Genomic DNA, 72,089 nt, shown 5'->3' on the forward strand with positions numbered 1-72,089 from the left:
TTCCTGATTCACTGAACCGGAATCCGAGTCGATTCTGAATCTGAAGAAAAAATCGCGGACACAATGGGCTCCCTGGACTTCCCTGTGCTGATCTGTAATGTGCGTGTGTGTTTATTTTCAGAGCGTAGCGTTTTAAATACACATCAATCAGAATCAGAAATCTCCCACAGGCCGAGGATTACTCCGTCCGATCGCAATCCAAAATCAGCGGATTATCGATACGTCGTCTACACACGACGCAAAATCTTTAATCCCCTCACGCCACTCTCATTCATACCGGATTAGCATCATACCGGATTAGCATCACGCCGTTCCGCTCTGTTCTGTTCTGTCCCTCACCGACTGCCACAAACTCACTAAACAGTTTGGATTTTAAAAAAATAAATGTATAAAATTGCCCAGGACATTTAAAAGTGACATAAAAGCGACGTTTTAATATACAGTTTGTTCATAAACTATTTATAATCAAGTAATACACAGCCATTAAAGGAGTCATATGATGATTTTTAATGTTTTCCTTTTGTCTGGGTGTGTAATGCAGAACATCTGCAATGTCACAAAGCTCATAATCTCCCCAGAAGGGATTTAACAGAGAACACTGCTCCAAACCTGCCCAAAACACCTCAGTCGAAGTTCAGGTATTACTTCCGCAAACGTCTACGTCACTACGTGAAACATCAGCATAATCCTGCTCAAAGGCAGCCATGAAGAAAGAAGGCGGGGCTTCAGTGGATTCAGGCGCCGTGTCGTGGAGACGCTGTGTGTTTAGCCTTCCGAAAACGGACAAATTCAGGAATCAGAGGTTTCTGTTTATTTATAACGCTGTTCCTGAGCCGTACAACCTGAACGCTTGCTTGTGCACAGCATATTTTATGTAGGACGCCTCCCTGAACCTGGACGAGTACAACGCAAGCTACACGGAGGCTACTCCTGAAAAATCCCCACTCTGCTCAATGACAATCTTGCGCGTCTGAATGTATTTGAATGAATTTGATTATTTTATGAAGTATCTGCTATTGACTGTTCAAATGTGGAGTTCTGTGTTGTGGCTCAGTTGTAGACCTCTGCTAATGCACTAGCTAAAGTTTGCTAAGTTGCTTCCGTACTGTAAGTGTTTGTTTGTATGTCGGTGGTCTGACGGAGACGTTGATCGTAGCTGCTGTTGCATCTTGAAACGATTTACATCAATCCAATCACAACAATCCTAGCTTTCCAAAGATATATCACATGAGTGCCTATAAACACACAGAAGCTGTGTACAGCATAGTTAGAATGTACATCGTATCTGAAAGGTGAGAGAGTTATAAAATGAATACTTACCACTGTGAAACATTCTGCTGAAGTCGTGTTTGCAGAGTTGGGTCCGCTTGATCATCCGCATCTTCTGAATCAGACTCGAACTCATACGATAAAACTGACAAGCTGCTTAGGAGCTTAGAATCGCTTTAGAAGCCTTGGAAGCTGAAGCTCGCGATTATGGTAAGGGGCGTTATATTTCCGACACACGCTTGAGGTTTTTGGCCAATCACAACGCAACGGGTCAGCCGGCCAATCAGAGCATTCTGGGCTTTTCGGAAGGAGGGGCTTTGGAGAACCCGGAACTCGATAGGAGCGTTTCAGGAAGCCTGGAAATAGAGGTACTGCAATAATGTATAGTACAGTTGCGGCAAATAATGCTTTTTTTTTTTTTTTTTTTTTTTTTAACATTAAAGCATGTTAACCTGTTATATTACATCCAATAAATAAAATAATAAACATTTTTTTAAAACATTTTAAAAATGTTTAAAAAGCAAAATATGACCCATTTATAGATGGCTTCTGAATCTGCAAGTAATGTAAAAATATGGAAATTATATATATATATATATATATATATATATATATATATATATATATATATATATATATATATATATATATATATAAACAATTTCAGGAATTTACCTGTTCTCAGGTCCAGGTTTCACATTGAACAACAAATTAAACCTAAAATTATCATTAAACAAGGAAACTTATTATAAAAACTTATATAATTGAACTTATATACGAGTCAGGCCCCTGTGAGAACCTGGCAAAGTAAACATAATGGACAAAAATTAAACGTATAAAATGCTCAGAAGTAACATTTTAATTTAAGATTTGGTAATAAACTATTTATAAGCAAGTAATATGTAGTTTACGCGTTAATTATCTCATACAAGTCTGCATATAATAATAATAATAATAATAATAATAATAATAATAAAAGTCAGTAGGAATACTCACTTCCTGTCCTGCTGTACTCAGGTTCAGGTTTAACATGAAACAATAAAGTAACATAAAAAATGCTCATAGAATAATGAAATATCAATTATAACAAGCTAGATAGTGTATTACTTGCTTATAAACAGGTTGTTACTGAACATTATATTGACCCAAAGGCTCACGCTTTAGTGACGATTTAATTTCAAATTAAACCGTGTGCAAGTTAGCGATGTGTAATATTTACTAATTAAGGATTATTCATAAATCTGAAAGTAATAAAATTATTTGAAAAGAAAAAAAAAAACCCACGATGGTGATTTTGACCACCTTAAATGTAAAACGGTAATTAAATAAAACTTTTATTCTTAAGTACTAATCACGTGCTAGTCTGAAAACTCTGATGTTAACCGATGCCGCGGAAGCCCCGCCCCCTTTCCCTCATCACGCATGATTGTTTTTGTTTCTTTTCAGTTTAGAAGAAGAAAGGAAAACAACAATTTGACTGGGGAAAAAAAGGAAGATATTAAACACTCTCACGGTGAAACATTAAATCGAATATTTTACAAAAAAATAAATAAATAAATAAATTGTTAGTTGATTAGAAAGTTTGGAAATTGTAAACGTTTCACGAGCGAGTTCTAAAAGCACCGCATCGTAAAATCACACAACGTACAATGTTCGATTTTTTTCCTGCTTACTCTTTCTTTTCCGTCGCTTTATTCGTCTTCAGGTTCAGCAGGACTGGTTTTGTGTGTTTATAACACCTTTATAACACAAACACGTCATGTAGTCGTTTCTTTTTTTCTCTTTTATTTTATTTTACACAACATACCAACACAGTAGATGTTGTCTTTCTGTACACTTATTCTTTTCTGTTTTTTTTTTTTTCCTCTTTCTTTTTTACTTTCGTGCCTTCAAATTAAGGCAATATCAATGTCACTGAAAAGAAAAGAAAAAAACCCTTTGATTTGTTTTTATTTTTTTTCTCTTTAAAAAATATCACTTTACTAACAGGTCCAGTCTTTTTGAGTATTTAATACCGTGTGTATTTTTTTTCTACTTTTCTCTCCGTGTCTCTCTCTCTCTTTCTTTCTGTCTCTCTCTGTCTGTCTGCCTGTCTCTCTCTCTGTCTGTCTGTCTCATTCAGGAAATGTTATTCCCTTTAAAGAAAGGTTAAGAAAGGCTTTTTGCGTGAAATATTCCTCAGTCTGGAGAAATACGGTCCTCAAACGGCTGGAGCTCTTTCCTTTTCTTTCATTTTTTGTTTTTGTTTTTTTTTTTAATAAGAAGGCACTGACGTGTTTGTTTTTGTCAGCGCGATGAGCAGAATGAGGAAATTTCCTCAAGGCAAGCGAGCGTCCTGTTTATCCGTGAGCTTTCAGAGAAGTTGGATATTTATAAAAAAACAAACAAACAAAAAAAAAAAACTAATAAAATAAAAAAATACAAGTGTTGAGAACAAGAGGGAAAAAAAACTGCAAAACTCACATGCAAATGTGTACACACACACACACACACACAATTCGTAAGAATTCTACGGCGTGTACGTAGTACAATTTGGATTTTTATAAATGGTGCTGTGAAATTTTAAAGCTACGAGCACTAACCGCTAATAACCGTCAACGTTACACACCAGCTGGATCGTGAGAATTCTTACGAATTTTTAAAAATCAGTAACACACACGCACACATGCACACACACGTGATGTAGGACACTAGCTAGTCTTTCACACCGTGCTCTCTAGGATCCACTCTGAACTGGAATACACCCCTTTATCCATATCCGAATTTTCCACGCTGGCTAGCATTCCGTTCATGGATACACTCCGCTTACACCGAGCGTTCCCGGGCTTGCCGGCGTAGTAGTGGTGTTTGGAAAAGTCTTCGTTTAGCGAGTACCTGCGCGGTGCAGCTCGCGTCCCCTCTGCCGGCAGTGTGAGATATTTCGATACGCAGGGACGAGGCGGCGCCCTCCTCAGGATGGGTGTGTCCCTGAAGCGAGAAGGCAGCAAAGGGGCGGGGCCTGATGGCGGAACGGAACGCAGGAGTGGTGTTTTCGAGTTGTTGCGGTTGGTGTTGTGCGTCTCGGCGCCGAGCACCGGATCGGTCTTCTCATCCGGCTTCGGCGCCGGTCTCCGTTTGGGTTTGATGGACCCCGAAGATCCTCCCGTGTCCCAACTCTGGCTCACGACGGACGTCTCGGTGGAACAATCAGGAAGAGAAGTCTCTGACGACTGAGTGAGGGAATCCGGAAATCCGGGGGCGGAGCTTTTCTGGCAGTCGTCGCCACCCTCGGGAGCCACCGCGCCCTCTTTATTGGCCATGGGACTGACGGCGGCGTCGGGCTGCACCCTGGTGGTGGCGTCAGTTCCTTTAGCGCGGTCGCTGCTCATGCACACCTTGTAACGGATCATGAGGATGATGATGAAGACCAGAACGGAGGCGACGATGATGCCGCCGATGATCAGGATCATGGTTCCTCCGAGGAACTGCGACTGCATGAAGTGGCAGCGGAGGTACTCGGACTCGGTGGTGAACTGAACGCAGCCCACGACGCGCGTGGCCGTGAGGGACGTGCTGGCGTCGTCGTAGATGGCGAGGACGCAGAGATCGTACTGAGTCCCGGCCGCCAGGTTGTTCACCAGGAAGTTTTTGCTCGTCGGTGGAATCATTCTGTGTGTGGAGGAGAAGAAAACCAACACAATCAAGCACTTGGAGTTCGGAAAACGCATAGATAAGGCCACTGTTCATTATAAGCGCTCATCATTAAGCACAATCGATATATAAAAGGTCTTTAAGGCTGCCCAGGCATCCGCAACTATTCACGTGAACTATGAACAGGAAGTCCACGTGCACAACCCTGAGAATAAAACCTTTGTGGAAATGTTCGGCACTCGAGTAGTGGACAAAGTTCCTTTACAATCTTCTTAGACCTCTTAGAAATTATTAATAGTAGGGGTGCCAATAATTTCAAAAAGTTGATAGTTAAGGTAAAACCTTGCATTTAAATAAAACTATACAGTGTTTCCCTTGTGTGTGTGTGAGAGAGTGTGTGAGTGTGTGTAAACTGCATGAGGGACTGTTTATAGCTGCTATAGTGTAAGTGAGAACAGGAAGCAACATGTCTGAAGTAGCTAGAAACAGATAAAAGTTTCAAGTCGCTCTTTAGCGAGTTATGTGTCGATTGTTTTTCTCTCAAAGCAGACAGAATATAGACGCGCGTGTGTGAAAATCATAAAATATCATTATTTTCCCGGTTTTTGTTCATGATCCGCGACAGGATTAACCATTCGATTAACTCTGACAATAATAATTGAGAACTCGGCTCCGTTCACGTCTCGTTATCAGAGCAGACGATTAACACTGACTCGACTGAACGCTGAAATGGTTTCCGCACGCTGTTCACTGACTTCACTCCAATCACAAACCCATTTTTCTTTACAATCTCCATTCATTCAGTCAGACTCCTCTGCTAGCGGCTAAATCCATTTCCACTGAAAGTGTGAGCGAGTGAGTGAGTGAGTGAGTGAGTGAGTGCGTGTGTGTGTTCTGAATGCACAGGCATCCTTTCAGCGCTCTGAATGGGGCGAGTGTGTCTCATTGAAGCAGAGACAGGTGGAGAGTGTGTGTGTGTGTGTGTGTGTGTGTGTGTGCGGCTGCTCGATAAGTGATGCCATTGTTCAGTGTGTGAAGCGAAAAAAGGCTCGGGGAGCGATAGCACACCAACGCAGGTACGGCAAGACTCGAGCAGATTTACAGCTATAAGAGATTACGTGACTGGACGTGACTGGGACGTGAAGGAGACGTGACTGGGACGTGACTGGGACGTGAAGGAGACGTGACTGGGAACTGATGGAGAAGTGGCTGGGAACTGATGGAGCCGTGACAGGGACATGGCTGGAAAATGATGGGGACGTGGAGGAGACGTGGCTTAGCAGTGATTTACTCTAATTGAAGGAGAGGAGGAGGAGAGGAGGAGAGGAAAGGAGGAGTGGAAAGGAGGAGGAGAAGGAGAGGAGGAGGAGAGGAAAGGAGGAGGAAAGGAGGAGGAGAGGAAAGGAGGAGAAGGAGAAGAGGAGGAAAGGAGGAGGGGAAAGGAGGAGGAGAAGGAGAGGAGGAGGAAAGGAGGAGGAGAGGAGGAGGGGAAAGGAGGAGAAGGAGAGGAGGAGGAAAGGAGGAGGAGAAGGAGAGGAAAGGAGGAGGAAAAGGAGAAGAGGAGGAAAGGAAAGGAGGAGGAGAAGGAGAGGAGCAGGAAAAGGAGAAGAGGAGGAAAGGAAAGGAGGAGGAGAGGAGGAGGAGAAGGAGGAAAGGAGGAGGAGAAGGAGAGGAGGAGGAAAGGAGGAGGAGGAGGAGGAAAGGAGGAGGAGGAGAGGAGGAGGAGAAGGAGGAAAGGAGAAGGAGGAGGAGAGGAAAGGAGGAGGAGAGGAGGAGAAGGAGGAAAGGAGGAGGAGAAGGAGGAAAGGAGAAGGAGGAGGAGAGGAAAGGAGAAGGAGGAGGAGAGGAAAGGAGGAGGAGGAGCGGAAAGGAGAAGGAGGAAAGGAGAAGGAGGAGGAGAGGAAAGGAGGAGGAGAAGGAGAGGAGGAGAGGAGGAGGAAAGGAGGAGGAGAAGGAGGAAAGGAGAAGGAGGAAAGGAGAAGGAGGAGGAGAGGAAAGGAGGAGGAGAAGGAGAGGAGGAGGAAAGGAGGAGGAGAAGGAGGAAAGGAGAAGGAGGAAAGGAGAAGGAGGAGGAGAGGAAAGGAGAAGGAGAAGGAGAGGAGGAGGAAAGGAGGAGGAGAAGGAGGAGGACAGGAGGAGGAAAGGAGGGGGAAAAAGAGGAGAAGGAGGAGGAGGACGCTCCGTGCCGCTCCTGAGAGCTCATCTAAAGAATTTTTTTTTTAAATAGTGGTACGAGACCCAAACCTCAAATATCAATTACATACTAATATACTAACTCAGTAAGTCATTTCCACTACACAGTACAAACACCGAGACTATACAGAGAACCGCATCCAGAACCAATGAAGGAGCTGCCCATCCAAATCTCACCAGCCAATGAGAGTAAAGTGCTGTTAAGCCCCACCCACAGTGAGAAATGAAACACTGAATACAGTGAACTCCGTGGCAAAAACGTAACCAGGTCTTCAAATAAACAGCGTTCTTTCAGCACAAAATACTTTTCAACACTTCAGCACAAATTTCATTTCATTTCAGTTTCATTCCTTCATTCAGTAAAGTCCAAAAAAAACTTCCATATGGTCTAAAAACGATGCCAAAAAAAAAAAACCTACCAAGACAATTTAACCCTTTCAGACCTATATTTACTATAATCTACAAAAAAAAGAACACATTTATTGAATTTATTAATGAAACCAATTAATAATAAATTAATTAATACAAATATGTTATAGGGTTTATTTATTTATTTACATACACGTGTCTTCTTTCGATTTTTTTTGTACTTTTTTCCTGCTTCTCTGCTAACCAGAGATTTTGTTTTCCTAATCTATGCATTGTGATGAAGAAAGATCTGTGAGTCATGTGACCTAGATTACAACAGACGCAGCGTCTGAAGGTGTTTACTAAATTACAGTGAGATTTCTGACAGATTACGTACATCCTTTTCAACCGATTTTAATCACAGTAACCTCCACATCCCCCCTCCCCCCCCCCCTGCAGACAGCTCGCCTCCTCTCTTTCTCCTTCTCTGTCTGTTCTCCTTCTTTCCATTCTAGTTCCTGAACTCGGAGCGGAAACCTGAGCTCCGTTATTGATTCATATGTACCGTCTAATCCTGGAGCCTTCACTTCTGAACAGTAGCAGTGCAGCACATACTGTAGATATTTTTGCTTCATCATCGCTCTGATGATCAGCGATTCAGGAACGAATCGCTCTTTTATTTAAACGACTCTTTTCAGGGAGTCAGAAGGATTCAAATGATTTTTTTATTGATGCACAAACTCTGCCCAGTGTTCCTTTTATACTACCTTCAGCATAAATAACGTGGCTAACAGATATGGGAAGCGCATGTTTAGCCCAGTTTAGCATCAATCAGCTAAACACATGGTTTAAAAGAATGAGATAAAAACAGGTCACGGCGCAAAATTTTGAAGATGAATGACTTTTCCCAAGGTAGGAGGCGTGGCCTAAACTTTGAGAGGTGGGGTTATGCAATAGGCAGGATTCAGATTACTGAGACAAAAGCGTGTTATTCTTTAGAGATGCTAAACTGGAGGCTACAAGCTTGCATTACTACATAAGCATCCCGGTTGTATTTTTAGTTTATTTATCGCTCATTACAATTAACAATATAAATATAACTGTTAGAAAAAACATCATTATTATTGTTATTATTATTAAAAACATAGTTCTAGATTGTTTAATTGCTATTGGATGGCTAATTCTAATGCTAAGAGGGAAAGAAACAATCAGGATTGGTTACATGTGCCAACCAATGAAATGAGAGAGGAGGCGGGGCTTGCTGCACCTTTAGTTAAATAAACAGTGCTGTTATAAAGTGGAAGAAGAAGAATTAAGTACTAAATAAATGAATTTACGATTATAATTAAATAAATAAATGTGACTAGTCATGAGTATCATGACCAGCAGAGAGTTTACTTTCCCTTCATTTTATTATTATTATTATTATTATTATTATTATTATTATATTGTTTTTTGTGTAAAAGTATCTTGATTCGTCTTGATTATTGTCTAAAAAGCGATATATCCATATCTGTTGAAGCGTATTCTTTCTCACATTTATCATATTTAACTATCAAGAAATAAATGATATTTTCTCAGTAACAGTGGGATGTGTGTGTGTGTGTACGAACCATCACAGGAGAGCGCGGTCATTAATTACACATTAGCAACCTGCTAAAACACTTATTGCAAAAATAAACTAAACATTTTTTTTAATTATTTGAAATTACAGGGAATTATTGCTGTAGTACTATCCTCATCTAAAACCTCCATATTCATTAAAGATGTCGTTTTGTTGGGGTTTTTTTTTTGTTGTTTTGTTTAAAATCTTCTACACTTTCTTCTCTGACCCTCTCAGTAAATCACCGCTGAATCCTGAAGCCCAGCTCAGGAATTTCAGCAGCAGAACATTTTCTGGTTCACTAATGGAAGTGATCGAGGGCTTTTTTTTTCCCTCCAGACATGCTGATGGTTATTGCACTCAGAGACGGCGCTCTCAATGCAATTATCAGCAGCCCCATGCCACGCCGAAAAGCACTTAAAGACTCGGAATGATGTGCTTTTTTTCCCTCCTCTATGCAGCGACTGAAAATCCTCCGCTTTTCCAAGAAAACGCAGAAGCTGCGCTCTTAAAGAATCAATGGCGTACCGGCAGCCGTGAGCCGACATTACTTTTCTATATTTCAGTAATTGTTACATTTTTATCACGGTGCTGGATTTTGAAAACAGAACTTGCGTGCAGGACGGCTAAAAGCGTTCGCTCTGTTCCAGGTGGGACGGGAGGGGCGGGGTTTCTCACTCGTCTGCCAATCAGACGCATCCGTGAGTTTGCGTATGCAGGTGAGGAAAGACACGTAGATGTTTCGAAGTGTCGTGGAGAACGTGAGCACGTGCTGGCCTTCACCGCGGCTGTTTGCTAGCTAGTGGGTTGGATTTGACAAAATGACAAACTGAAGGAAAAAAAAGAAAAGAAAAAAAAAAACCAACCAAACAAAAAAAAAAAAACCCAAAATACATGGGGTAAATAAATTTAAAAAAATTATTTTAAAAAAACTGTACTAGCATGGTGAAAATAAAAATGTATAAATTTAATACAAACATCATGAATTTTTACAAATAAAAAAATATATACATAATGAATAAAATAATAAAGGGATACTAAATACAATAATAATGTATAAAATAAATAATATAGAATTATGAATAAGAAAAATGTATCATATATACGATAAATAAATAAATACAAACACACAAAATAAATAAATGAACAATAGTGCATGAAAAATATATAAAATAAACAATGAATCGAAATCATGCCTAATAAATAAATAGATAGATAGATAAATAATTGTAATTGTTTGAGATTGCGTTTTCTTGTTTTCCGTCTCTATTCGTTTCATTTAACCATAAAATATCACCGCAGACTCGCGCTCGTCTTGGTTTATTGAGATTTTTCAGACTGTGGATGTTCCTGTTTGTTTTTCTCGCTCTTTAATTAGATCTCTGATTATTTGATGAAATGCAAAACACATGCGTGAATGAATATGTATGCGGGGTTTTTGTGTGTTAAGTGTCAACCTCGTGAAGTGTCCTTGGGCTTTTATAATAAAAAGCATTTATTACTAATATTATTATTTATGAGCAACAGATGGCATTTAGTGTGAAATACAGCACACTGATCTCCATGAGCTTCATTTATTATATCATTTTCTTCTTACGTCTTAATTATTGCTGCTGCTGTTCGTTATCATCAGCAGTTTTTTTTTTTTTTGTTTTTTTTTTAAATGTTTTTTTGGTTTGTAAGCTTAAACAGCGGTGCTCATTTCCTGCACAGCCAAACTTTTCGGGTCAGGGGATTTATAAGCCGTGTATGAAATCTAACGGGGAAGAACAACGAGCTTGTCGTATGTTAAAGCTAATTCGGGTCCAATTACCCATCAGTCGCTTAACAATGAAGATGAGACGCACTCATTAAGTTAATTGCCATTACTGGCCTTTGTCTAATTAAAAGTTGCGGTTGCACACGCGCATAAGCGTTTCTAGCCACACAGTGAGGTCCAGAAGTCTCCATTAGTGAGGACTGTGTTTTTTGTTTTTTTTTCCAATTAGCAAAAAATAACAATTAGCCGAGGGCACGCCTATTATTCTGTATTGTATTTTTTACAATGATGTGAATCCACTGTTGATTGAAATAAAGGACGTCCTTGAAACTAAAATCCAAATATTTTTCACCTCACATGCCTTTTTTTTTTTTTTTTAAATGAAATGAAATTTTCTGAATTTGTTGTGATTTATATTTCATTCTAATGGCATCTCATGTGCTCTTCTAATCTTTTGTACAAAACAGGAAGTCATCGGTGTCACATCAGGCGGGCGTGGAGCAGCTGCTATCATCATCATCATCATCATCATCATCATCATCATCATCATCATCATCATCACCCCCACCATCACCACCTCTGGATGTCGGCCATCTTGCTTTTTGAAATGTGTGTGATATGTCAATATAGTAGCCAAAATGTATACGATCTACTGCATAAGTTAAACAACTATCCCGTACTACTTACTGTAGGTTTAAATACCAAATGAAAACATTAGGAGATGCGGTTACTGTTTCTTCTTCCATGTTCGTACATCACGGGTCGTATGCGGAGTTGAGCCGCACTCGCGTAGTGAGGATTTAACAGTAAAGCTACACACATCTTTATTCAGACCCCAGATTTAAGTACGGACTTCGGCTCTGTTCAGAATTGACGCAAGAGTTACGCACGCAGGGGCGGAGTCTGTTTAAAGCAGAGGCGCGTCTCCGACCTAAGCGCATTTTTCTTGCGTGATTTCAGGTCGAGTGACGGTCAGTCACAGAGTTTGATCTAACTGCAATACGACAAGCTGAAATGTATGTCTTGGTTGTAAATACACTCGCGAGACCTACTTATTCGTTAATAATATCGACATTATGAAAAGATGCTATTGACAAACCTCATCTTGGACACTTTCAATAAATAAATAAATAAATAAATAAATAAATAAATAAATAAATAAATGAATGAATCAAGCAACTTCCAGGGAGATGAACGACACACAGGTGATTTGCATAATCTTAAAAGGGAGCTCAGAACATATGTGCAGAAACCGACTCTGAATATGAGGAACTTTACCGGCATGAGGACTTGTATCACTTGATGCTGAACTCACAGGTTCGTGTTTTTACATTCTCGCTTGAAAAAGGTCATCATCATCATCATCATCATCATATCAACTCTTATGCATTATGTGTCATCGTCCTTAAGGATTTCAGTCAATAAAAACACTTTTTGAACTATAAACTGCATTAGCTTACCTGTAAACAAGAGAGTCATCATAGGTGCCATTGTACTGGATCTGAAACATGCGAATCCCAGGAATATTCCTTTGGAAGTTAAACTTAATGAGCGCTGTGGATGAAGTGGCCTCGGCGATCACCACACGCTTATCTGAGCTCGCTTTCGAGTCTGCTGTGTGGTTACTTCCGTTGGCTCCGGTTCTGCTGGACGTGGATATATCCGACGAGCCCGGATCTGGCTCCTGGATGTTATTGGTGCTGTTGCTGATGTACGGAAGCTTGATAATGACAAGCTCGATGGTTTGGTGGGCTTCACCGGCTGGGTTAGAAGAGATACAAGTGAAGGATCCAGTATCTTTGACCGTGCTGATCAAGATATCCAAGGTCCCGTTATTGTAAATGATGGTACGCGAGGAGTTCGAGACCAGCTTGCCGTCAGGTGATATCCAGTGGATCACGGGTTCAGGATCTCCTCTCGCTTTGCATCGAAGGGTTACGCGTTGACCTTCGAGCACCCTCATCTCTTGAGAGTGCCTCGTGATAAGCGGTGGCTCACACAGGAACTCCTCTTCCGGAATAGACCAGAAATATCGTCCGGATAAGTGTGCAGGGGTCGCGCAAGTCTCCAAATCGTCCTCACGACTCAGTCGGCGAAGCCAGAGCAGCTCGCAATTGCAGTGCAAAGGATTTCCACCAAAACTCAGGGCAAACGATGAAGACGTGAGCACTCCAGATGTTGCCAGAACCTGCGCCCTTTGGAAAAGAGGATCCGGTGGAAGCTTCTGGAGCTTGTTGGAGGTCACATCCAGTCGGTTGAGTTTTTGTAACAGGGAAAAAGTGCCTTCTGGAATGTAATCAATCATGTTGTGGTCCAAGCTGAGTGTATGAAGGCTGATCATCCTCTGAATTGCCTCCCAGGGTATTGTTTCAAGGTTGTTGTAGGACAAATCCAGCTCCTCCAAGGCCAGAAGGTCATTAAAAGCTCCCAGGTGGATGTGAGTCAACTGATTGTTATTGAGAATCAGATGATGCAGCTTGGACATGCCGCTAAACGTGTCATTTCCTATCCGAGTCAGCCTGTTATGGTTCAAGTGCAAGGCGCGAAGGTTTTCCAAGTCCGTGAACGCGTGAGGCGTAATGTAACTTATCGTATTCCTCGACAAGGTGAGGTCCACGAGTCTGGTCATGTTGGCGAAGTCTTTCCGTTTGACGCTAGTTACGAAGTTGTCCGCAAGCCGTAGCTCCACCGTGTGCCGGTCGATGTTGGGTGGCACAAACAGAAGCCCTTTTTTAGCGCAAAGTGTTGCAAGGTTGGGCGATAAAATCTGGCACACGCAGCGCTTCGGACAGATCTGGGCCTTCACTGCCATTCCAATGACCAACAGGCAGACGAGCAGCTTTTCCATTGTAAAGAGGGTTCGGACACCTGCGAAACAAAGCAGATGGGATTGATTACACACTGATATAAACTGATATATAAACCTGATAAACGTTCCAACTTCATCTACCCCCGTGGTGAACCAAAACAACCAACAATCGAGGGGTGAGCAAGCAAATCCTACTGAATTACTCTTGATTTAAGGCCAATTATAACCTTCCTGACCAACAGGTGGATCATTTCTACCAGTAGTTTTCCAGACCTGTACCTTTCCCACATCTTTTTCAGCAAATATTCACTTTTAAAAGTTCATTTTTCAGGTCCACAAAGAACAGTTTACTTTAGGTGTCCGTTTCACACTGCTTTACACTAATCTCATAGACTTAAAGGCGAGAAAGTACACTTGAGGTGTTGAACTAACTTATATGGTGCTGAATTGAGATGTAGATCGTGAAGGTAGTTCCTTCAGGGACTGGTAGCTCCAAGATAGGTAGCAGAGCCTTCTCAAAGCTGCCGTTGTTTACCTGATCACAGTTCCACACACACACCATGCCAAGGTCAACCACCACTACACCTCTAAATGATACATCACTCAGCCAGAGTGTCCAGGAAGCAACCATGAACCTCAGCACCAGACAATCAGAGAACCGGGGGGGGGGAGTGAAACTCCACATCAATATGAAGAACACCTCCATGAACGTGCACGAAAGACCAATACCAGGAAAGTCCGTCGTTCAAGTTCCACAACCAGGAACCAGCACCAGTGGATGAACAAACACTACCATGTACATCAAAGTCAAGTGAAGTGTTCAACCACTGAAACCTTCAGGGGATTTTCAGTTGTTCCTTTGGGGGAATCCTTAACAACTGGCTACAAAACACAGATTACAACAAAGTGTTTCCCTTTCAGAAATGGTTCCAACCCCTAATTATCCAATGACTTATTAAAAGAACCGCTTTTTCCCCCAAAGCATTTCCGATCTTAAACATCTCACAGGTTCTGGTTGTGAAGAGTTCTTCTAGCGCTCTTAAGCTTTCTTTCCAAATAAGGAGCCCACTTGGAACCTTTTATGATAGGAAAACACTGTTGTTGGGTTCTGTAGGGTTCGAGACAGAAATTTGAATGGTTCTCTCATAAATGTAGTTATTGTTTTTATAATGCAAATACATTTTACCGGTCAGTTCCTCCAGGATTCTGCGACGGCAGAACTGACCACAAAAATCAAGGAAACGCCATAATATTCAGAGGACCTTGCGATTTTTCTAAATTACCACAGATTTGGGCCAAGACGCGTCATGTGACATCATCACAACGCTCATTCAGCCAAAGCCATGCATGTGACTACACGCGTACAGTTAAAAGGTCTCACTTATCAACAAACTTCACCGCGAAAGAGCGTGCAAAAAAATTCCGTGCAATCGTAATGTCACCAGTTTAAGTAGATTTCCGCAAAAAAAAAAACACAAAAAAAAACAACAATCACAAAAAAAACAAAAAAAAAAAAAAAAAACAACAACTCTGAAATCCCGTATGGACTGAGAAGTAATTAATATTCATATATTCGGTCATTTGTGTATTGGATTGTTACTGTTTGTATTAATTCTATATAGTATTGCTCTTTGCGCTATATATTTATCTGTGCATTTATTTATTTAAGAATAATACAAAGGGTTCTTTTGGATAATTAAAGTTTCTTCTAAGATCTATCGATACAACCGAAGAACCCGTAATTCAGCTCTGTAAGCGTTAACGAAGGTGTTCATTTGTCACCAAGGATGCCGGTGTGTAATAATCCTGCCTGAAACAAACCGGATCTGTGAAGCAGCATGTCGTGGTTTTTTTTTTTTTTTTTTTTTAGGAATCATGACTAAGCGCTCCGATTACGTCCGAGACGAACGATCTCGGCTCCTCGGCGTGTTCCACAGATCAGGAACATTATCGATTCACTCGCTCTCACTTAGGCTCATATTTAATTTATACAGTTTGATAGATATTTATAAGCATCATTGTATTTGTCTGGCTCTGACACACCTCTCAGCATGACTCATTATCCGGTGTGCGCGCGCGCACACACACACACACACACACACACACACTTGACTCACCCTCGCCGCTTTTAACACCGTGTTAAAAACAGAAAGCTTTCATAACACCTGTGGATGTGAAGTAGGTCTCAGACCTTCGCCGAGACGCCGAACACACTCCGCTAGCTGCGTCAGGTACGGTAGAGACGTCAGGATGCAAATGTACTCCGCAATACCGATAATTAATCTCATGACATTTTCACAAGAACATTTCTCAATTAAACTGTAAATTTATTCCAGTGTGGCATCAAAAAAAAATATATAAAAATGCATAATTACAGATAAAGTGTTTCAGAGTGATAGGAAGGCTCAATCTGAGAACAAACAAACAAACAAACAAACAAACCAGAAAGTATGTAGACAATAACAATAGAGGACATCTGGGGTTAGCCGCTAGACCACTGTATAACTCCCCCATGTATAAATAAATAAATAAATGTATGTGTTTTAACATTGTGAAAAAAACATGGAAAAGTAAATGCATAAATATGATTCAATAACTGTACAGTATTATAATAATTATAATAAATTATCATTAAAAACAGAAGCATGATCCATTTTTTTTTATTTTTTTTTTTTAGTAGGGCGATAAATAGTAAGAGATAAATGTTAATTAGCGCAATCTCACCTCTGACTTTTTCCCAGAAACAAAATGGTGGCTGAAGTTGTGTCACCGTTCCCGATGTTAATAAGGAGAGTATAATAATAATAATAATAATAATAATTAAATAAATATATAATGAATAGTTTACGGAGGAAAGTCTCAGGCTTGATGATTTCTGTCAGGAGAAAATAAACCTTCGTGTGAATCAGAGCCCAATTTACTTCCTCAAGGTTGTGCAAAAATATTGGCACCCACCATTCAGCACTTTCGTTAACCTTCCTTTCAGTCCTTCGCCACAAACAAACAAACATCGGGCTCATTAACTCCATCCAGACCCGAGTTTTACTTTTTAATGATTTTAGAATCAACTCGAAGAAGTTCAAAGGATTTCAGATCATTTTCGAATAACTTTATTAGATGATGTCGCTAGTTTGAGAAAGGTTTCGTCGTGTACAAAAACGAGTTTCGCGTCGTTTATGAAGCGTAATTATAGAACTTTTCTGTATAAGCCGTAACGATCACACACCATTCAGATCATTACACTCCTCCTCTCTGTTTCTCTCGTTCTTTCCTCATCTCCTTTCTTTCGTTCTTTTTTCCTGTCTTTCTTTCCTTCTCCTTGGTTTCTCATTTAGATTTAGGATCGAAATCATGGGTGAACATTCTTAAAAAAATAAATGTTCTTCAATGTTTGTTTGTTTTTTTGGGTTTTTTTTTTTACAACACCATAGGTTCTGCAAAGAACCTCCTTCTTGTCAAAAAAAAGAAAACCCCAAACAAATAATTTTTCATTGTATAGGGTTGTTGAGTTGAGCTTTATGGTGCTTTGGAGATTAAAGAAGTTTATTTAGGTTTAATTATACTATAGATTTTTCAGAGCAGTGTATTGGTTCTTCAAGGTATCATCTCTTAGCAGGTTAAAGTGAACACTATGAAGTTCTTTGTGGGACTGAAGAAGGTTCTCCTGGCTCTTTTGCTCTTAAAAAAAAAAAAATCCTTGTAATAGTGCTTTAAGAGAACTTATGATAACATGGTTCCATGTGGCACTGCTATGAAGAACCATTTATGGGTTGTTTAAAGCACTGGTAAATAGATGGTTCTCTGAAGAACTTGAAAGTAAAAGGTTCTTTGTGCAACTTAAGCGTTCTCCTATGGCGTCAGGCTGAAAAAAAAAAAACCTGTTTTGGTTCTAATTGGAACCTTTTTCTTTAATTGCGTGTAAGAATAATAAGAACAAATGACTAAAAAAAAATAATAATAAAGTGATAAAGATGGAAATAAATCAACGTATTCATTTCCTCATCACAGTGTAGCGCTGAAGTGCAGTCCGGTACAGGATGTAATTAGGGCATCAAAATGTTTGTGGGGTGCCAATACATTTGGCCCGAAGCCTGAGAGTTGATGAGCAATCGATCTGCAGGTTTGTAATGCGTACAAAGGGCAGAGCAGGAGGGGGGGGGCGGTCCACTCGTTCAGAGACTCGCTGCTCGTGTTCATTACACAGCTGTAATTCTTTACCATCGATTCTCATTCTCACACACACACACACACACACACACACACACACACAGAGAGAGAGAGAGAGAGAGAGAGAGAGAGAGAGAGAGAGAGAGAGAGAGAGAGAGAGAGAGCGCGGGGGAGGAGTGTGTGAGAGTGTAATGGCGAGGGCAGATGTGAGATGGAGGACGCTACATTAACGATTTGATCTCAGCACTCAGTGTTTATATGGAGTGCACGAACAATTAAATCCATTATATCCGAGTACTGTAGCACTGATCCTTAGAACGGTCTGAGAGCCTTATAACGCTCAGAACATTCATCCATACATGCTTAGAACCCTCAGAACATTCGTCCATAAAGGCTTAGAACCCTCAGAACATTTGTCCATAAAGGCTTAGAACCCTCAGAACATTCATGTATAAAGGCTTAGAACCCTCAGAATATTCATCCATAAAGGCTTAGAACCCTCAGAACATTCGTGTATAAAGGCTTAGAACCCTCAGAACATTCATGTATAAAGGCTTAGAACCCTCAGAATATTCATCCATAAAGGCTTAGAACCCTCAGAACATTCGTGTATAAAGGCTTAGAACCCTCAGAACATTCATGTATAAAGGCTTAGAACCCTCAGAATATTCATCCATAAAGGCTTAGAACCCTCAGAACATTCATCCATAAAGGCTTAGAACCCTCAGAACATTTGTGTATAAAGGCTTAGAACCCTCAGAACATTCATGTATAAAGGCTTAGAACCCTCAGAATATTCATCCATAAAGGCTTAGAACCCTCAGAACATTCGTGTATAAAGGCTTAGAACCCTCAGAACATTCATGTATAAAGGCTTAGAACCCTCAGAATATTCATCCATAAAGGCTTAGAACCCTCAGAACATTCGTGTATAAAGGCTTAGAACCCTCAGAACATTCATGTATAAAGGCTTAGAACCCTCAGAATATTCATCCATAAAGGCTTAGAACCCTCAGAACATTCGTGTATAAAGGCTTAGAACCCTCAGAACATTCATCCATAAAGGCTTAGAACCCTCAGAACATTTGTGTATAAAGGCTTAGAACCCTCAGAACATTCATGTATAAAGGCTTAGAACCCTCAGAATATTCATCCATAAAGGCTTAGAACCCTCAGAACATTCGTGTATAAAGGCTTAGAACCCTCAGAACATTCATGTATAAAGGCTTAGAACCCTCAGAACATTTGTGTATAAAGGCTTAGAACCCTCAGAACATTCATGTATAAAGGCTTAGAACCCTCAGAATATTCATCCATAAAGGCTTAGAACCCTCAGAACATTCGTGTATAAAGGCTTAGAACCCTCAGAACATTCATGTATAAAGGCTTAGAACCCTCAGAACATTAATCTATATTCATTAATCTAGGTCACTATAGGTCATACTCATCAGCCTGTAAAGTTAACCGCTGAACACTGCTCATTCCCCACCTCACACACACTCACCTCTCTCTCACACACACACCTTTCACACACCCACCTATCACACACCCATCACACAACGACCCACCCACCCCATCACCCACACACCCACCCATCCATCCCCATCACACACCCACCCACCCATCCCCACCTATCACACACCCATCACACAATGACCCACCCACCCACCCACCCATCCCTCACACACCCACCAACCCATACCTATCACCCACCAACACCTATCACCCACCAACCCACACCTATCACCCACCCACACCTATCACCCACTCACTCACCCACACCCATCACGCACCCCTCACACACACCTATCGCACGCCCCTCACACACCCACCCACCCATCCCTATTACACACCCACCAACCCACACCTATCACCCACCCACCCACACCTATCACCCACCAACCCACACCTATCACCCACCAACCCACACCTATCACCCACCCCTCACACACACCTATCACACGCCCCTCACACACACCTATCATCCTCCAACCCACACCTATCACCCACCCCTCACACACACCTATCACCCACCCCTCACACACACCCATCACCCACCCCTCACACACACCTATCGCACGCCCCTCACACACCCACCCACCCATCCCTATTACACACCCACCAACCCACACCTATCACCCACCCACCCACACCTATACCCATCACCCACCAACCCACACCTATCACCCACCAACCCACACCTATCACCCACCCCTCACACACACCTATCACACGCCCCTCACACACACCTATCATCCTCCAACCCACACCTATCACCCACCCATCACACACACCTATCACCCACCAACCCACACCTATCACCCACCCCTCACACACACCTATCACACGCCCCTCACACACACCTATCATCCACCAACCCACACCTATCACACGCCCCTCACACACACCTATCATCCACCAACCCACACCTATCACACGCCCCTCACACACACCCATCATCCTCCAACCCACACCTATCGCACACCCCTCACATACCAGGGTACCTGCAGGTATCAGCACTTCAAATTTAATACTTTTTAATACCATATTCAAGACATTTCCTTAAAAAAAAAACATTGAATACCTGTACTTCACTTCAGTCATGCTACACGATACATCAGCTATAATGGATAGTGTTCATGCCGATAAATCCATTTCTGGGTTTAATAAACTATAGCAGGGTAAATTTCTACACAGGCAGATGGGAGACCAGAGCAAATAATCCTTTGTGAATTACCATTTACTCCAACAGTGAAAGAAAAAAATCCAGTATTTCCTTCCCATGACTTTCCAAGAGAGGAAAAAACTATTATAGAGAGATGGATTACGGCAGTCAGAAGAGAAAAAGAGGTGAAAGGTACCATCAGTGCCTGAGCAGCTGTATTAGAAACCTCCTCAGCAGTGTTTACCAGGGGTTTTCTAATTTAGTGCCAGGGTAATGTAACAAGTAGGGTTATAAATCTACAGAAATATTTGTAAAGAAGAAGATATAAGAAAAAAAAAACTTTTGTTATTTTACAATATTATTATTGCACTGAATAATACTTAATAATAATAATAATACATTTTTATTTGGGGTACAAATAGTAATATATTTCTTAATTAATTCACTTTTATGTGTTAGAACTTGTGGCTTTTATTTTGGCGGAAAACTGCAGGAATCCTCCTTTTAGTCGGTTTTTAAAAATTCACTTCTCATCATCAATCAGGTGAAATGCTGTAAACCTCTGCCCACTGAAATGTGTGAGATTAGTCAAAGGTAAAGCCAAAGTGAATCTGGTGTGTGTTGGGTGTAAATGCAGGTTAGAAGCGACTCAAACTCAGACAGAGATGAAGTCGGTGTGTGAAGTCATTTCCTCTAAAACACAGATGAGCCGCACACACACTCCGAGTGTAACACAGTCACACGGCTTTACGTCGCACACATCTACATCCGCTTTACCGTCTTACACAGCAACTAGCCACAACATCTACATCCGCTTTACCGTCTCACACAGCAACCAGCCACAACATCTACATCCGCTTTACCGTCTCACACAGCAACATCCGCTTTACCGTCTCACACAGCAACATCCGCTTTACCGTCTCACACAGCAACCAGCCACATCATCTACATCCGCTTTACCGTCTCACACAGCAACATCCACGACAACATCTACAGCCGCTTTACCGTCTCACACAGCAACCAGCCACAACATCTACATCCGCTTTACCGTCTCACACAGCAACCAGCCACATCATCTACATCCACTTTACCGTGTCACACAGCAACCAGCCACATCATCTACATCCGCTTTACCGTCTCACACAGCAACATCCGCTTTACCGTCTCACACAGCAACCAGCCACATCATCTACATCCGCTTTACCGTCTCACACAGCAACATCCGCTTTACCGTCTCACACAGCAACCAGCCACATCATCTACATCCGCTTTACCGTCTCACACAGCAACCAGCCACAACATCTACATCCGCTTTACCGTCTCACACAGCAACCAGCCACATCATCTACATCCACTTTACCGTGTCACACAGCAACCAGCCACATCATCTACATCCGCTTTACTGTCTCACACAGCAACATCCGCTTTACCGTCTCACACAGCAACCAGCCACATCATCTACATCCGCTTTACCGTCTCACACAGCAACATCCGCTTTACCGTCTCACACAGCAACCAGCCACATCATCTACATCCGCTTTACCGTCTCACACAGCAACCAGCCACAACATCTACATCCGCTTTACCGTCTCACACAGCAACCAGCCACATCATCTACATCCACTTTACCGTGTCACACAGCAACCAGCCACATCATCTACATCCGCTTTACTGTCTCACACAGCAACATCCGCTTTACCGTCTCACACAGCAACCAGCCACATCATCTACATCCGCTTTACCGTCTCACACAGCAACATCCGCTTTACCGTCTCACACAGCAACCAGCCACATCATCTACATCCGCTTTACCGTCTCACACAGCAACCAGCCACAACATCTACATCCGCTTTACCGTCTCACACAGCAACATCCGCTTTACCGTCTCACACAGCAACCAGCCACATCATCTACATCCGCTTTACCGTCTCACACAGCAACATCCGCTTTACCGTCTCACACAGCAACATCCGCTTTACCGTCTCACACAGCAACCAGCCACATCATCTACATCCGCTTTACCGTCTCACACAGCAACATCCACGACAACATCTACAGCCGCTTTACCGTCTCACACAGCAACCAGCCACAACATCTACATCCGCTTTACCGTCTCACACAGCAACCAGCCACATCATCTACATCCACTTTACCGTGTCACACAGCAACCAGCCACATCATCTACATCCGCTTTACTGTCTCACACAGCAACATCCGCTTTACCGTCTCACACAGCAACCAGCCACATCATCTACATCCGCTTTACCGTCTCACACAGCAACATCCGCTTTACCGTCTCACACAGCAACCAGCCACATCATCTACATCCGCTTTACCGTCTCACACAGCAACATCCGCTTTACCGTCTCACACAGCAACCAGCCACATCATCTACATCCGCTTTACCGTCTCACACAGCAACATCCGCTTTACCGTCTCACACAGCAACCAGCCACATCATCTACATCCACTTTACCGTCTCACACAGCAACCAGCCACATCATCTACATCCGCTTTACTGTCTCACACAGCAACCAGGCACAACATCTACATCCGCTTTACCGTCTCACACAGCAACATCCACGACAACATCTACAGCCGCTTTACCGTCTCACACAGCAACCAGGCACAACATCTAAATCCGCTTTACCGTTTCACACAGCAACCAGCCACAACATCTACATCCGCTTTACCGTCTCACATAGCAAGCAGCCACAACATCTACATCCGCTTTACCATCTCACACAGCAACCAGCCACAACATCTACATCCGCTTTACTGTCTCACACAGCAACCAGCCACAACATCTACATCCGCTTTACCGTCTCACACAGCAACCAGCCACATCATCTACATCCGCTTTACTGTCTCACACAGCAACCAGGCACAACATCTACATCCGCTTTACCGTCTCACACAGCAACATCCACGACAACATCTACAGCCGCTTTACCGTCTCACACAGCAACCAGGCACAACATCTAAATCCGCTTTACCGTTTCACACAGCAACCAGCCACAACATCTACATCCGCTTTACCGTCTCACATAGCAAGCAGCCACGACAACATCTACATCCGCTTTACCATCTCACACAGCAACCAGCCACAACATCTACATCCGCTTTACTGTCTCACACAGCAACCAGCCACAACATCTACATCCGCTTTACTGTCTCACACAGCAACCAGCCACATCATCTACATCCGCTTTACCGTCTCACACAGCAACATCCGCTTTACCGTCTCACACAGCAACCAGCCACAACATCTACATCCGCTTTACTGTCTCACACAGCAACCAGCCACAACATCTACATCCGCTTTACCGTCTCACACAGCAACCAACCAACACCTCTACATCCGCTTTACCGTCTCACACAGCAACCAGTCACAACATCTACATCCGCTTTACCGTCTCACACAGCAACCAGCCACAACATCTACATCCGCTTTACCGTCTCACACAGCAACCAGCCACAACATCTACATCCGCTTTACTGTCTCACACAGCAACCAGCCACAACATCTACATCCGCTTTACCGTCTCACACAGCAACCAGTCACAACATCTACATCCGCTTTACCGTCTCACATCTACATCCGCTTTACCGTCTTACACAGCAACCAACCAACACATCTACATCCGCTTTACCGTCCCACACAGCAACCAGGCACAACATCTACATCCGCTTTACCATCTTACACAGCAACCAGCCACATCATCTATATCCGCTTTACCGTCTCACACAGCAACATCCGCTTTACCGTCTCACACAGCAACATCCGCTTTACCATCTCACACAGCAACCAGCCACAACATCTACATCCACTTTACCGTCTCACACAGCAACCAGCCACATCATCTGCATCCGCTTTACTGTCTCACACAGCAGCCAGCCACATCATCTACATCCGCTTTACCGTCTCACACAGCAAACAGCCACAACATCTACATCCGCTTTACCGTCTCACACAGCAACCAGCCACAACATCTACATCCGCTTTACCATCTCACACAGCAACATCCGCTTTACCGTCTCACACAGCAACATCCGCTTTACCGTCTCACACAGCAACCAGCCACATCATCTACATCCGCTTTACCGTCTCACACAGCAACCAACCACATCACCTACATCCGCTTTACCGTCACACACAGCAACCAGCCACATCATCTACATCCGCTTTACCGTCTCACACAGCAACCAGCCACATCATCTACATCCGCTTTACCGTCTCACACAGCAACCAGCCACATCATCTACATCCGCTTTACCATCTCACACAGCAACATCCGCTTTACCATCTCACACAGCAACCAGCCACAACATCTACATCCGCTTTACCGTCTCACACAGCAACCAGCCACATCATCTACATCCGCTTTACCGTCTCACACAGCAACCAGCCACATCATCTACATCCGCTTTACCATCTCACACAGCAACATCCGCTTTACCATCTCACACAGCAACCAGCCACAACATCTACATCCGCTTTACCGTCTCACACAGCAACCAGCCACATCATCTACATCCGCTTTACCGTCTCACACAGCAACCAGCCACAACATCTACATCCGCTTTACCGTCTCACACAGCAACCAGCCACAACATCTACATCCGCTTTACCGTCTCACACAGCAACCAGCCACAACATCTACATCCGCTTTACCGTCTCACACAGCAACCAGCCACATCATCTACATCCGCTTTACCGTCTCACACAGCAACCAACCACATCACCTACATCCGCTTTACCGTCACACACAGCAACCAGCCACATCATCTACATCCGCTTTACCGTCTCACACAGCAACCAGCCACATCATCTACATCCGCTTTACCATCTCACACAGCAACATCCGCTTTACCGTCTCACGCAGCAACCAGCCACAACATCTACATCCGCTTTACCGTCTCACACAGCAACCAGCCACAACATCTACATCCGCTTTACCGTCTCACACAGCAACCAGCCACATCATCTACATCCGCTTTACCGTCTCACACAGCAACCAACCACATCACCTACATCCGCTTTACCGTCACACACAGCAACCAGCCACATCATCTACATCCGCTTTACCGTCTCACACAGCAACCAGCCACATCATCTACATCCGCTTTACCATCTCACACAGCAACATCCACTTTACCATCTCACACAGCAACCAGCCACAACATCTACATCCGCTTTACCGTCTCACACAGCAACCAGCCACATCATCTACATCCGCTTTACCGTCTCACACAGCAACCAGCCACATCATCTACATCCGCTTTACCGTCTCACACAGCAACCAGCCACAACATCTACATCCGCTTTACCGTCTCACACAGCAACATCCGCTTTACCGTCTCACACAGCAACCAGCCACAACATCTACATCCGCTTTACCGTCTCACACAGCAACCAGCCACAACATCTACATCCGCTTTACCGTCTCACACAGCAACCAGCCACATCATCTACATCCGCTTTACCGTCTCACACAGCAACCAACCACATCACCTACATCCGCTTTACCGTCACACACAGCAACCAGCCACATCATCTACATCCGCTTTACCGTCTCACACAGCAACCAGCCACAACATCTACATCCGCTTTACCGTCTCACACAGCAACATCCGCTTTACCGTCTCACACAGCAACCAGCCACAACATCTACATCCGCTTTACCGTCTCACACAGCAACCAGCCACAACATCTACATCCGCTTTACCGTCTCACACAGCAACCAGCCACATCATCTACATCCGCTTTACCGTCTCACACAGCAACCAACCACATCACCTACATCCGCTTTACCGTCACACACAGCAACCAGCCACATCATCTACATCCGCTTTACCGTCTCACACAGCAACCAGCCACATCATCTACATCCGCTTTACCGTCTCACACAGCAACCAGCCACATCATCTACATCCGCTTTACCATCTCACACAGCAACATCCACTTTACCATCTCACACAGCAACCAGCCACAACATCTACATCCGCTTTACCGTCTCACACAGCAACCAGCCACATCATCTACATCCGCTTTACCGTCTCACACAGCAACCAGCCACAACATCTACATCCGCTTTACCGTCTCACACAGCAACATCCGCTTTACCGTCTCACACAGCAACCAGCCACAACATCTACATCCGCTTTACCGTCTCACACAGCAACCAGCCACAACATCTACATCCGCTTTACCGTCTCACACAGCAACCAGCCACAACATCTACATCCGCTTTACCGTCTCACACAGCAACCAGCCACAACATCTACATCCGCTTTACCGTCTCACACAGCAACCAGCCACATCATCTACATCCGCTTTACCGTCTCACACAGCAACATCCGCTTTACCGTCTCACACAGCAACCAGCCACAACATCTACATCCGCTTTACCGTCTCACACAGCAACATCCGCTTTACCGTCTCACACAGCAACCAGCCACATCATCTACATCCACTTTACCGAGTCATTCCGCTGCATTTTAACACCTCTGAAACATGAATTTAAGACATTGTAATGATAATTGAAGGCCTTATTTATATATTAAGGAATTTAAGACATTTTAAGACTTTTTAAGGACACACGGACACCCTGCATACCTACACACACAAAGGCACACCTACACACACACACAAAGACACACCTACACACACACACACAAAGACACACCTACACACACACAGACACACCTACACACACACACAGACACACCTACACACACACACCCACACACACCTCACACACAGACACACCTCACACACACAAAGACACACATGCACACCTACACACACAGACCTCACACACACACAGACTCACCTACACACCTGAAACACACAGACACATCTACACACCTGAAACACACAAATACACACAAAGACACACCTACACACATACACAAAGACACACCTACACACAAAGACACACCTACACACAAAGACACACCTACACACAAAGACACACCTACACAAACACACCTCACACACACAAACACACCTACACACCTGAAACACACACAAACACACCTACACACCTGAAACACACAGAAAGGCACACCTACACCTGAAACACACAGAAAGGCACACCTACACCTGAAACACACACAAAGACACCTACACAACTCACACACACACACAAAGACACACCTGCACACACCACATACACAAAGACACACCTACACACACACAAAGACACACCTACACACACACAGACACACCTACACACACACACCCACACACACCTCACACATAGACACACCTCACACACACAAAGACACACATGCACACCTACACACACAGACCTCACACACACACAGACTCACCTACACACCTGAAACACACAGACACATCTACACACCTGAAACACACAAAGACACATCTACACACCCCACACACAAATACACACAAAGACACACCTACACACACACAGACACCCCTTCACACACACACACACACAAAGACGCACCTACACACATACACAAAGACACACCTACACACCTCATACACACACAAAGACACACCTCCACACACACACCTCCACAAAGACACACCTACACACCTCTCACACACAAAGACGCACCTACACACATACACAAAGACGCACCTACACACAAAGACACACCTACACACAAAGACACACCTACACACAAAGACACACCTACACACAAAGACACCTCACACACACAAACACACCTACACACCTGAAACACACAGAAAGGCACACCTACACCTGAAACACACACAAAGACACCTACACAACTCACACACACACACAAAGACACACCTGCACACACCACATACACAAAGACACACCTGCACACACACAAAGACACACCTACACACAAAGACACCTACACGCCTCACACACACACACAAAGACACACCTACACATCTCACACACACAAAGACACACCTACACACCTCACACACACACAGACACACCTACACACCTCACACACCCCACACAAAGACACACACACACAAAGATACCTACACACTTCACACACAAAGACACACCTACACACCCCACACGCACACAAAGACACACACAAAGATACCTACACACTTCACACACAAAGACACACCTACACACCCCACACGCACACACCTACCTCTCACATACAAATTTTTTTCACTAATTTTGTTCATTCTTTTATTTGTTGTTTCTTTCTCTCTTTTCCTTCCTCATTTTTGATTTGTTTTTTCTTTCTCAGAGACATTTGTCCATGTATCCCCCCCTCTCTCTCTCCCTTCTCTCTCTCCCCCCCTCCCCCTCTTCTCTCTCCCCCTCTTCTCCCCCCCCCCCCTCTCCGCCCCCCCTCCCTCCCCCCTCTCCGCCCCCCCCCCCCCCCCCCTCCACTTCTGCCCTTAGGAAAGTGATTTCAGATTTTGCTGTGGTCATGAAGAAAAGTCAAAGCAAACAAATATCTTATGCCTCTTCATGCTCTCATTACACACACACACACACACGCATGCAGACACTTTTGCATTCCATTTGCACATTCACTACTGTTCAGCGTTTCAGGTACTCTGGATAATACACTTGTGTGTGTGTGTGTGTTCGCTGCATGCACCACTATTGTCACTGATTAGCTTCACTAAGCAAATTTACTTCACAAATCACCCTATAATAATAAAAGTACAGTGGAGTCCACAGCACTCAGCAACAGTCCGTGAATTTGATCGATTTGATTCCTTAACAATGATGTGAATTTGATTCAACTAGATTCTACAATGATTCCCTCTAATCAGTTTGATTCCTTAAATGATTCAAGCTTACCTTACGAGTTTGATTCTTTAAAACGTCTGATTCCTTAAATGATCCCCACTTATTAATTTCATTCATCTTACCAGTTTTATGCTTTAACAATTCCCAGCTTATTAATTTGGTTCATTAATGGTTCCCTTCATCATTCTTGATTTCTTGATTCTTTAACACATTCCCACGTAAAGTTTTATTCATTAAAAGGTTCCAGCTTAACATGTTGATTCCTAAATGATGCCCGCTTATTAATATGACTCTTTAAAAGGTTAGAAGATTATCAGTTCTATTCAACATGGTGCTGTTAACAACGTTGCAAATGTGATTTGATTTTCAAACGATTCAGGCATAGCAATTTGATTCTTTAACCATTTCTATGCATAAACTGAATATATGAATTTAACGATTCTCTTTTGATTTGATTCCTTAATGATTCACACATGAGTCTTTACAGGTTACAGCTTAAAAATGCTATAAACTTGAAATTATTTGATTTTCGAATGATTCATGCTTAACAGTTTGATTCCTTACTTTATAATTCCATTTAACAATTTGATTCCTTTAGGATTACCACTTCATTTGATTCCTTAAAGATTCATACGAATCAACGTAAGACTTTAAAAGGTTTCAGCTTGTCAATTTGATTCCTTAATGGGTCTCACATGTCAATTCTATTCCTTAATGATCCTCAACTTATCAGGTTGACTAAGACTCCAAGATGTCACCAAGTATGGCTGGCAGGCCACAAGCTCTGACCCAGTTTGGCCCATCTCTGGACAACAAGCTATGCAAGCTTAGAGCACAGATCAGATCTCCTACCAACGAAAGATGAGGGACTGTCTGTGGAGGTTCCAGACTCAGCCATCGAGCCCAAGGGGTTCTCTGTGCACCATGTAGACAAGTCAAAAGCCCTTTCAGGGAAAAGCAGAGGACGGGGTGTATGTTTTATGGTCAACAACTTGTGGTATGATCAGAGGAACGTACGCTCTATCAAGTCTATTTGCTTCCCTGAACTGGAATACCTCGTGCTTTTGTGTCGGCCATACTGGCTACGGAGGGAATTCATGGTGGTTATTACAACAACTGTGTACATCCCTCCTCAAACAGACACAGACCAGAAGCAGGAAACCATGTAGCCTGAGGCAGTGTTTATTGTGACTGGAGACTTCAACAAAGCCATTCTCAGAACAATAACTCCAAAATATCTTCTACACATTACATGCAATACAGGTTTTGGGCCCAGTCCCCACAATGCTACTCCTCCTTCCAGGATACCTACAAATCCCTCCCGAACCACCTTTCGGCAAATCGGATCAATCTCCTGTCCAGGCAGAAGCTGAAACAGGAAGCACCCGCCCTCAGAATGATCCAGTGCTAGTCAGACCAATCAGATTCTATGCTACAGGACTGTTTTGATCACATGAAGTGGGAAATGTTTCGGTCTGCCTCCGATGGCGTCATCGAGGTTTCCTTGGATACCATAACGTGTTTCATCAGGAAGTGCGTAGACGTTATGCCGAGCAAAACAATTCAGATCCCAAATCAGGAATTTTCTCCTCAAAGTATGCGCAGTCCAATAAGCTGGTGTTTTTTCTGACATTTTCAACCTCTCCCTCTGCCTGTCTACTACAGACTACAGTCCCCACACGATTTAAAAGGTCCAACATTGTGCCTGTACTGAAGAAATCTATGGGAACTTGCTTGAAAGACTGGCACCCTGTTGCTCTGACCTCCATTGTCAGCAAATGCTTTGAGAGGCTTATCAGAGACAAAATCTGCTCTGTGCTGTCCGCCTCGCTCGACCCACTGCAGTTTGCTTATTGTAACATACCTCCACTGATGATGTCATTGCCTTCACCCTACACACCGCTCTCTCCCACCTAGAGAAAAAGAACACGTATGTGAGAATGCTGTTTGTGGACTACAGCTCTGCCATTCAATACCATTGTGCCCTCCAAGCTTGAGATGAAACTCCAGGCTCTGGGCCTGAACAGCTCCCTGTGCAGCTGGATCCTGGCCTTATTGTCATGGAGATTCCAGGTGGTCAGAATGGGAAGCAAGAACTCCTCCATTTTAACCCTCAACACTGGAGCCCCACAGGGCTGTGTTCTAAGACTTCTCCTGTATTCCTTATACACCTACGACTGCGTAGCCACACACCGCTCCGACGACAACAGTGGTAGGTCTGATCACCAACAACGATGAGACAGCCTACAGAGAAGAGGTGTACACTCCGACACACTGGTGCCGGGAAAACAACCTCTCGCTCAACAGCAAAAAGACCAAGGAGCTTGTACTGGACTTTAGGAGACATGGGACATGGAGCACACCCCCCATCACCATCGATGGGACACTAGTCGAGCGGGTCAAAAGATATCGTGTGTTGGTGTGGACACTAATATACTTATCCTTATAGTCATGGTTCTTGGTGTGAACAGGCCTTAAGAGGCCGCACTAATCGACCCCCATTACCCAGCATTCTACTGACAAACGTTCAATCTCTGGACAACAAGCTCTGCCCGCTGAGAGCACGGCTCTCCTACCGACGAGAGACGAGGAATCACTTAATTGCCCGCCTCACGGAAATCTGCAGCGGTTCCAGACTTTTTGCAAGGGGTCACTTATTTGTGCACCGTGTCTGGGTACGAGTGGCCACCTGTGGCGCAAGAATTTCATTGTATACGGATGCTCAAAGCGCTCTTCATGAACATGACAAACATGATTCTTTAAAGCTCCTCAATTTGATTCCTTAATGAGCCCCATTCAGAGTTTGGTTCTTCGAAAGGTTTCAGCTGATCAGTTTGATATCTAGACCAACTTACCTTTATACAACTCAGCAATTAAGGGTTAAGGGCCGTGCTCAAGGGCTTTAGGGATTTGAACTCATGACCTTCTGATCAGAAGTCCAAGTTGAGCTACCACTGCCCTGTTTGAGTCATTTCAATCCTTAAAAAGGTTTTGATTCCTTGATTTGTTTCAGTACTCCAGCACTGTACTGTTTATAGTACTATTATCACGACATTAATGTTTATATCTGACGGATTTTTAACATTACAGTCGTGTTATCAGAAGCCGTAATTGCTGGAGTAGCAGGCCTACCGTAAAAACTCTAAGAATTAAGCAAGTTAGACGAGTACAGCATTTTTAAGCTGTATTTCGTCTCCGTAAGTTACAAAACCTGCTACTGGAACAATGGAGCCACTAGCTCTTCAAAAAAAAAAAAAGATATATATGGAAAATCTGCATAACACGATTCTGTGAGTTTTATAATTTTAGTTTTACAAAGTGCTTAAAGAGTCATTAGAAGCCAGCGAGGTGGTCTGCAGTGCACGAGTGTGTGTGCAATGAACACCAAGTGTGTGTGTGTGTGTGTTATGTAGCTGTAATACAGTCGAGGCATCATTACTCACTGTTATATCACACTGGAGCGTTTATGTAAGCCTCCTTCGTAACGTTGCATAAATTAAGTAATATATTCACCATATTATCACCAGTGCAGCACCACTGAAAACCACACGCGCGCACACACACACACACACACACACTCACAGAGCAAATATTCAGCGTACACAGAAATATACATAACTCTACAGAGTAAATATTTGCATACATGTAAAGAGAAGAGAGAGAGAAATCTGCTTTCTAATCAAATAATGTAAACACACACACACACAGAGAGAGAGAGAGCACACAGATAAAAAAAATGGATAAAAGAGTATACTATGTGGTTTCTAAATTGCTGTAGTGTAAGAGGAATAAAACACTCCACCGATCATTTATCTTATAACCAACACCACACACTGTGTTTAATTTTTATTTATATATCGTTTATGATCATTTGGTTTTATTTTCTATCTCTACAACTGTGTCAACTCTTTTTCTCGGTGTGTGTACGCGCGTGTACGTGTGTATGAGAGCGTCCAGTCATAATTGACACTGCAGATTGTGAACATGACACAGTCACACATCTACACACAGCTCACAGCAAAGAAAGAAGAAGAAAAAAAAAAGACAACAAGGAAGCGCGGAGTCAGAGACAGTGTGCGTGGCTGAAACAGCCTCATGCACTAAGTGGCTAGAGCACACACACACACACACACACACACACACACACACACACACACAGAGCTGAATAATACATACGGGGGAAATTAGCTGGACAGCGGATCAGCAGGCACGATTATCAGGAAATAAATAATTCAAGCCCAAACAGGCTCTTTTTTAAAAAAAAAAAAAAAACGAGCGATTTTAATGAAACGTGTGCAACATTGTGAGACGAGTGTGTTCATTAAATTCACATTTGATTGGGCAGAAATAAAGGGAAGAAGTCTATTATATAACACACACACACACACACACACACACACACACACACACACACACACACACACACGTTCAACTCTTGGACTCGTTGCACTGTTTCCTAGTTTTACATAATTATGAACAAAAAGTTTGAGTGAAGTCTCGAACGAGTCGTTTACGAACGAGTTGACTCTCTTATTCAACACTGTGAACACTGAGATTCAACTTGCAAATGATTTGCTTTTCTTTCATCCTTATTCTCCTTTTTTCTTCCTTTCTTTCTACTCAATACTCAAGACATGTTTGATTCACTTCCTCAAGGGAGTCGATTCAGAATCAATTCACTTTCTCACTGCGATAAAGTTCACCTGCAAGAGTCCATCTCGCTCAGATGTCGGACCCGAGCGCGATGACTGCGTTCTCTCTGGCCTAAAGAACCTCCCTGAGCAGGAGAACACACCAGGGTTCCGTTCAAACGGACAGAAGTTGTGAACGTGCCGTGAATCACTCTGTTTTCACATTATCGATTTTGCATTCTCAGATGATTCTCAGGAGCTAATGGAACATCAGGCAGTGTCGCTTTCGTCCTTGTTCACTCACGACTCGGCTAGAATCTATCTGCACAAACGCTGACCTGTCTCCATGAAACAGCATTACGCGCATGTTTCTCCATCATTTCAGGCTTTATGCTTTAAAATGCTCATTTAAGTAGATCAGAATCTGTGGATCTGCAGGTGATCAAAAATAGAAAAGCAGCATAAAAAAAAAATGTCGGATGTGCAGTTTAGTCTGGACCAGATGTTGCTGTGCAAAGTGGCGTGAACTTAGTCTCTGTGTGTCCATGGTCTCTGTGTGCGTGTGTGTGTGTGGTTAAAATGGCTGCGTCAACACTTTTGGATTTTTCCTCTCCCCCTGCTGACGTCCTGAAATCTGAGGTCCAACGACATCAGATCATCAAACACTAACGCAACATCTGGACGTAGAAATGAACAAGATTCAACAATTCGTCACAAATATAAATCTATAAAAAGGGTATTTTTATGGCACAGGTGTTCGTCGTAGAAAGAAACGACAGCAATTAACATTCCCGGTTCCTTCCAGGTCTTTTCGGGAAATTTTGAAAGAACCGTTTGAATGAAAGCCTTTTTTATGTTTTAAATTAAAGCCTAAATATTGCAACAACAAAAAAAGAAAAAAAAAAGAAAAATACACCCAGCTGAGGTGGAAATGTTCGTCTATCAATAAAGAGGAGTTTCCGAAAGATGATGTCGTGCTTTTTAATTGCTCGTTAACCTTTTCGTTTAGTTATTTTTGAGAAGATATTTTATGCCATAAGAAATAAAGCTATTTTGTCGTGCTTGGCTTTTTAAGCCATTACTATATACAGAACTATATACAGAACTGGTCATTAACACACTGCACCGTTTCCTCGTTTTACATACAGTAATAACGAGCAAATCATTTTAGCGAACACGGAACATCTCAGTTTGGAGACGTGTCCTTCGGAGAATGAGTCGACACTCCGATTCGACTCCTCGAGTCGAGTCTTTTAGTTGAACATTAAGATATGACTCAGAAAGTAAGAGTAATGTAGATGTATGAGCCATTTTTCTTTCTTACTTTCTCTCTCTCACTTACGGTCTCCCTTTCTTTCAAACCCAAGACATGCAACACGTTCGATTCACTTCCTGCAGACGAGCCGATTCAGAGTCGAATCTTTTCATCACGTCTATCTTGTTAGAGCTAGCACACCTGATGGCCAAAATCTCATTATGTAGCGTAATACAACGGGATGCTGTTTAAAATGAGCCAAAAGTTAGTAAAAAATAAAAATAAATAATAAAAAAGAAATAAATAAATAAAAAGTCAACTCGCATATCTGAAGAACTATATAATGGATGCTTACACTTTTAGTATATTATTTTTTTGCTGAAACCTTTTACCCTGTTCTGTGAAAATTTCATGATTTTAACTGAATCAGGTTAGAAAATGTAATCAAGTTAATCACATACAGTGCAGTCATGAAAGAAATGAATTCAGTGAATCAAATCTAGATTTGTTTGGCGCAGAATAATGAGTTTTAGCAAGAACGGTGAGATTTTTAGAACTAAACTAACTCATGTACAAATTAAGATTATATTGAATCATTTAAGTGACCGATGAACAAAAGACCAACGACCTTGGCCAGAAAATGGCACGGAGTCATTTGGGAGTCGACTCCAATGGAATCAAATGATCCGAGTCATTGAAAAGAGTTATAACTCCCTCGCACACACTCACTCACTCCATGGTATCTCACCTCCCCCAGGTGTGCGAGTCTCATATTGCTCAGGTTGAATCGTTAGTGTCATTAAGGCGTAATGACCCTTTAATGAAGCGCCGTGTGTAACGGATTAGTGCTCGGGCGGTTTCGACAGCGTTCTCGACAGCGTTCTCTTTGCTCTTTGAGTTTAGTCAGCGCTCTTTGCAGCTCGTCGCTCGACCTTCAATCCAATAATCACTGCAGTTTATTGATCGGTGTTTAATCTCTTCCTATTTCAGCAGGTATTCCTCCTCTTTGCTCATCTAGCCGACAAAAATGTTCTGAGAACAATCATCATAACAAGGACTTTTAAACCTGAATGGGTCGTTTCGTTTAGAATTTAAGACGCAGATTTAACTAGCAGAGCGGTTTATTGAAACTAGCATGGTCTGAAGTTTATCACCGACTGCAGAAAACTAAAAAATCTGGGGGTTTATTTGTTTACTAGCATAACCTTAGTTTATCAAAGCTAGTGTAATCTCAGTTGATTGAAACCAACACTGCTTCAAATGATCTTAGCTAGCATAATGTTCTTTCGTAAATAACGTTTTTCAAAACTAGCACAATTGGCTTTATTTAGCTAAAATAATCTCAGTTGATCGAGCATTTAACAAGGTCAGTTTTTCCAAACTAGTATAATCTGAGGGGTTTGTTTTTTTTTAACTAGGATAATCCTAGTTTATCAATAGTAGCCATTTGTACTGAATGAAACTCTGTACTGAAACATCAGATTATCGTACAGTCTCAGCGTTTAATGGAAACCAATAAAACCATTCACATTTTCATTTCGAGAAAGATTTGGAAGTTTTCCAGTCCTGAGAGTCAATTCGAGGACTTCGATCTAATAATAAATGTAATAAAGCTAATCGGTTCAACCTCAGATTCAATCATTCCGAACAGCAGAGCCGACTTCTCCAAACTTCTCAGCATCTTAGAACAAACATGAGAGGAGAGTATTTGTGATGCGTCAGATCCTGTATGTGTGTGTGTGTGTGTGTGTGTGTGTCATGTGCACCCCAGGAGGTCTAGCTTTAGCAAACACACCATAATGACAGGAAAATGGTTTAGCATTCACACTCTTCCCTCAGCTTCGCTTCAGACACGCAGTAGGCTACAGGCAGACGAGGGAAAAGTATCCATGCGAAGGACATGAAACGAACTACACACAACTCGTGAAGAACGAGGAGTCAACATCCTGTACGAACGTCCTGGAAAAGTTATTAAACACACTGCAATGTCTATATTCAAATACAAGCAGGACAAACACTACTTCAGTATATTGAAACATCTGTATATATTTTTTTAACTAGCATAAATCTCAGCTTAGCAAAGCTAGCATAACCTCAGCTTATCAAAACTAGCATAAACCTCAGCTTATGAAAACTAGCATAACCTCAGTTTAGCAAAACTAGCATACCTTATCTTATCAAAACTAGCATAACCATCTTATCAAAACTAGCATAACCTCATCCTATCAAAACTAGCATAACCTCATCCTGTCAAAACTAGCATAACCTCATCTTAGCAAAACTAGCATAACCTCATCTTAGCAAAACTAGCATAACCTCATCTTAGCAAAACTAGCATAACCTCAGTTTAGCAAAACTAGCATAACCTCATCTTAGCAAAACTAGCATAACCTCATCTTAGCAAAACTAGCATAACCTCATCTTAGCAAAACTAGCATAACCTCATCTTAGCAAAACTAGCATAACCTCAGTTTAGCAAAACTAGCATAACCTCATCTTAGCAAAACTAGCATAACCTCATCTTAGCAGAACTAGCATAACCTCAGTTTAGCAAAACTAACAACCTCATCTTAGCAAAACTAGCATAACCTCATCTTAGCAAAACTAGCATAACCTCATCTTAGCAAAATTAGCAAACCTCATCTTAGCAAAACTAGCATAACCTCATCTTAGCAGAACTAGCATAACCTCAGTTTAGCAAAACTAGCATAACCTCATCTTAGCAAAACTAGCATAACCATCTTAACAAAACTAGCATAACCTCAGTGTAGCAAAACTAGCATAACCTCATCTTAGCAAAACTAGCATAACCTCATCTTAGCAAAACTAGCATAACCTCATCTTAGCAGAACTAGCATAACCTCAGTTTAGCAAAACTAGCATAACCATTTTATGAAAACTAGCATAACCTCATCAAAAACTAGCATAACCTCATCTTAACAAAACTAGCATAACCTTTTTTGTTTGAACATATTCGGGTTTTTTAAACTACCATAACGATTTTATCAACAGCAGCATAATCGCAGGCTAACAAAGCTAGCAAATGTTTTCTTTTTAACTAGTATCATTTCAGGGTGGTTTTTGTCTTCACTTGCATAATCTCAATTTACTGAAAATCGATTAAATTGATCATAATCTTACTTTAGCATAATCTCACTGTTTAACAGAAACATGAAACCACTCACAGTATCTTTTTTTTTTTTCCTCTAAATGTCCTAAAACCGGCGTGGAAAGCAACCTACCGAGTCCTGTGAGAAGACTTTAATCTAATAAAAAGGTTTTTTATAGACTTCAGTTTATTATGCGTTTGGAAAACCACAAATTCTGCACTAAAGACTACATAGTTGAAGGAAATGATGAATTCATGGCGGAATAAACCTGTTATTTCACATTTAACAACGAACATCTGAGAATATGAGAATCTAATAATCCGATCTGAATCTAATAAACTGCAAAATGATGGAAATGACTGGCCGTGCGTCCGAGTCGATCGTTTTCGCTGGGATTTAAAGCCGTGGTGCTTTTTACAGACGCTACAGCGTGCACTCGGTATATTTCCTTGTATTCTCCCTGATGTGTGACCTGATGTTAAAGGAATGCTGTCATCAAATTTTATGGCTTTTCCTCCATATTCAGAGAAGGGAACAGGGGAGATCGTACATCATGTGGTGTCCGGGGGCCATTAACGGCCGCCGCGTGATTAATCATAACGTTTCACACACTGCGGATGAAGACGGAGGGGAAAATAAATAAATAATAATCAAAAGCTCGGATTTATGTGCGCTTGTGGAGCTTGATACGTGCGGGTTCTTGACCGGTATTGCACATTTTGAGGATCTGAATGGAAACGGGACATGCAGATGGGAGCACGTGATTAACGCCGGACATGTGCTGCGAGGAAACAATCATAAATGAGCGTTTTGATAACCGCGTGCCGTAGTCGAGACTGGAACGGCGTCCTAGACCCCGATTTCTGCTTCCTAAAAACCTGTATTATGGATATTCTCGATCGATTAGGCTGCACTGTGGGGTGGAAAAGTTTGATTTTTTTGTTTTGAAAGTTACTTAACATGACAACAGACTGAGCATGAGGGGAAAAAAGAAGTTTCTCTGCTCAGATAAGATCAACATAGAACTAGCACAAAGCGCTAGGTTTATCAAGAAAAAACCCAAGACTGCACATCATCCTGAGAACATCTTGGAAGCACGGTGGTGGTAGCGTCACCTTGAGCGTAGGTTGTGTGTGATGATTTTATGCGTAAATTTTTTCTTCCCTGTTCCAGATTTACTTTTTTTTTTTTTTTATCTAAATATAGAGTGGGAGTGGAAGTACTCATTATAATCTCATTATTATTATTATTATTATTATTATTATTAGCACTCATTTCTGTAACACTAACATTACAAATAATAGTTCAAACGTGAACACTTCCACCTCTGTGTCTGTCTCTCGATGACCCAGATGTGTAGCGCAGAGTGTGTGTGTGCGTGTGTGTGTGTGTGAAGAGAGAGAGAGCCAATGATAAATTTACCGTGACCCAGTTTGCCAAATAATGGAGTTATGCATCACGGTTGGAGCTGCAGAGCAGAAAGACTTCGACCCGGACTGCACCAAGCGGCCAATCGACAATGTGTGTGTGTGTGTGTGTGTGTGTGTGTGTTGGAGGGGGGTCCATGACACAGATCAAAGCAGGTTATAGCTTTCCATCACAGCCCTGATGATCACAGAGTAAGGTTTAACACCCGGCTCGCGTTCCCACTGGTTTAAGACTCGAACTGACTCCATCATCATCATCATCATCATCATCACCAAACGTGGAGGATTTTACAAATTGTACTTCTGGAATATTTCAGTATCTATCAGGGCTGTCAGAACAATTTTCACAGTTAGTTCACTGTCTGAATTTACATAATGTTTACGTCTTCAAAGCCAATCACATTTGAATGTTTAAAAGCTACAATGTGGAGGATTTTTTTTATATATATAGTTTTGTTAGATATTAATAAAAGTCAGGAGAGAAAAATATACTCTAAAACATTAGCTCGAGTACGTCCAACATCAGCAGACCTGGAAGTAGTACGGCTAAAGATTGATTCACAAATGATTCATAAATGCACTACGTAGACCTGTAAACTAACAACACCACCAACAACAACAATGCTAACGAATGATCACAGAGAAACATCTCAACATGGGATTAGCTAGTTAGAAGACGACGACGAAGAAGCAGACAGCCTTGACTGTCTCACATACAGGACTGCGATCAGGTGATCAGGTCGTTGGCTCACAAAACGGTCGATGCTAGCAAGTTAACCAGCTGTTATTAGCATGTTAGCTGAAGATGAACTTTCACTAAAGGAGAGAGTTTTGCTCTTGACAGTGACATTAATAAAAGTGTGTGTGTGTTGGGTGGGGGGCAGTGGGGGGGACAGGGGGTGATAGAGCAGTGAAAGGGAAAGAGATTGATACTGTAATAATACAGGAGGAAAAAAAAGAAAGAAGAATGAGATAAAGAGAGGACAAAAGGGACAAAAGACGAAAATAGAAAGAGAATAGAGAGCTGGAAAAAGAGAGGAGCAGAAAGGGATAAAAAAAAAAGAGAGACTGACATAGAAACAATAGAAGCAGAGAGGCAAAAGGAAAAAAAGGAAGAGAGAGGGAGAAGGTGGGTGGAAAAAAGGAAAGAGAACCAGATAGAGAAATAAGACAGAAGGAAAAAGAAAAGAAGAAAAGTGAAAGAACAAAACAGAGAGAGAGAAAAAGTCAAAAGGGAGAAAGTGAAAGAAAATAGAAAGAGGCAGGGAGAGAGAGCGAAGGAGGCGTGGCCTGCACACCGGCCACAGCGAAGGAGGCGTGGCCTGCACACCGGCCACAGCGAAGGATGCGTGGCCTCTGTCTTGTTTGTTCAATGAGTTAATTACCTTTACTGGGAAACCATGCCGTCATTTACTGTCGTGATAAATAAGCAGATTAAATCTTTCTTTAATCTGTGCTCAGAGGAATTCGCTCATAACAACAGTGCTGAAACACACACACACACACACACACACACTCTTTCTCTCACACACTTCAGAAAATTCCCCTGATGTTCACTGGCCTGAATTACTCACGTTTTAATCTCACTCTGTCCCTTTGTTCTGTCTCAGAAATCTCCTGTGTTTCTGCAATAAATAAGTAAATAAAAGTTATCTCAGCATGCAGGTCACACACACACACACACACACACACACACACACACACACCTGCAGTGTGTGATTAATCACAGAGGAGAGACGGAGAGCTGGAGGACGAGTGTGTGGATTTAGCACAGCTATATGAGACAGAGAAAGTGAGAAGGACAGAGAGAGAACCAGTGAAAAAGTGAAGAATGATACGAGACAGAGGGAGAAAGAGGAACAGAAACAGAGAAAGATAAAGAGATAGAGAGAGAGAGAGAGAGAGAGAGAGAGAGAGAGAGAGAGAGAATATAGTAAGAGTAAGAAAGAAACAATGGAGGAGTGGTGAAAAGTTGAGAAAGTAGAAAGAGAGGAAAAATGAGAAATGAAAGGGCAAGAGAGAGGGAAAGATAGAGAACAAAATAGGGAAAAGAGAAACAATATATACTTTTTAAAAAAGGATAAATAGAAACAGCGAGCAGGAATTAGCGGAACGGGGTTAAAGAGCCAGAGAGAAAGAGGGAGAGAAACAAGGTTGATAAAAGAACAACATGGAAACGGTGAGAAAGAACAAGAGAGACAAAATGAAAAAGAAAAAAAAAAAAGAGAGAAGAAGATGGTGTAACACATTTGTTGGGAGCGGTAGAAAGAAAGAAAAAGAAACAGAAAGAAGACAGGAAAAAGAAAGTACGTTGAAAAAGAAGGTGTAAAGGGCAAAGACAGAATGTAAAAGAGAGAGAAGATGAAAGAGAAAGATGGAGAAAGAGAGAAAGAGGAAATGATAGTGACAGAACGATAGACAGACAGAAAGAGACGGTGAGAAAGACAGCTCTAGAGAGAAAGACAAAGACTGACAGAGCAATAGAGAGAGAGAGAGAGAGAGAGAGAGAGAGATTGTTACACTGTATTTCCTGCCGTGTGATTGGTCAGGATGTTGATCAGAGAACCAATGAGAGTTGGAGTTCAGCACCACGGACAGCGACGCTGTTTTACACCAACCAACAGCCACACACACACACTTCCTGTAACAGAGCTGCTCTAAACACCAACACCTCCAATGCCTCCAGCTGAGCGTGCAAAACGTCCCCTGTGTTCACACCATCAAAACATGGCCGCCTCCACGGCAGAGAAACCTCCGGCACGCAGAGCAAACTTTCCGTCCACGAATACAGAACATTTCGTCTCTCACAGGGGTACATCGTGTAAAAAAAAAAGTAAATAAAGCAGTTATTCATAACCATGCGTGTACACACACACTCCTCAACCGTGAGTGTCCTAAATGAGCTTTTTCATGCGCATCACTCTGAGAAGTTCCCCGAAGAAACACAGACTTCCACAGAAGAAGCACCTTCACGCTGCGATCCGGAGTAAAGAAAAGAACCTCCTCAGGGTTCCGCGTGTGTTTGTCCTGCAAGCGCTCAGGTGCTGAGACGCTCTGTACCGATTCAAGCATGAAGGTTCAAACAGTTTGCTTCAAATATCACGCAAATAAAAAAAGGGTATTAGTTCAGATTTTTATTTCCCCAGGTACTGTGCATGCAAGCTGTTTCTATAGTAACCATCAATCCAGAGAATTACTAAATGACTTCCTCCTCCCGACATAGCGTAAAACCTAGCATAGCGGCTCGTACACTCAGGACGGAAACAAATAAGGGCTGAATGGATGAAGTGTTCTAAACAGATACACAACTACAGAGGCACTATTGTGAATTGTTTTTGAAAGAAAGAAAGTTTGCCAGAAAGGTTTACAGGTTGAGAATGGAGGTACGGATCGAGACCGGGATCCTGGCGGAGGAGGTGAGAAGTCGAACGAGAGGCGAGAGGTCCAGTGAACGTTAATGTGAACGTTAACACGAGACCGCAGTGCTGTGCGACGTATTGCGTTTCCAGTGTTTGTGCTTTCATCATCGTTAGTAACTGCCTGGTCAGGGTCATGGTGGTTTAAACGAGATTAATAAGTTCGTTTATATTTTGTGAAGCAGAAAATATCACCGGCGGATACAAATAAAACCGGAAAGACGTAGTTGCGCATGCTCTTCGGATGTTGACAACCGTGACATTGTTTACCGTGGACACGTGCGTTCGTTTTGTTTCTGTTCCGGAGTATTCCGTCACGTCGCGAGACGTAAGGGAGTACAGTACGGAAGCGGGTAAAGACGTATTTATTTAAGGGCAGGCAGACAAATCCAAATCGTAATCCAAAAAACGTAGTCAAGACATGCGAAGGGTCAGGCGATCGGCAAACAGGCATAAACGGGGCAAAGCAGGAATCAAAGTCGCGGTCACAGACAACAGGGTCACGACACAAAACAAGAAACATGAACTAGTACTACGGACTGGGAGCGGAAACACCAGCGGGGACTCAGTGAACTAATCTATAGTTTAAACTAACTAAATCTATCAAGGAACATAACATTAACAACGTATCTAACTATACTATATCTACTCTACTACTCCGCGAGGTGTACAGGGACGCGAGCGGTATATATCCCCAATATAATCAGCCGTATAGAACCATTTTTTGCACTCGTCAATGCACGTTTTGATGCATTTTAGTTGTAGGCTACAGAGTGTTGCATTCTTTCAGCAGTCAGTTATAGGCATAACATCGGCTATTCAAGGGGGCTCAAAGATGAGCACATCAAAATATTTTTATTTTACTCATTTAAAGTTATATTGTGCCTTGTTGGTTGCCTATACCTGCTGGAATGAAAAAAAAATGTTCAGTGTTAAATAAATATTTTGAAATTGTAGTTTTTGTAATTGATTTTTTCTTTGAAAAGCAAGACAAAATAGTAAAAAGCACATTTTGACTATTTAATTTATGCAGTGGTGAAAAAAATGGAAAAATAAATGGAAGAAAACATGTTCGGTATTCGGCCTTCGGCCAAGTTTTTCATTATATTCGGCTTCGGCCAAGAATTTTCATTATATTCGGCTTCGGCCAAGAATTTTCATTTCGGTGTATCCCTACTCCATAGTGCACTATACGGCGTGTATCAGAAAGCCATTTTAGGATGAACCCTGTGGCTCGGTTTGTATTAACAGCTACTGTGATTCAATCAGTGTTTCAAATGAAGTTTCATTCGGTTTATTGAAATTCAGCCATCACAGCTCATGAATATTCATCTTGTCTGGGTCAGGGTTTAACCTGAAACTAAAGCTGTATTAGCTAATGTATTAGCCAGCATGCTAGATTTTAATAGACTGCATGTTAAGGAATAGCGTAGCTAAGCCACAAAAAACAAATGAGTAAATAAATAAATAAATAAATAAATAAATACATAAATAGACAAATCATATACACTCTGTTCATGTGATGAGTTCTGAAGGTTCAGAGGTTTGAAGGTTTGAAAGTAAAACATTTAATAATGTCGGCATTGTTAACACATAGCTCAAAGAATTTTCTTCTTTAAAATGTATCGTGGCGGTAAAACAATTTTTTTTTATTATTTAGCATTTTTATTATTGTATCACTTGCAGAAGGTCAAACAAACACGGTGCATAAAGAGATTCTGTAATAATCCCACAGCACCACATGTTCAGCCTGGGAAATGCTCTAGCCGCTAGTGTGTGTGTGTGTGTGTGTGTGTGTGTGTGTGTGTGTGTGTCTCTGAGGCCAGATTAAGGTTATCCCTAATCCAATCACTGCTCCACCTTTCACCTCACTCTTTAAACATGAACATTTTTATTGCAATTTATTCCAATCTCAGAAGCCAAAAAGCGAATATGGGGTCTACAGTAAAAGCCAGCTTTATTATTTATTTATTTATTCATTTATTTAATGTTTTAAACTAAATGAAACGCTGTGTGTGTGAGACTCGATTTCTCTAATGGCGGACTAATGAAAATCCATTTGAACGTCCAGTTCTAGGAACCGCGTCTATATTACCGAGAGAGATGACCGTTACCAAATGAAAGCTTATTAAATGAAAGTTGTTAAATAAAGTTTCTATGAAGAATCCTACGACAGGGTGTTTCATTCTCTCACAGAGTTCCGAGCAGAAGTCTTTCAGAAGACAAAAACCTTAATTATCTGATGAACGCTTCAAGAATACTTGAACTGGGTAAGTGCGGTCGACAAACTCAAAGCAATTACTGCTCGTTATTTTTTTCCTCGATGCCTAGAACCTGTCAGAGAGGAACATTACGCGATCTGGGAACGTGGTACATGATTAGAAATAAGTGCGGGATGTCAGAAAACACCGGAGTGTTACAAAGCGCTGTCACTTCCCTAAATGTTCAATAAACAACATCTTAGAGATATCTTCAGCAAATCACAGATCAAACGTCTTCTTTTGATCCGTTTACGTGGATTTGTCTGGATTACGTCTACTACATGATCGTGCTCCATTTGGGCATGTAAAAGGAAGAACCCGAGTTTGACCCGATTCCCTCACAGTTAAAGACTGTCTGGGATATTTAGCCAGTTTTTGAAATTCTGTCTTCTCTAGCCAGAAAAACGTGTAAGGGGAAAGCAAACTAATGAGTCTTGATTCATTGGTGCTTTTTCTCTTCCAGCACTCGCGGTTCAGAGGCGAAGCTCATTTAAAGATGAAGTAGCATGAAGTGGAAAATGGGGAAGGAGTCATCAGATGGAATTAGACTTGAATAATCAGTTCTGATCAGCAGCAGAGTGAAGATCCTGAAGAGATCTGTGGAGCGTTTCAACCCGAGAAATACAGCTCAGTCCGAGTGAAGGAGGCGTGGCCTCTCCACCCCTTAGTCCCAGTGAAGGAGGTGTGGCCACTGTTTCAGTCAGTCCCAGTGAATGAGGCATGGCCTGCCTAACTGTCATTCCAAGTGAAAGAGGTGTGGCCTCTCTACCTATTAGTCCCACTAAAGGAGGTGTGGCCACTGTATCCATCAGTCCCAGTGAAGGAGACGTGGCCTGTCTACTTGTCAGTCCCAGTGAAGGAGATGTGGCCACTGTATCTATCAGTCCCAGGGAAGGAGGCGTGGTCTCTCTACCCATCAGTCCCAGGGAAGGAGGCGTGGTCTCTCTACCCATCAGTCCAAGTGAAGGAGGCGTGGTCTCTCTACCCATCAGTCCCAGGGAAGGAGGCGTGGTCTCTCTACCCATCAGTCCCAGGGAAGGAGGCGTGGCCTCTCTACCCATCAGTCCCAGGGAAGGAGGCGTGGCCTCTCTACCCATCAGTCCAAGTGAAGGAGGCGTGGTCTCTCTACCCATCAGTCCCAGGGAAGGAGGCGTGGTCTCTCTACCCATCAGTCCCAGTGAAGGAGGCATGGCCTCTCTACCCATCAGTCCCAGGGAAGGAGGCGTGGCCTCTCTACACATCAGTCCCAGTGAAGGAGGCGTGGCCTCTCTACCCACCAGTCCCAGTGAAGGAGGCGCGGCCTCTCTACCCATCAGTCCCAGTGAAGGAGGCGCGGCCTCTCTACCCATCAGTCCCAGTGAAGGAGGTGTGGTCTCTCTACCCATCAGTCCCAGTGAAGGAGGCGCGGCCTCTCTACCCATCAGTCCCAGTGAAGGAGGTGTGGTCTCTCTACCCATCAGTCCCAGTGAAGGAGGCGTATACTCTACCCCTCAGTCCCAGTGAAGGAAGCGTGGCCACTGTTTCAGTCAGTCTCAGTGGAGGAGGTGTGGCCTGCCTAACTATCAGTCCAAGTGAAAGAGGTATGGCCTCTCTACCCGTCAGTCCCAGTGTAGGAGGTGTGGTCTCTCTACCTGTCAGTCCCGGGTGACCCATTAACTATGTTCCAGGGACTATATTAGTACTAATAAATGAGGCGTGGCCTGTGTACTTGTCATTTCCAGTTGAATTAATGAGTTAATCCACTTAATAACACATTTGTGGACGGAGACATAAACCCCAGTCATAATCACAACTTTTAACTGAGTTCAGAATCAAAAATTTGGTGTTACAACTACTTCAACACGACAATAATGACAGTCCATACATGATGGCATATGCATTGATTCGCATTTCACATTAAATCGCCTACAGTATTCAACTGTAAATTCTATTTTACTCTACTCCAGATCCTGTGTTCTGTCCACCATAGTTACAGGCTCAGGTGAGTTTTTAGATAACGATACTGCGATACATGACGCCACATACATTTTCATGATATTGCCTGTCTGTAGTTACAAAACTTTTCTCATGCAGCCCGTGTTAAACCCTGCTGAAGGAAAGCACTCATTTTTTCTTCAACCCTGTCTATACAGAGGGCACAGGACACGGAACACACACACGCAAATGGACAGAACACACTCACAGACACGTCTAATTACATTACAACCTCATTGGCCTTTATACACAGTGTCTATTTCTATCCACAGCTGTCACTTTCCCACAGTTCGCACTGGCGGGGCGTCGAGATCAGAGCTCACCGCTGACAGCTCATTATCACAGACAGATACCCTGCTGTTTACTGCACCATTTCATCCCACCTGTGATGCCAACACTCCAAAATACACCATTTACCATGTTCAGGGCAACAAACAGTGCCGGGCAATGCCCCAATACCGTCGATATTAAAATTTTACTCCTGTTGTTTATTAAACCCTTTTTTTGGTTAAAAGAAATGAAACGTTAAAGGAAAATTAAATGCTTTGGTGGATTTCTCAAATATGGGGCTCATGTTTTGCCATTTTTTAAATTTATTTCATACAAAACGAAATAATGTGATACGCAGGAAGAAAAATGTTTTCATGTAATCCAAGTGATATTTTTGCCACGTAGCTCAGTCCTACTTAAGAAGGTACAGCTTCGAGGATTAAATTCGAGTCAAGTGGGTGTGATCATTGCACCTGTCAACGTAAAGGAGGTGTGGCATCTGCGTTATCAGTCTCAGTCAATGAAGGAGGTGTGGCCTCTGCACCAGTCACAAAAAAATGATGTCATCAATTCTACCAAAAGAGGTGTGGTCTCTGAACTTGCCGTTGTGGTGAAGGTGTGATCACTGCAACTGTTCCCATGAAGAAGGCATGACCTGTGCACATGTCAGTTCCTCTGAAGGAGGTGTGGCTTCTCTGCTGTCAGAGCTGGTGAAGGAAGTGTTTGCCTGTCAACCTTAGTAAGGAAGACATGGAGTAATGAAGGAGGCATGGACTCTGCACACATCACAGGAAAAAGAGGTGTGGCCTCCATGTTGTCAGTTCTAGTGAAGAAGGTCTGGTCTCTGCACCAGTCATAGTTGAGGAGGTGTGGTCTCTGTGCTGTCAATGTTAGTGAAAAAGCTGTGGCCTCTGCACCCATCCTAGTTCAGAAGGCATGGCTACTATACTTTCAGTTCTAGTGAAGGTGGTGTGGCCTCTGCACCTGTCATGGTGAGGGAGGTGTGGCCTCTGTACTCCATTCTGTAAGCCTCATTAAAAAAAGGTTTGGCGTTTGACTTTGTCAGGCTCAGTGTAGGGGGAGTGGCCCCTGTGCTGTCAGTCACAGTGTAGGGGTACATAACTCGCTCTCGCTCTCTCTCTCTCTCTCGTTCAACTTCCTGCTAAACTTAAAGTGCTTGCTGAGCTCTAAAACCCTGACTCTGTCCTTTCATTCTCTAAAATAGCCCACAAAGGATTCAGGTCATGCTGCATCTGCAAAACGCTGCAGGATACACACGCACTTAATCCAAGTGATGTATGATGATGTGAGCTTTTGATGACTCCTAATAACAGTTATGGAGAGCTATGTAAATACCAATCATAAAAACAACAAGATTTCAGAGTTCAGAGCCAAAAATATGTTACTATTTCAACACACGGAATAATGACGGCACAATACGCATGTGCATCGATTTCGCATATCGTTAAATAAACGTATCATTGAACTTCCATATATATATAATTTTTTTAAATGCTAGATCATTTGTACCATATTTCATATGACCATGCCTAACTATGCCTACAAGCATTATAAAAAATAATAAAAAATAAAAAACGGCGCCGTGTTTATGCTTCATCATCACCATAGCTGATTATTTATAGGCTACGATGCTTGATTAAAAGTGATAGAAAAACAGAATGAGATGTAACCATAGCAACAATCATAATGGTGGTATGTTCATGTGCAGAGCACAGGCTATGACGTTAATGTTAAGCTAGATATAACGGCAGCCATTTTAATGCCATTCGGTTCATAATGACGTCTCTGCGTGCTCAACCCTGCGACCCCTCAGTCCGATCCCGTGGCTCATGTGGTGCAACATTTCTTCAGTTCCCCAGTCACAACTTTAGTTCCTACTTTCAATTAGTTTCCTTTTACTGTTTGAAAAATGTTTGAAAAAAAAATGGAAGAAAAAAAAAAAATGTATAACTGCGGTTTCATCATACCCTATCGTTAAACGCGTTTAGAGACGTTATGAAGAAAAAATAATGCTTGGAAGGAAGTAGCAGAGATCGTTAGTGCTTCTGGCGAGTGTATGTAGCTTGTAGAGATAGCCTGCTATGCTAATCTGGTAATCCACTGGACAGCGCACACACGAGACAAAATACAAGCGACAAGAGAGACTGTAGTGAACGCAGTGTAAATGCTTTAAGTAGGCATGATGAAGTCTAATGATGAAGCACCTGAAGTCTGATCTCCTCCAATACCGAGGCGTTTCAAGCAACGTTATCTCTCCGAGTGCCAAATGTAGAACAAAAGAGAAGTACCATGTTACCTAAACCCCCCACCAGAAACCAGTCCTGATGGCGATGATGATGCCAGTGCAGATCTGCTTGATAAGACGAGTAAACAACTCTCTCTCAGTTCTCTAATGGCGGCCGATTCATTAATAATGAGCACTCCGGCTCACACGGCGGTCCCTGCGTGTGAAATATTAACATCCTCTGCTTGCTTTGCTTTAACCTGTTCGTCTCGAGCCCCTAGTGGTCCCAAACGATCACGAAGGTTAAATAAAGTTCGTTTGCATCGCGTCACGTCAAGCTTGATTGTCGTGTCTGTGGAGCTGGAAGTGAAAAATAATGAAGTAGTTCCCCTCGAAGCCAAACTGCGGCAAGCGTACAGCAAACACAATAAACACGCCATCAATAAGCAATTCCATACACTAATAAACCATCCGAACGTGAATTTATACAGCGAAAGGGCACAAATCAATGAATTAGTCAGTCATTTTTCTATCTAACACACACACACACACACAGTAGAAGGTTAAGCCTAGTTAAAACACACCCACACACACAGTAGGTGGTTAAGCCTAGTTAAAACACACACTCTTTCTCCAGCACTAAACTATGTTAAACAGTACAGTTTATTGCCATGTGCTGGTAATGCTGGTGATTTTATTGATGATCTGTATCATTTGCTGCCAAACAGGAAATGGTGCACATTAAAGTCGCCGTCTGAGTGTCTGAAGAGAAATAACTGCCGCTGAAGGCGAAATTGAAGCCCTACATCCTGCATCTCCGCCCTGTTTGTCCCACAGCAACACTCGGCGCGTTTCCGGCTCGGCGAGAACGAGCAGAAACACGATTAAGGCGTATTTATTTATCCTAGGATAAAGCCATCCAAGTCATAGCAAATGCATACGTACACGAATAATCCAATAACGCCTGAACGGATCAGTAATCATTTCACTTTCAGACACATTTCAACCCTGGGTAAAACCCGGGTTCCCAACCCGCAGCTCATGCTTCAACATACTTCACATTTGATCCGTTAACGCAGAAAACAAAACCAAAAAGAACACAAACACAACGTCCTTCTCGTTTGCGTGTTTTCATCAATCGCTCACTATGATAACAGCTGCACTCTCTGGGGGGAACTAGAACAAAGTGTTTTCCTATTTGAAACGCTTCCAATTAGCGCTCTTTTCAAATGCTAAGGACGTTTAATTATCCAATTAACCCTTAAAGAACGCTTCAAGCACCCCTTCCCCTTCTTTTTATATCTTATTTAAAGTGTGTGTGTATTAACCGTAAACGTTATGGGTTCAACAACCAATGAACCTTTACAGGTTCTAATTCTTTTCCAAAATTACCGCTCATTATTTTCTTCTTAATACCTAGAACTTCTCAGGGATTTAGCATTTAGCTCTTGGTGCACTTCGACCAGGGGTGTCCGATCTTATCCGGAAAGTTCCAGTGTGGGTGCGGGTTTTCATTCCAACCGAGCAGGAGCCACGCCTTATTCCACCTGTGTAATCAGTTGATCTTGGCTTTCAATAGACTCAGGTGTGGCTTCTAGATGGTTGGAATGAAAACCTGCACCCACGCCGGCCCTTTCCGGATAAGATCGGACACCCCTGATTTAGACGTTTTTTTTATGGGGTCATTTTTGGAATCAGTTTCTATGGAAGCAGAAACGTTAATACGCTGTGAACTGCAACAAAACAGTGAGGATGGAGGGTTTTTAATTCGTTTTTATTATTATTACTACTACAAGCTCCACTCCAACTGATTCTACACACCACATGCAGTGATACCCAGCTGTGCTAACATTAGCAATGTGGCTAATCTTGCTAACCGGTCATGTGTAACAGCCATGGTCATCTGCTGGCGAGCTCCGGTTAGATGCACTGAAGCAATTCCTTTTGTTTAATTAAAAAAAATAAGAAGGTTGTATTTTCGGAAAAGATTTGACGTGAGCCGGCGGGGGGGGGGGGGGGGGGGCGGGGTCGGATAATCTTTACACCATGCAGGATATTCCCGAGACGTTCCACCTCAGGTGATGGAATCAAATGCAACGTATAAGAAACAGATTTAATCAATCAATCTGTTGGGAATTTTCAAACACACACTAGTGTGGTATGGTTACACACACACATATACACACACATATACACACACACACACACACACACACACTGCATGCAGCTGCAGCGTAAACTGCATTACAGCACCACCAGCCAAGTGAAGAGGCACTGCACTTCTTCAGGCCAAGAACTTCACACCAAACTGAGACAACCTTCACCGTCTTGACGAGACGTTCAGCGTCTGAGCGGATCATTCTCCGGCCTCTTGAATAAAAATAAATCATTATTATTTGGATTTGATCACATTAAACTGAGTGGGAGTGAGGAAGACGAGGGATTTCGACTGCAGGTGGCAGATCTGCATTATGCTGTCCATCCATCCATCCATCCATCTCATGCACTAATGAATCCTGAACATAATTTTCTCATCATCATCTCATTCATCCTCTCTTTCCATTTTCCACATCACCATCGCTAGGTATCTTTGGTTCATTTCTCCATCTTGCTAATTATCTCTCTCTCTCTCTCTCTCTCTCCCTCTCTCACACACACTTCTCTAATTGAGACAGGCGATGGTGTCTCTGGAGTGAACCACACCGCTGGTGAAACCCACACATGTCTTCTATGGAGGTGAAGAGAGTAGATGACTATATGATCGTTCTGGACCTCTGCCAAGAAACCACACACACACACACACACACACACACACACACACAGAACAGCAGAGGAATATGAGATCAGGGTGCACATGTACATTTTGCTGATACGGATTTCAGCACGGGGTGAGGCTGTAGATGAGAAGGTGCTGCGTTAACGACACACACACACACACACACCTTTAGACCTCTAGTCGTTTATCAGAACCGTGCAGCACCCCAGATTTTAAAAAGGGATATCATCATGCATCACAGCACATCATGACTAACCGGACAGCTCCAAACCCAAACCACACACACACACACCACAAGGCACGCGCTCTGTGTCCCCGAATCAATATTATAAATGATAAATGATCTAATAAACATGCATGAACTTTACCTTAGATCAGTAATGTCAGCTCTGCTCAGGAGATCGGTTAGGGTCAGAGCAGCTCGATCTCCTCACATGTCGGATTTCCTCCTGCTGCTCGCTTCTCCTCCATCCGGTCCGATCCTAAAACCATTTTGCTGGAGCATCCGATAAAGCAGCAGAACATATCCTTCACTCCGAGCACACACACAAAAAAATTTAACTACGAATCCGCCCTTTTGAAAAGAAAAAAAAAATTAAATAATAATAAAAAAAATAATCAGAAATCCAAAAAAGTCAAAATCCCGTGATGCTCCTCAAGAAGAAGAAGGTGTGAGAGTGGAAAAGCTTCTCCATTTGGTGCAGCAGAAAACATACTCATGGAAAAAAAAACTCCATTATATCAAGTTGCATGATACGAACACCCCTGCATTATAACGCATTATAACCTCCACATGCTTCAGATGAAATTTAGCGCGCGCAAAAAGATTTCCCTTCACGTCTTTCCTCCGTCCAGAAGACCAGGATCCGGATTAGATCATGCCTCAATCTCAGGAGAGAGAGAGAGAGAGAGAGAGAAAGCGAGAAAGAGAGAGAGTTACATCCCCTCTACATTCCTCTCGAGAAGATGGTGAAGAAGATGGATGTAAGGATGCACGAGGATTTTTTTTTAAATAACGCACGAGCATACATGTACAGCTCCCCACCATTAGAACCGGATGAGAGCCGATGAGGGGAGGTGGGGGGGTAAAAACCTGGGATCTCTTGCTCGAGCGCATATACGCTTCCTCCCGGCGCTCCGCTTCTGCCGCTCTCCGCGCGGACTCGAGTTTGGTCCACGCGCACGCACGTGCGCGCAGACGGGCTCCGGCGCGTGCACACAAACACGCACGCCGCCGCGGATCGCTGCGTCTTTCCTTCATCCGCGTTCCTCAACTGACAAACATCACCAATTTCTTCCTCACCATCTTCTCTCCAGTTCCGAGAAGAAATATTTAGAAATCTTATATATGTGCTATAGGTGTTTGTTATACAAAAAAAAGCAAGCGCGTGCGTACAAACAAGCAAGCAAGCAAGCCCGTAAACGCGCGCGCGCGCGCGAGAGAGAGAGACCGAAATTCGCGTGCACAAATTCAGCACATCTACAAACGCCCCTAAAAAAAAAAAAAACTGAAACAGTGGAGAAGAGACGCTTTTGTTTGTCTTCTGCAAGAAGTAGAAGAGTCCTGGATTGGTTCAGAGTGACTGTGTGTGTCTCGTCGTATTTAATCTGGATTCCTGCAGATTAAGGCACGCACGCACGCGCGCGCTGAGAAACAAAAAGAGTATAACATTCACTTACAAATAAAAGAAATAATTTACAACAGCTATATCAATAATAAACCATGGTTTCTATAGTAACCGTTCATTCACAGGGACATGTACACCCTCAGAAATAAAAGTCCACTGGTATACATAATCACGCCTTTAATGTGTATCGTGCACGTGCAGTAGTTAACAGAGTAACACAAATCTAGAATTTCGAGAACCCTGGCCACAAGAGCACCTTAACCACCGAACCCAGACTCAGCAGGCCTTCAAACAGATCCACTAATCAAAGAGAAACACAGCACAGGTGAGTGCAATCAGAACAGCACTAGCATGGGACAGGGTCATGTGATTCAGCTGTAGAGTAGTGTGAAGAGGCTGATGGGAAATGAAGTCCAGGGCGGCCATTTTGTGAGGCTGTGATGATGAACCCCTGGAAGTGGAGATCAGTAAAACTGAAACTGGTGCAGTTACGTACTTTAAATAGGTTTTCAAGGTATAAAGAGTTCATATTTAATATTCAACATATATGTAAGGAGTCTCCAGTGTCAGACGTAAAAAACTGTAATGTTTTGCTTGTTCGTCTTACACCACGGCGTAGTGGATTGAATTCTCCAATCTGATTGGTCAGAACATGTGCGATATGTTTGTATGACGGCGTACGCAACGATCCGGACTGTCGTTCCGGCCGTAACATGAATCGCAGGTTTATTTATAATCTACACGCTCGTTCTGATACGTTATCGTTTCTATAGTAACAGCTCATTCACAGGGACGTGTACAGCGGACGCTCCACGTAATCTAACTAAACAGATGTTGTTGTTTTTAAAAACGTTCGTGTTCAACAAAGAAAAATACGCAAAATCGTTGAAATGGTGACGTTTTCCGCGAGGAGAAACGTGTGTATTTGACGTTTACGGAAGGAGGCTCCGGTGTCCGCGCGTTGTAACGGTCAGTAAATGGAAACGGTGAGGGAACGACGTAAACGAGAACAGGAAGTAACTTGTAAGTATAAGCGGATAAAAAGGTGCGACGTGTCGCTCTTTAACGAATTAAAAATCGGCGTTTTCGGCGAACGGGTGCGGTGTAAGAGGAATCAAACACGTCGGGGTGGTAACATATGTGAATTCCTGAGCCATTTTTGTTGTAAAACCGTACAGGATGAACGTGATCATTACTCGCTCACGTGGAGTCGAATAAACGTGTTGAACAATGCCGAATGAACGCTACTTCCTGCTTTTCTCTTTTCACGTGTTCATGTTTACGGCGTAAAGAATAATATCATGACCGCACCATGCGTTCAGCCTACTACTCGGTGAATGATTCACAGTGTGTGTGTGTGTGTGTGAAGAGAACGTGTTCTTGTTACAGCAGGACCTTGTGTTTCTTATTTACGACGTTTTTTTGTCCTTCTGCACTGGTGAGAAACCGAGTTCCTGAATTCGTGTGCAATAAATTCCTGCAGCACACCTTCATCCGACTCGCTGAAAGCGGCCGAGCGGAAACCTCGTCACATCGCGGCGTCTCACGCTCTGTCCTGAAAAAAATCATATAAATATGTATATATATATATGGGGAAAAAATCAATCACAGGGACAAAATGAGAAGGGAAATTGTTGCTTTTGTTTTGTTTTGTTTTGTTTTTTTCGTGCAGAACAACACCAGGGTGTCCGTCCACAAATAATAATAATAATAATAATAGTAATAATAATAAATTTTTTTATTCATACTCCACTGTCCGTTTCTCCGTGTCCAATACAACCTGAAAAGAAATGAAAGAGCGCTGTGTAAATAAAAGTTTATTGGTCGTATTCCTGTACGGTCACGGCGCCGTGTCCTCTTCGTCCCTGTGATTTATTTTTCTATTATTTATCCTGAAAACAATCAAAAACAGCGCATGACGTCACAGTACAATAAACACACTCAGAAAGCACATGCGAAGGGTTCTTTAAGGGTTTCTCAGTGGTTCGTTGGAGTAATAAGAGGCTCCTCACGTCCGGAAAAGCTTCTAATACCGTACCGTACCGTACGAGCTCCACTAGTGTAGAAGTTCTACCACAGAATTGAAGGGTTCTCCAAAGAGGGACCAGTGAAGAACTTCTGACAGGCTAGGCTCACTGCATTTAGCTCAAAGTAAATCAATCAATGTATTTAAAAAAGGGCTTGATAACGGGCGTAAAAGTATAAATGTGCAAAAGAAATAGATTTTAATAAATAATGAATTAATTGTGCGGTGGCTTAGTGGTTAGCACGTTCGTCTCACACCTCCAGGGTCGGGGGTTCGATTCTCACCGTGGCCCTGTGTGTGCGGAGTTTGCATGTTCTCCCCGTGCTGCGGGGGTTTCCTCTGGGTACTCCGGTTTCCTCCCCCTGTCCAAAAGACATGCATGGTAGGCTGATTTGTATTTCTAAAGTGTCTGTAGTGTATGAATGGGTGTGTGATTGGGCCCTGTGATGGATCGACTGGCACCCTGTCCAGGGTGTACCCCGCCTTGTGCCCGATGCTCCTTGGGATAGGCTCCAGGTTCCCCGTGACCCTGAAAAGGATAAGCGGTATAGAAGATGGATGGATAATAGTAATAATAATAATAATGGATTTACAGAAGACTGAACGTCTCGGTCCGACCTTTCAGTTTAACTCTGAGCTTGAAGCTTTGAAGTAAGGAGTGCTTTTAATTTCACTACGCTTCATTGGGATTATAAGGTTTAAAAAAAAAAAGATAATTACCCAGAACAGACCGACGTGCCAGTCAACACATGTTTACGACATCAGGCTTGTGCCTGCGATTTTACGCCTGGAGGAATGTGAAATGGTTCGGAGCTGAGCGGTGAGACTCGACACGGCCTTGGACTCGGTCAGTTCTCCAGAGAGAGAGAGATTTTTTTAAAAAAAAAAAAAAAAGCTCTGACAGTTAAACGTGTCTAAACGACTAAATGTTTACAGTTTGAGAAGTCCATTCATGTTCATGATTATGAATAAATACGGATGATTGCGATTATTGTCGCTCTGAGGACAAAAAGGTTCCGCTTTACGTCAAGGGCTGCAGCTGTTCATTGCAGCCAATCAGGAGGCTGTTTTCATTTCAGCCGTTCCTCTCGTCGCACACCGGAGAGAGATCCAGTCCATTTTGGGGATCTGTTTGATCCGGTCTAGCAGCCCCGAGTGATCCGGCTGTCTCATAGAAAGATTGTGTACTGGTTTCTTTTGTCTTGGACGTACAAACAAACATATTGTTAAATATATCGTATACGTCTTTAATAAGCGTTACGCTTTTCTGCTCTTTAAATTAAGCCTGAAGGTGCAAGTAACGTTTTATACACTCTTAGAAAAAACATCAGTTCTCCAGTTGTCCCTCAGGGAGGAACCCTGAACTTAATGGAGAACCTTACAACAGAGTGTTTCTCTATGAGAAAGGGTTCCAAACTAGAACTCATTTAGGAACATAAGAATCCTAAAGTTTACAAAGAACCCACTGAAGAACACTTTGTCTGAGAGGGTAGGTTGTTTACTCTCTCTCTCTCTCTCTCTCTCTCTCTCGCTGTCTCTCCTTTGCTGTTCCTCACTGCTGTGTGCTTCTCTGGGTCTCTCTCCATCTCTCTCTCTCTCTCTCTCTCTCTCTCTATCTCTCTCTCTGTTTCTCACTGCTGTGTGCTTCTCTGGGTCTCTCTCCATCTCTCTCTCTCGCTCTCTCTCTCTCTATCTCTCTCTCTGTTTCTCACTGCTGTGTGCTTCTCTGGGTCTCTCTCCATCTCTCTCTCTCTCTCTCTCTCTCTCTCTCTCTCTCTCTGTTTCTCACTGCTGTGTGCTTCTCTGGGTCTCTCTCCATCTTTCTTTCTCTTTCTCTCCATCAATCTCTCTCTCTCTCTCTCTCTCTCTCTCTCTCTTTCTCCTTTGCTGTTTCTCACTGCTGTGTGCTTCACTGGATCTCTCTCCATCTTTCTTTTTCTCTCTCTCTCTCTCTCTCTCTCCTTTGCTGTTTCTCACTGCTGTGTGCTTCTCTGGGTCTCTCTTCATCTCTCTCTCTCTCTCTCTCTCTCTCTTTCTCTGTTTCTCAGTGCTGTGTGCTTCTCCGGGTCTCTCTCCATCTCTCTCTCTCTCTCTCTCTCTCTCTCTCTCTCTCTGTTTCTCACTGCTGTGTGCTTCTCTGGGTCTCTCTCCATCTTTCTTTCTCTCTCTCTCTCTCTCTCTCTCTCTCTCTCTCTCTCTCTCTCCTTTGCTGTTTCTCACTGCTGTGTGCTTCTCTGGGTCTCTCTTCATCTCTCTCTCTCTCTCTCTCTCTCTCTTTCTCTGTTTCTCAGTGCTGTGTGCTTCTCCGGGTCTCTCTCCATCTCTCTCTCTCTCTCTGTTTCTCACTGCTGTGTGCTTCTCTGGGTCTCTCTCCATCTTTCTTTCTCTTTCTCTCTCTCTCTCTCTCTCTCTCTCTCTCTCCTTTGCTGTTTCTCACTGCTGTGTGCTTCACTGGATCTCTCGCCATCTTTCTTTTTGTCTCTCTCTCTCTCTCTCTCTCTCTCTGTTTCTCAGTGCTGTGTGCTTCTCTGGGTCTCTCTCCATATCTCTCTCTCTCTCTCTCTCTGTTTCTCACTGCTGTGTGCTTCTCTGGGTCTCTCTCTCTCTCCATCTTTCTTTCTCTCTCTCTCTCTCTCTCGCTCTCTCTCTCTTTCTAAATTTAAGTAGCTCTCTCAGGACTTCAGGGAATGGATAAAGAGTTCTGCTTCAAGGTTAGCCTCTCAGTCTTTTCTCCACCTCCTCTACTGTACACAGACAGAGTGACACCTACAGAATGCCACTTCCTTAATACACGGCTGCTTTTTTATTCAGCAGCATTTATTCCTCTAAGAGAGATGTGATGGAATGTGGGTCTGTTGTGGTACATTTCTTACTAGCTGTTCACATTTAGTAAAGTATCAAATTCTGATGAACAAAAAACACCATTAAAGAAGACCTTCCAGGATTCTGCGACCTCAGAAATGAATGCAAAATCCAGCAAAACCCCCAATATTCAGAGGAGTTTGAATTTTTCTAAATTACCACAGATTTTGTGCAGATTTGGGCCAAGATGAGTCATGTGATGTCATTACAACGTGCATTCAGCCAAAGCCCTCTTCGATTCACGTGCGTCGAACATGAGTACAGCTAAAAGGTCTCGTTTACCGACGAACATCATTGCGAAAGAGCGCGCACAACATTTTATTTAAAAATGGCCAGAACCATAATCTTCCTGCAGCTCTCGCCTGGTTTCCTACTGATGCTATGCAGGGTTGAACCTGGGCAGTACCTGGATGAGAGACCTCCTGAGGAAAACTAAGGTTGCTGCTGGAAGTGGTATTAGTGAGGCCAGCAGGGGGCGCTCACCCTGTGGTCTGTGTGGGTTCTAATGCCCCAGTATAGTGACAGGGAACACTATACTGTAAAAACAGCACTGTCTTTCTGATGAGACGTTAAACTGAGGTCCTGACTCTCTGTGGTCATTAAAAATCCCAGGACACTTCTCGTAAAAGAGTAGGGGTGTAACCCTGGTGTCCTACCGAAACATCATCCAGGTGGATGGCAGTGGTGGTTGAGGAGATCCCCCCCACCCCCCATACAATGTAAAGCGCTTTAAGTCCTAGAAAAGCACTATAGAAATCTAAGGAATTATTTATATAATACAGAACGAGATAAAGCCACAGAATCACTTCCTGTGTTCCTCACAGCAGGCGTTTGTGCCCACGAGGGTTAAAAAGTAAAAGAAGGGAACGAGAAGCAGCTGCGAGGGGGTTACGGATCAGAGGAAGATCTGCAGAGGAATGATGGGAACACGAGCTCAGCAGGTTTGTACTGAAGCGCTGTTTGGATGGGCAATGAAACAGACAAAAAAAAGTCAAAGAGAGAACAAAGTGAATGGGACTCGTTTAAAAAGAGAGCAACCTCATCGCTCATTCACATGCCTCGAGCACCTGAAATGAGACCGAGAGAGAGAGAGGTGTGTGTGTGTGTGAGAGAGACAGCTATGTTTCACCATCAGGAAGCTCAGCAAAAAAAAACAACAAAAAAAACACACCACAATAAAAAAAAAAAGATCCTTGAATTTCTAGATTCAAATATTTTGAAATTGAACGTCACCTTGAAGAGTTTATTAGAAAAAAAGACTATAAAAATAAAAAATTATGACATGAAAGCTTCGTTCCGTTTTCATGTATTACAGCTGGATATGATCTAACAGCCTGCTCATGGAGGTTGTAGTTATACTGATAAATCTGGCACACTTGTGCATTTCTGGTGGATTTCACATAGACGGGCCCAAAAAACACACGAAAATTCCGATTCGGATTTTAAAAAATGATGATTTTTCTTTTACTCAAAACTAGAGATGCACCGACGCGTCGGCCAATAATAGTTTAGATACATCTAATAGTTTAGAAACATCTGATAATCAGGACCGATTATATCCTGTCAATCAAAAGAGGGCGGGAAAACACATCGATCACACATCAAACCAGTGTTTATGACCCGACGTCCTATAGACACGCCCACTGCCTGGTGTGGAAACTCATAATGTCATTACGTCATACGTTTAAAAAAAAAATAAAAAATACAGGCGAGCTGAACTGTCATCCTGCCATGTTCATTTAAAGTGTAATACATTATCGTTTCCATGGTAACAGCTCGTTCAAAGGGACGCGCCAACGTAAACGGATTTTAAATGTGTAATCGTTGATACGGTGAAGTTTTCTGTAGTTTATGTAACTTGTGGAAGGAGTCTCCAGTGTCAGCGCTTTGTAACGGTCAGAGGTGAAGCTGTGAGTTTTCAGAGGAGTTTACTCTTCTGAGAAAAAAACGAGAGGCGGTGTGAAGGAACATCTGCTTATAGCTGCTATAGCGTGAGTACGAATGTTTCACGTAACTATAAATGGATAAAAAAAACTGTTGTTTTAATAAATTTAAAAATGTAACAGTTGGAAAGTTGCTGTGGAATAAGAGGAAAAAAACACTGTTATGCGAAAATGATCGACTTTAATCTATTATATTACTTTGTTAATCAATCAGTGTGCATGTAAACACACTTTAATGACGATAAAGACTGAATCGCCTACGTGAGCATTTCAGAAGCAGCTCCATTTTTGTTCTCTTTCACTTTTTTTTTTTTTAGATAAAGAGAAATGACTTTCACCAGTGAGTGAAAGTCCTGATGGAAAAAAAAAAATATGTAAAAAAAAATGGATCTTTTTTTCTCTGAAGCTTGCAGGGCAGATCGGTCAGCTGCAGAAATCAGGAGAGGAACCGAGAAAGAGAGCGAGAGAGAGAGCGAGAGAGAGAGAGAGAGAGAGAGAGAATTTCGTTTCCTCTGAGAAAAGCCACTTATTATTATGGGTTCGGGACAGGAGAGTCCAGCTCACTGGAGTGTCCAAACTGTCACGAAGAACAGAGGAGGATTAGAGAGCGAACGCAGCGAGGAGGAAACTTCCTGTTCAATATGAGGGGATAGAAATGATCTGATGAGGAGTTCAGTAGAGAAAAAAAAGAGTCACTGAGCTGGAGTTATCTACTGATACTCATGGCTAAACTAGCGCACCAAGCTAACACTCACAAGGTGAGAAAACTAGAAGGATTTCTTCACTGCTAATGTGTTCACTACTAGCGCTAATCAGTTAGCTAGCATGATTTCTGAGAGGAATTTTAAATCTTCTTAATAATTATTATAATCTTCACTGCTAATGTGATCACTACTAGCGCTAATCCGTTAGCTAGCATGATTTCTGAGAGGAATTTTAAATCTTATTAATAATTATTATAATCTTCACGGCTAATGTGATCACTACTAGCGCTAATCAGTTAGCTAGCATGATTTCTGAGAGGAATTTTAAAGCTTCACTGCTAATGTGATCAACTACTAGCACTTGTCAGTTAGCTAGCATGATTTCTGAGAGGATTTTTAAATCGTATTCATCATTTTTATCATCTTCACTGCTGATGTGATCACTACTTGTGCTAATCAGTTAGCTAACATGATTTCTGAGAGGAATTTTAAAGCTTCACTGCTAATGTGATCCCTACTACCACTAATTAGCTAGCTAGTATAATTTCTGAGAGAAATTTTAAATCTTACTAATAATTATAATCTTCACTGCTAATGTGATCACTACTAGCGCTAATCCGTTAGCTAGCATGATTTCTGAGAGGAATTTTAAAGCTTCACTGCTAATGTGATCAACTACTAGCACTAGTCAGTTAGCTAGCATGATTTCTGAGAGGAATTTAACATCTTATTAATAATTATTATAATCTTCACTGCTAATGTAATCATTACTAGCGCTAATCGGTTAGCTAGCATGATTTCTGAGAGGAATTTATAAGCCATATTTATAAATGCTAGCTAACTGTCTAACACAAGCTTTTAAATCATTATCATAAATATGTTCATAATATTTAATGTTGATACTAGCAAACAAATGCCAGATCAGGATCTCCAAAAATAAAATGGTCATATTTATAAACATTATAAATGGTTTTTAATCGTCACTGCTAATGCTAGCTATATCAATCTACTTACCTGACAGATTTAGGGTTAGATTTGACGTCTCAGAGGATTTTGAAGTCATGTCCATACTCTTTACTAATAATACTAGCTAGCAAACATGTTAGTTTGACAAAATTTCTGGGAGAAATTTTAAGGCACATAAATCTATATCTTCACTGCTAACACAAGCTCAACATATTTGGTGAATTCTTAAGTCATAATCATGCATTCGCATAACATTTACTGCTAATAATGCTACTGCTAATACAGCTAGCCACATGCAAACCTCACAGGGTTTTTGAGAGGTCATATGCATTAATAGTTATAATCTTCATTGCTAATGCTAGATAAATAGCTGCTATGAGCTAACCTGGCAGGATTTCTCAGAGGATTTTTATGTCATTTAAATTAAATGTCTACAATGCTAGCTAATGTGTTAAGTCATACTAATAAAATGTTTATAATGCTAATGCTAACGTGCTGCTATGAGCTAACATGGCAGGATTTTGGAGAGGAGTTATAAGTTGTTATTTATGTATTTATTTAAGTGTTTATGAAGGTGATCCATGCTAATGTTAGCTATCTGGCTAATAAAACACACATGTGTTACAAAAGAACACAGAGCTAATTTCTCTCCAGAGCGGCACTGTGATTAAAAAGTGTGTGTGTGTGTGTGTGTGTGTGTGTGTGTGTGTGTGTGTGTGTGAGAGAGAGAGCAAGTGTGAGACGTTTTTAGTTTCCATTTTCGGAGTGTAAAGTAGATAATCGCGCTTGTGTTATTTTAAGGAAGAGTGTGTGAATCTCCGTAATCGAAACAGTGTGCAAGTCCACTTCGGCTCTCCTCGTGCAGCGTGTGTGTGTGTGTGATTTCACTGCAGGATACAGTGACATGAACATGGCACAAATGAGAAGACAGAGAAAGTGTGTGTGTGTGTGTGTGTGTGTGTGTGTGTGTGTGCGTGTGTGTCAATGTGACACTGAGCGACTATGTGTGCGAATAGGGGAACATCCTTCAACCTACTCGGGTAACGAGAGCATGGTTAGTGTGACACATGCACGCGCACACACACACGCACACACACACACACACACACACACACACACACACACACACACACAAAAGCCTGCAGCAGGAGTAAAAAAAAAAGACTAGCTAATGAGCAGCACCAGTGCTGATGAGAGAGAGAGAGACAGAGAGACAGAGAGAGAGATAGAGAGAGGGACAGAAAGAGACAGACAGAGAGAGGGACAGAGAGAGAAAGAAAGGCAGAGAGACAGACAGAAAGAGAGAGACAGAGAGAGGGACAGAAAGAGAGAGGGACAGAGAGCGAGAGATAGAGAGAGGGACAGAGAAAGGGACAGAGAGAGCGACAGAAATAGAGAGACAGAGCGAGGGACAGAAAGCGAGGGACAGAAAGCGAGGGACAGAGAGAGGGACAGAGAGAGAGAGGCAGAGAGAGGGACAGAGAGCGAGAGATAGAGAGAGGGACAGAGAGAGGGACAGACAGAGCGACAGAAATAGAGAGACAGAGAGAGGGACAGAAAGAGAGAGACAGAGAGAGGGACAGAGAGACAGAGAGAGGGACAGAAAGAGACAGACAGAGAGAGGGACAGAGAGAGAGACAGAGAGAGGGATAGAAAGAGACAGACAGAGAGAGACATAAAGAGACAGACAGAGAGAGGGACAGAGAGAGAGAAAGAAAGGCAGAAAGGGACAGAAAGAGAGAGGGACACAGAGCGAGAGATAGAGAGAGGGACAGAGAAAGGGACAGAGAGAGAGACAGAAATAGAGAGACAGAGCGAGGGACAGAAAGCGAGGGACAGAAAGCGAGAGACAGAGAGAGGGACAGAGAGAGAGAGGCAGAGAGAGGGACAGAGAGCAAGAGTTAGAGAGAGGGACAGAGAGAGGGACAGACAGAGCGACAGAAATAGAGAGACAGAGAGAGGGACAGAAAGAGAGAGACAGAGAGAGGGACAGAGAGAGGGACAGAAAGAGACAGACAGAGAGAGGGACAGAGAGAGAGACAGAGAGAGGGATAGAAAGAGACAGACAGAGAGAGGGACAGAGAAAGAGACAGAAAGAGAGATAGAGAGAGGGACAGAGAAAGAGACAGAGAGAGATAGAGAGAGGGACAGAAAGAGAGAGGCAGAGAGAGGGACAGAAAGAGAGGGACAGAGAGAGTGACAGAAATAGAGAGACAGAGAGAGGGACAGAAAGAGAGGAACAGAAAGAGAGGGACAGAAAGAGAGGGACAGAGAGGGACAGAGAGAGAGAGACAGAAAGAGGGAGACAGAGAGAGGGACAGAGAGACAGGGAGAGGGACAGAAAGAGACAGACAGAGAGAGACAGAGAGAGGGATAGAAAGAGAGGCAGAGAGAGGGATAGAAAGAGACAGACAGAGAGAGGGACAGAGAAAGAGACAGAAAGAGAGATAGAGAGAGGGACAGAAAAGAGAGGCAGAGAGAGGGATAGAGAAAGAGACAGAAAGAGAGATAGAGAGAGGGACAGAAAGAGAGAGGCAGAGAGAGGGACGGAAAGAGACAGACAGAGAGAGGGACAGAAAGAGAGGGACAGAGAGAGGGACAGAGAAAGAGAGAGGCAGAGAGAGGGACAGAGAGAGACAGAGAGAGGGACAGAAAGAGACAGACAGAGAGAGGAACAGAAAGAGACAGACAGAGAGAGGGACAGAGAGAGAGACAGAGAGAGGGACAGAAAGAGACAGACAGAGAGAGGAACAGAAAGAGACAGACAGAGAGAGGGACAGAGAGAGAGAGACAGAGAGAGGGACAGAAAGAGACAGACAGAGAGAAGGACAGAGAGAGAGAGACAGAGAGAGGGACAGAAAGAGACAGACAGAGAGAGGGACAGAGAGAGACAGAAATAGAGAGACAGACAGAGAGAGGGACAGAGAGAGACAGAAATAGAGAGACAGAAAGAGGGACAGAAATAGAGAGGGACAGACAGAGACACAGAGAGAGGTAGAGAGAGGGACAGAAAGAGAGAGACAGAGAGAAGGACAGAGAGAGAGGTAGAGAGAGGGACAGAAAGAGACAGACAGAGAGAGGGACAGAAAGAGAGAGGCAGAGAGAGGGACAGAAAGAGAGAGACAGAGAGAGGGACAGAAAGAGAGAGGCAGAGAGAGGGACAGAAAGAGAGAGAGAGAGAGAAGGACAGAAAGAGAGGCAGAGAGAGGAAGAGAGAGAGGGACAGAAAGAGAGAGACAGAGAGAGGGACAGAAAGAGAGGGGCAGAGAGAGGGGCAGAGAGATGGACAGAAAGAGAGAGGCAGAGAGAGGGACAGTCGAAAGAGAGAGACAGAGAGAGGGACAGAAAGAGAGAGGCAGAGAGAGGGGCAGAAAGAGACAGACAGAGAGAGGGACAGAGAGGGACAGAAAGAGAGAGGGACAGTGAGGGACAGAGAGAGACAAAGACAGACAGAGAGAGGGAGAGAAAGAGACAGAAAGAGAGAGACAGAGAGAGGGACAGAAAGAGAGAGGCAGAGAGAGGGACAGAAAGAGAGAGGTGGAGAGAGGGACAGAAAGAGACAGAAAGAGAGAGACAGAGAGAGGGACAGAAAGAGAGCGGTAGAGAGAGTGACAGAAAGAGAGAGGCAGAGAGAGGGACAGAAATACAGAGAAAGAGAGAGGCAGAGAGAGAGACAGAGAGGGCCAGAAATAGAGAGGCAGAAAGGGAAAGAAAGAGTAGAAAAAGGAACAATAGTGTAATAGAAAGAAAGACAAAGACCAGAATTATTCAGATAGACAGGCAGAGACGTAGTCAGATAGAGAACCACAAATATAGTCAGATAGACAAGTAGGGAAACAGACAGGTACAGAGACAGATAGGTCAATAGATATACATGAAGACAGACAGGTACAGTGACAGGCAGACAGAGAGAGACAGGTAGAGAAACAGCTGGAGACGCAGACAGACCGGTTGAGAAAAGAGATAGACAGACAGAGAGACAGACAGTCTGTGGATCCAGAGTGTGTCCCGGGAACAATAGGTATGAAGCAGGAATACACTCAGGAAGGGGCACTTTACCTCTCACTGTTCAAACCACTGACACTGGAGACTCCTTCCAAAAATGTTACATAAACATTCACCGTATCACCAGTATCACACGGTGAATGAGCTGTTGCTATAGAAACAATAACAAATTAGAGCGAGTGTGCTAGTTATAAACAAACCTGTGATGTGCAGCTGCGCTACTGTCAGAGCTGCTGTTACAGAAAATTCATCAACGCCTTCTGACCAATCACAGTCCAGAACTCCGCAGCGCTGTGAGGTAAATAAACCTAGATGCTTGTGTAAGATGTTGGTGTTCTTTCGGTGTGTCTGTGGCTTTGTGTTTTTCTCAGCGCTGTCAGTCAGATTGAGGCGTTCCTGAGGAAACACAGCTTAAAAGCAGCACACGCTGTGATTACAGCTACTCGGTAATGCACCGTCCGAAGGGAGCGACAGAAAAGAAACGCAGGGAGAAAAGATTCAGAGAGAAAAGCTTTTTGTTCCAGTCGAGATGCAGGCTGCATTTTCCAGCCTCACGCTTTCAGAAAGCAACATAATGATGGCTGACTTCTGTCAAATATTTTTACCTAGAATGCGACTAATTTATTCTCTACGTTAAACAATTATTCAGAACATTACGCTCTTATACTGACCGTAATTAATTATTCAGACTGTTACTTATTTATACCGAATGCTACCTAATTATTCCGACTGTTACTCAATTATTCCGACTGTTACCCAATTACTCCGACTGTTACCCAATTACTCCGACTGTCACTTAATTACTCCGACTGTCACTTAATTACTCCGACTGTCACTTAATTACACCGACTGTTACCCAGTTACTCCGACTGTTACCCAATTACTCCAACTGTTTCTCAATTACACCGACTGTTACTTAATTACTCCGACTGTTACCCAATTACTCCGACTGTTACCCAATTACTCCGACTGTCACTTAATTACTCCGACTGTCACTTAATTACACCAACTGTCACTTAATTACACCGACTGTTACCCAGTTACTCCGACTGTTACCCAGTTACTCCGACTGTTTCTCAATTACACCGTCTGTTACCCAGTTACTCCGACTGTTACTTAATTACTACGACTGTTACCCAATTACTCCGACTGTTACCCAATTACTCCGACTGTCACTTAATTACTCCGACTGTCACCTAATTACTCCGACTGTTACCCAATTACTCCGACTGTTACCCAATTACTCCGACTGTCACTTAATTACTCCGACTGTCACCTAATTACTCCGACTGTTATTTAATTACTCCGACTGTTATTTAATTATTCAGACTGTTACTTAATTACTCCGACTCTCACTTAATTACTCCGACTGTCACTTAATTACTCCGACTGTCACCTAATTACTCAGACTGTTATTTCATTACTCTGACTGTTATTTAATTACTCAGACTGTTACTTAATTACTCCGACTGTTATTTAATTATTCAGACTGTTACTTAATTACTCCGATTGTTACTTAATTACTCAGACTGTTATTTAATTACTCTGACTGTTATTTAATTATTCAGACTGTTACTTAATTACTCCGACTGGTACTTAATTGTTCTGACTGTTACTTAATTACTCCGACTGTTACCCAATTGTTCCGACTGTTACCCAATTACTCCGACTGTTTCTCAATTACTCCGACTGTTTCTCATTTACACCGACTGTTACTTAATTACTCCGACTGTGACCTAATTACTCCGACTGTTACCCAATTACTCCGACTGTTACCCAATTACTCCGACTGTCACTTAATTACTCCGACTGTCACCTAATTACTCCGACTGTTACCCAATTACTCCGACTGTTACCCAATTACTCCGACTGTCACTTAATTACTCCGACTGTCACCTAATTACTCCGACTGTTATTTAATTACTCCGACTGTTATTTAATTATTCAGACTGTTACTTAATTACTCCGACTCTCACTTAATTACTCCGACTGTCACTTAATTACTCCGACTGTCACCTAATTACTCCGACTGTTACTTAATTACTCCGACTGTTACTTAATTACTCGGACGGTTATTTAATTATTCAGACTGTTACTTAATTACTCCGACTCTCACTTAATTACTCCGACTGTCACTTAATTACTCCGACTGTTACCTAATTACTCAGACTGTTATTTCATTACTCCGACTGTTATTTAATTATTCAGACTGTTACTTAATTACTCCGACTGTTACTTAATTACTCCGACTGTTACTTAATTACTCGGACGGTTATTTAATTATTCAGACTGTTACTTAATTACGCCGACTGTCACTTAATTACTCCGACTGTCACTTAATTACTCCGACTGTTACCTAATTACTCAGACTGTTATTTCATTACTCCGACTGTTATTTAATTATTCAGACTGTTACTTAATTACTCCGACTGTTACTTAATTACTCGGACTGTTATTTAATTACTCTGACTGTTATTTAATTATTCAGACTGTTACTTAATTACTCCGACTGTTATTTAATTATTCAGACTGTTACTTAATTACTCTGACTGTTACTTAATTACTCAGACTGTTATTTAATTACTCTGACTGTTATTTAATTATTCAGACTGTTACTTAATTACTCCGACTGGTACTTAATTGTTCTGACTGTTACTTAATTACTCCGACTGTTACTTAATTACTCCGACTGTTACCCAATTGTTCCGACTGTTACCCAATTACTCCGACTGTTTCTCAATTACTCCGACTGTTTCTCATTTACACCGACTGTTACTTAATTACTCCGACTGTGACCTAATTACTCCGACTGTTACCCAATTACTCCGACTGTTACCCAATTACTCCGACTGTCACTTAATTACTCCGACTGTCACTTAATTACTCCGAGTGTCACTTAATTACTCCGACTGTCACCTAATTACTCAGACTGTTATTTAATTATTCAGACTGTTACTTAATTACTCCGACTGTTACTTAATTACTCCGACTGTTACCTAATTACTCAGACTGTTACTTAATTACTCCGACTGTTACCTAATTACTCAGACTGTTATTTCATTATTCAGACTGTTACTTAATTACTCCGACTGTTACTTAATTACTCCGACTGTTACCTAATTACTCAGACTGTTACTTAATTACTCCGACTGTTACCTAATTACTCAGACTGTTATTTCATTATTCAGACTGTTACTTAATTACTCCGACTGTTACTTAATTACTCGGACTATTTAATTACTCTGACTGTTATTTAATTATTCAGACTGTTACTTAATTACTCCGACTGGTACTTAATTGTTCTGACTGTTACTTAATTACTCCGACTGTTACCCAATTACTCCGACTGTTACCCAATTACTCCGACTGTTTCTCAATTACTCCGACTGTTTCTCAATTACTCCGACTGTTACCTAATTACTCCGACTGTTACCCAATTACTCCGACTGTTACCCAATTACTCCGACTGTCACTTAATTACTCCGACTGTCACTTAATTACTCCGACTGTTACCCAATTACTCCGACTGTCACTTAATTACTCCGACTGTCACTTAATTACTCCGACTGTTACCTAATTACTCAGACTATTTAATTACTCCGACTGTTATTTAATTATTCAGACTGTTACTTAATTACTCCGACTGTTACTTAATTACTCTGACCGTTATTTAATTATTCAGACTGTTACTTAATTACTCCGACTGTTACTTAATTACTCCGACTGTCACTTAATTACTCCGACTGTTACCTAATTACTCAGACTGTTATTTCATTACTCCGACTGTTATTTAATTACTCTGACTGTTATTTAATTACTCCGACCGTTACTTAATATCTTTATTATCTGTATACCATGTTGATATTTCTGTAAAGCTGCTTTGAGACAATGTGTTGAATTGAATTGAATTGAATTAATTACTCCAAATTATACTTAACTACACTGAATGCTACATAATGTTTCTGAATGGTACTTAATTATTCCATATGTTAAGGAATTTTTCCATAATTTTCCATAACTTAATTATTCCATATGTTAATTCCATATATTATTCCATAAGTATTCCTTCTGCTACTTCTGCTAGCATTAAACATGTAAGTTATTGTTAAGTGTCTAGTTCAGTTTGTATCTAAATGAAGTAAAAATAATGGTATGTTATGCGTTATGTGCACAGAACAGTACATTTTCCACTTCTGTGATGTGCTTTCCAAAGTAACAAATAGCATGTGCTCTTGTTTATTTGTTTTTATCTAGTCCTGTCTGTGTTTGTTGCCTGACTGTGTTCACCTGTACCGTGTTAGTCCTTGATTGTCTACTCATACCATGTCGTTTAAGTGTGATGTTATAAATTCTTATCATGCATTTTGTAAATTTCCATCCAAGCCTTGTTTTCTTGGTTCCCCGTACACTCCGGTTCTCAACTCATTCCTACCTTTTGATGTCTGATTTTGATGTGTTTGATGTCGTGTGCTTGTTTGTTTTGATCCCCGCTATGGACTCAAATTATGATTCTCAGGTTTAGCGCAGTAATGCTCGTACCAAGTTTACACACTTGTGTCCTGCTGAAAATGCTGCGCTAATGAGAAGAGCACCAACAAAGGGAGGAAGTGGACGAAATATAATCTCACTTTTCTCACAGTCACCCTGAAGAGATTCTGAGTAGCACATAAGGGTTTGTCCACTATCTCCCACCAACACTATTGTCCTCCACTTGAGTCTCTCTCTCTCTCTCTCTCTCATACACGCACACACACTTTCCAGGGCTTAGTGTGATGACCCTGATATGCGAGAAAGCCAAGCCTCAGATCCACTCGTGCCCTCCAGTAACAGATCCGGGATGGACTTCTTTACCTCAGGCCTGCTGCCTTCCCAAATCTATTTAAAGGAGCTGCCAAATCCAAAAACCCGCTAAGCCGTTTCCATCTGCCAAGAGATGGGCGAGTCCCTGAGGATTGTGGGAAATCCTGGCTGAGTGATCTGTGCTGGACAAAGTGGAAATCAGTCACGGAGTTCTCTGACCTGACTGCAAAACGATTCAGTCAGGAAGGACAGAAGAAGAAGAGGAGGAAGAATTTTGTTCAGGGTGAACATATCTGATCAGTTTATATCCTTGTCTACACGAGCAGTGGTTCTCAAAGTGGGTTCTGGCGATGCCTTGGCATGTGCTGTAATTGATATTTTCTCCTTAATATCAATGTTATAGATATTAACTAGGGTTAACTAGCAAAAACCCCAATTAACCCCCATCCTGTTTGGGATTGATCTCAGAGACTGCAGGATTGATACACCAGATGTACGAGCAGGAGAATCCATATGGTGGTATAGGAACAACACTCACACACACACACACGATCAGCTTGGGCAGCATATGTTACTGAGTGTACAACACAGATCTGTTGCCGA

General features: G+C 42.5%; 1 protein-coding gene across 1 annotated transcript; it reads right to left on the reverse strand.

The window, feature by feature from the left end:
• Nucleotides 1-3,416: 3,416 nt before the first annotated feature.
• Nucleotides 3,417-54,937, reverse strand: lrfn5a (leucine rich repeat and fibronectin type III domain containing 5a). Its single transcript, XM_053632989.1, has 3 exons — nucleotides 52,921-54,937; nucleotides 12,263-13,670; nucleotides 3,417-4,917 (listed from the first exon to the last, which is right to left on the reverse strand). Exons 2-3 carry the CDS (start codon nucleotides 13,648-13,650, stop codon nucleotides 3,972-3,974), a joined length of 2,334 nt encoding a protein of 777 aa, XP_053488964.1. The 5' UTR covers nucleotides 13,651-13,670; nucleotides 52,921-54,937; the 3' UTR covers nucleotides 3,417-3,971.
• Nucleotides 54,938-72,089: the final 17,152 nt, after the last annotated feature.

The sequence above is a fragment of the Ictalurus furcatus genome, chromosome 9, assembly GCF_023375685.1.
Source record: "Ictalurus furcatus strain D&B chromosome 9, Billie_1.0, whole genome shotgun sequence".
NCBI lineage: Eukaryota > Metazoa > Chordata > Actinopteri > Siluriformes > Ictaluridae > Ictalurus > Ictalurus furcatus.

Bases quoted from the DNA above. Each gene is read 5' to 3' on its own strand.
- lrfn5a (XM_053632989.1), bottom strand. From the start codon at position 13,650: ATGGAAAAGCTGCTCGTCTGCCTGTTGGTCATTGGAATGGCAGTGAAG. The intron at 4,918-12,262 runs GTAAGCTAATGC...CTCCACACACAG, and splicing joins GATGACTCTCTTGTTTACAG to AATGATTCCACCGACGAGCA.